Here is a 72,089-nt window from a genome sequence, read left to right as displayed (position 1 = left end):
TCAGCCGCTTCAGTGTCTTGCTGAAGAATTTTGCCCCATCAGGGTTTTTCAGATGATAACCTCTTTCTTGTAGGTCACCACAGAGTTCCTTTTTATTTTTCTTATTTCAAGTGAAACATTAGGCAGCCAGTCCTTTCCTCATGCATGAACCACAAGGGCTTTGACCAGCCTGAACTAAGCCCTCACAACCTATCTTCCAAATGGGGTTTTCCACAAGCTTGCCAGCTTGTCCTGTTCCAGTCCCTGCTGCTGCTGCTTACTGTAAAACTGCAGAACTGATCTCTCTTTCTCTCTCTTTCTCTCTCTTTCTCTCTCTTTCTCTCTCTTTCTCTCTCTTTCTCTCTCTGAGAAAGCATGTTTTACTCTCTCTACTTGGGTTGCCTTTTTGTAAACAACAATCCATTAGTAAAGTCTCTTTGGCACTCTCCAAATCTTTTGCAAAGGCTCTGGGGCTGATATATCTAACATGAGCAGAGCACCAGTATTTTAAATAAAATCTGTTTTAAAGTATTTGTATGTGACCTACCCTAAAAAAACCTGCCCCAATTTATCTCCCCAAAAGATATCTATGTACAAAACAAACACAACATAATCTGTCACATTTTTATAATAATTTTATTTTAAATTTAGGATGAAAAACAGCAAAGTAAACATTTACAAAAGCTTAAGTGCAAGTCTATTATCATCTGGCTGGACATTTCCAACTCATTGAAACAGAGCGCGCGCGCGCACACACACACACACACACACACACACACACACACACACACTAAATGCTGGCATTTATTGAGAATTAGTTGTCAGACATGAAACAGTGTAAACAAAAGTAGCGGTTAGCGCAGCACCTTTACAGCACCAGTGATTGGGACCAGACCGGGGTTTGAATCCTGAGCTGTCTGTAAGGAGTTTGTATGTTTTCCTTGTGTCTGCATGGGTTTTCTCTGGGGGCTCTTCTCAAAACGAACCAGGGGTGTAGGCTAACGGGATGTAAATTGGGCAGCATGGACTTGTGGGCCAAAATGGCCTGTTACCGTGCAGTATGTCTTAAATTAAAAATTTTAAAATGTGCTCTTTTACCAGCTGGCAGACATGACTGGTGGGATGCCCCAGCCATTCACAATATACATGAGTGATTCAGATGAGGGAATTACATGTCACATTTTCAAGTTTGCAGATGACATAAAGGTTGGTGTTTAGTGTTGAGCTTTGATGAGTTTCCAATATGATTTAGACATGGTGGGTGAGTGGGCAAATATATGGCAGATGCAATTTAGCATGGATAATTGTGAGATTATCTACTATGGTTCTTAAAAAAAAAAAAGAGAGATGATTCTCTGGATAGTGATAGATTGGAATGAAAAGTGTAGCACTATTTAAGGAAGAATGTTCCTGGTGTGAAGGAAGTGCACAACTTTACTCGAGCGATGTCAAGGATGGCAATACTGATATGAGTGCTGATATATCAATTGGTGAGAATATAGAATGAAAGGGGATTGCCAACATAAACATGCAGAATATGAAAGTTGAGAACAAGTTCTGCTGAGTCTCTCTGAATATTGCGTAAGTGTTACAGGGAGTCACACAATATTCCAGACTATTTGGCACACTGAGTCTTTGCTGACTGCCAAGCATTCATTTATGCTAATCTTGTACTAATTCCATTCAATCTTCTCATGTAACCATCAACTCCCTGTCATATTCTGCCCCTCACCTGCACACAATGAAGTGGCCAATTAACCTATCCACTCAGAAATCCTTGGGAGAAGGGAGGAAATCAGAGCCCCAAGAAGAAAACTAGACAGTCACAGGGACAGAGTGCAAACTCCGCACAGGCAGCGCCGCAATTCGGGATTGAACATGAGTTGCTGATGCAGTGCCCATACTGCATTGTGCCAGTCTTTTCTGATAAGTAGGAACAGGGTTGCTGTTATAACTACAAACCCTGAAAAGGAGAGATTGATTGAAAGAGTAGAGAAAGATGACAATCCGAGCACTGGAACAAAATGATGATTTGTTTAAAAATTCATACATTGAAGGGTCGTTAGATTGTATGAAAACAGGTAGAATAAGAACTGAATAAACTGGCATTGTTGGATTGATTGAATGCCATCCTGGGGAGCTCCAAGGTAGATAAAATGGTTCATCAAGTGATCTTTAGTACAGCAGTGAACGATGAACACTACCTTCCCTCTATCACTCATAGTTTGCATGTTAAATGGGCAGGGACAAAATTCTTCATTTAATCAGACTACCTGTAAGACCGTCAGCTTAGTGTAGAAAGAAAAACCAACGCCATTTGACAACTAATACCCAAGAGGGATCATACTCAGATTTCAATCTACCTTACGGGAGTAAAATGATTGTGAAAGATATTTCAGATCACCGTGGATAAGATTTTGTAGGAAATCCAGCATGATTTGCATAATCAGAATGAGATTTTAATTGCAAGCTCTGCTCTGCAGGGAACTATTGAAGGTTAAGAACCCAGGAAACCGTTTTTCCATTAACCAAACCAGTCAATGGAATATGCATTGAATTCTAGAAAATTTATTAACAACATTTAAAGAAATTGCCATTCTTTACTTTTATTAAATTAATGAAATTCTTTGCAACATTTTAGTTTTTTTTTCAAGCCAAAACAAAAAATAAATGGCATCTTTGCTAAAATTGTTACACATTAATTTGCAGAGATCTAAATTGGGTTTGGGTACAATGGATACTTGACACTTACATACAGTATATTCTGCAGGATCAACAAAGAATGCTTGACAATTACTGTACTTGGGGAAAAATTGACAGCAGCCTTAATTTAAATCTTGAATCGCAAAGCAATTTAGACATAGAAGAACATAATTACCCAGGGTCAGTGACCTCGGTTCCCAAGAAGAGTAGTGAGAGCTGCCTCAACAACTACTGCCCAGTAGCATTAATTTCTACTGTGATGAAATGCTTTGAGAGGCTGGTCATGGCCAGAATTAACATGGTCCTAAGCAAAGATCTGGACCAGGTGCAATTCACCTATTGTCACAATTGCTCCACAACAGATACAATATCGCTGGCTCTCCACTCAGGTCTGAATCACCTTGAAAACAGCAATTTATGCCCTTCATTGACTACAGCTCGGCCTTCAATACCATTATTCACTCAGTGTTGGTCAAAAAGCTACAAACTTTAGGCCTCTGTAACCCCCTCTGCAACTGGATCCTTGATTTTTCTCATCAGAAGACCACAGTCAGTACGAATTGGAAAAACATCTCCTCCTCACTGATTATCAACACAGGCACACCCCAAGGATGTGTGTTTAGCCCACTCCTCTACTCATTATACACCCATGACTGTGGTCAGGCACAATTCTAATGCCATCTACAAGTTTGCCGATGACACCACAATTGTCGGCAGAATCAAAAACAACAACGAGGAAGCGTACAGGAGGGAGATAGATCAAATCGTTGAATGGTGTAACGACAACAACGTTGCACTTAACGTCAGCAAAACCAAGGAGATGATTCTGGACTTCAGGAGAGAGTCAGGGAAATGCAACTCAGTCCTCATCGAGGGCTCAGCAGTGGAGAGGGTCAAGAACTTCAAATTCCTGGGTGTGATATCTCCGAGGAACTGCCCTGGAGCTTCCACGTTGATGAAATCACAAAGAAGGCTTGCCTGTGGCTATATTTTGAGAGGTGTCGGAGGAGATTCAGTCTGTCACCAAAGACTCTCGTAAACTTCTACAGATGTACATTGGAGAGCATTCTGGCTGGCTGCATCACTGCCTGGTATGGAGACACCAACTCTCAGGCCAAGAATAAACTCCAGAGGGTTATTAACTCAGCCTACGACATCACAGGCACCAGACTTCACTCCATCGAGGACATCTACATGAGGTGGTGTCTTTTTTTTTAAAAAAAAAAGCAACTATCATCAAAGACCCCACCATCCAGGCCATGCCCTCTTCACTCTGCTACCATAGGGGAAAAGGTACAGGAGCCTAAAGACAAGCACTCACTGGCACAAGGACAGCTTCTTCCCCACTGCCATCAGATTCCTGAATGATCAATGAACCAAAGACACTGCCTTACTTTTCGTGCACCATTTTTATTTACAAATGTTTTTATAGTAATGTTGTTAGATGGTTATAATGTGAATTTTGCACTTTGCATTTGCTGCAGAACACCAAATTTCATGACTTGTTAATGACAATAAATTCTGATTCTGAACTTAAATTAATAACACTGACTGTAAACTTGGATTTATGTCATTCATTAAAAAAAAACTCTAGTGTAATGTGTAATCATCTGGTCAAGTTTGCCTATTGGCTGGTTGGACCTGTGACCTATTCCCACAGGCTCCTGTATAAAGGTGGCTGTTTATGTGCTCTGTGGGGAGGATTCAAAGTATCTTTAAGGAGATAAAGGCAAATGAGGTAAGTGGGAAGAATCAGACAAATGGAGTATAAATGGAAAATGTGATTGTCTACTTTGGTAGAAAGAATATAAATCTGACATTCTTTATATGGGAGTATGATGACTCTGGCCCTATGCTCACTGGAGTTGAGAAGGATGGGGAGGGGAATCCTCATCAAAACCTACCAAATATTGAAAGAGCAGGATGGAGTGGACTTGGAAAAGATATTTATATTAATGGGAGAACTCGAGTCCAGTGGGCATGGACTGAGAATAAGAGGTGAGAGTTGAGGAACATTTTCTTTAGCCAGAGGATGGCAAATCTGTGGAATTTGCTGCTGTAGTTGACTGTGGAAGTTATTTTTGGGTATATTTAAAGCAGTTCTTGATCAGTAAGTGGGTCAAAAGTCATAGGCAGAAAGCTTGTTGAAGAGACTGGTATGTTGTTGCAGAGATGCACGTTAGCTTGCTGGCCTACGATACACAAACCTGAAACTTGCACATTCAACAAGCATTTGCACTGGAAATTGTACGTTGCATCTTTGGTGTTGCTGTGTGTTTTTATTCAAGGTAGGCAGAGCAACTCAAAATCCTTTATCAAGGGCGGCAATTTCAAATTGAATAACAGGGTTGCTCCAAAATTCCAGTTCAAGTGCCAAATAATTCAAATTTGTCTGTCAACCTCAAAAAATTGTTTGGAGATGCACATGCAACTGCAAATGCTGGAATCTTAAGCTAAATACAACCTGTTGCAGGAACTTCAACGGTTAGTAGCATCAGTGAAAGATAAAGACCAAGCAATGTTTTGGGCTAGAACCCTTCAATCAAGTCTCCAGCCAAGAGCATTGACCATTTGTTTTCTCCCCAACCTCCTAATTTCCTCCACCAGATTGAGTTTAGAAAATGTCTTTGTTAAACAGCATCTGAAAATTCTTAACAAAATCATTCTGCAATCTCCCCTGCTCGGTCCTCTCTGCTACTCGTCTTCATCAATTTTCTCTCTGTTGGGTTCTGCAGCCATGAGGGTGATCAGCAGTTGGACACCCAGCCATGCACATGGCCCATTGGTTTCACACTGAATCTGCTGAGAGAGCCCGTACGATTTGGCTTAATGAAAATCAAGGACTGCTTTGCCAGTCCTATGCACTTCTTCCTTGTTTTGACCTCATAGCCATTCCAATGACAAAGAGCTACCCCAGATCCTCCTGTTCCATCAATCTATTGGGGGCAGTCTTGTGTGCTGTCTTATATTGGTGGCAAACAAGAAAGTCTGCAGATGTTGGGCTCGAGTAAGCACAAATGGGCCATAGAAACTCAGCAGGTCTCGCACCATCCATAGAATGTAAAAGGCCTTCAATATTTTGGGCATGAGCCCTTCATCATGAGTGTGGAAAAACAGGCAGATACCTGGATAAGAAATGGTGTGGGGGAGAGGGGTGGAGGGAAGAAGGGAGAGGAGCATAGGTGGACACAGGTGGGAGGGAAGAAGAGAAAGATGCTGAAAAGTGATGGGGAAAGGGCACAGGGTGAAGAAGGGAGGGAAGGGGTGGGGAACTGGAGGAAGGGAGACAGATGGATGAGGGAAAAAAAGAAACCAGGGGATGGGGGCTTAACTGAAATTGGAGGTTGATATTGATGCCATCTGGTTGGAGACTGCCAAGATGGAATATAAAGAGGGTTCCTCCAATTTATGGTGGCCTTGGTTTGGCAGCATCTGAGTCCATGGACAGACATGTATGTCAGTATGGCAACAGGGTGTGGAAGTAAAATAGTTGGCCACTGGGAGATCCTCGCTGTGTAGCAGACAGAATGAAGGGGCTCAACGAAATGATCCCCTGGACTGCCTCCAATGTAGTGGAGGCCACATCGGGAGAACTGGATGCATAGGTGACCTGATGTGATCTCTTATATTGTTCTTTCTCTCTTTGTTTAAATTTTCTGCACTATTTTTCATATTGTTGGCTTAAATATCCCTCAAAGGTTGTTTATACGATTGTGGTAAAACCAATAGACATCAAAGTTTTAAGGTAGGTTTTAAAAATTAGCCATATAAAATCAGTCCTGCAGTGGTTCAATTTTTTGCCCACTTGTAAAATGCTTAATGAAGTGTTGAGTTCAGCAGAAAAACTGAGATGCATTTAAATAAGTTGATCACATTCACGATATCATGTATTGGGGGAAAAAAAATGTTGATGGTCTCCACATACAACTGTTGTTCTAGAGCAGCTGTGTTGAGACAGTCTGATGTTCTACAGTTAAAAATAGAGAGTGCATTATCATATCGAAAGGAGCAATCTGTTTATTTAATTCTTAATCATACTCAAAGTAACAGGTGGAAGAATCATTACTTGAAGCGTGACAAATTGTTTATTTTTTCCAAAATGTATTTATGGACCATCAAAAACAACTTCGTACACATCATATAGATGTACATTGGGCTCTTATTTTTTAAAACAGAAAATGATAATTGGGGGTTCTCTTCCTTGCATGAAGGACGTCTACAACACTCGATGCAGGCGAAAGGCAATAAACATTGCGAAGGACTCCATACACCCTTCATGTAAACTGTTCTGCCTTCTGCCATCTGGTAGGAGGTACCATCCCTTATGCCCAGATTGGGCCACAGCTTTTTCTCCCAAGCCATCAGACTCCTGAATTCCCAGAACATTCAGGGATAGTGTACCATGGACTTCTACTGTATATGTCTTAATATTTTAATGTGTTTAACTTCCATTCTAACTTATTTATGTAAGTATGCTCCATGGTCCTGGAGAAACGCTATCACGTCTTTACCGTGCGAACATGGCATGAACAATAAATAAAGGTGACGCAACTGAATGCACTCAGAGGCAAGTGAGGAGTACCAACATGCTTTTAATAGGTTACAATCAATGGCCGGTAGACAAAATAGTCCTCAGGTGAATCTGGGTTAAGGCGGGAAAACCAGAGTTTATATCGGGGTAGGTGAGGGTGGAACCAGGGGAGGAGGCAACCATCTGAACAATACATAGACAGTGAATTCCAGTTCACTGCATTCACCCCTTCCTTCAGAATTGAGCTTGTACAGGCTCTGGCATTTTAAATTAAAATCCATGTTGTGAAGTGTTTGTATCTTTTTTGTGACCTAACTAAAATAAACCCCACAATTTATCTCCTTTAAAACATTCTATATACAATATAAAATATAACATAATCTGTCACAACTGGTACGTCCATCTCACAGTTAATCTTTTACTTTGCAAGCTCTTGTAATTCATTGGAAAATAAAGCATAAAGGGTTGTTAATTGTGGAAACATTTTCCAGTGGACCCTCTTAATATGTATTTGATTTTATCCAGTTTAATAAAGAAATTGACATCCTTAACCCATTGTGTAATGGAAGAACTCTTGACAGACTTCCAGTGTAACAAGATTAGACATTTGGCTATCGCCTCATTCTGAAGGGAATTTAGGGAGTGTCGGAAATTCCAAATATTGCAGAAAACAGGCAGGGTTGTAAATTGACTTTAAATATTTCAGATAGTGTGCTAAACACTCCACTCCAGAACCTTTGTATTTTGGGGCATTGACAAAACATGTCACTAAGATGGCAAGGGGAGCTATTGCATTTGTCCTCTATTTCAGGATTTTGAAAAGTAAACCCTCGGCAGCACCTTGAATTGAATGAGTCCCAAGTGAGCGCAGGAGGTGGTAGAATGAATTCTCTCAATGGACGCTTCCCACAGTTTCTCCTCAATTTTCATTTCCAGTACTTGCTCCCATTCTGTCTGTATTTTGGCAAGTAAATGACAGAATAGAGCTTATCAATTTTTGAAATTGTCCCTCTCGTTCGTGGATTTGCTGACATTAGATCGTCCCAAGGTTGTTTAGCAGGTAACTGAGGGAAGTTTGTGAGAGCCTTCAAAGTAAAATGTCAAATCTGAAAATGTGATGCAAAGAGGTGAAGCTGCTAAACACTCCGTCTGCATAAAGATCTTGAAGGCATTTGATACCTTTAGTTTGCCATGTGTTTTTTTAAAAAAAGGGTGACAAATTGTTGCTCAAAGCCTTTGCTATTTTTCAGAATTCCTTCTTGGAAATTAGAAATATAAGGGCAAGGGTCCACGTTTTCAAGTGATTACTTGTGGTCTCTATTGTGGGAGAGTCCTATTGCTCAGTGAAGATAGATCGGTAGAGAACCTTTGTGTTATGGAGAGTAGATGGTGGACTCATCTCCTCATATGTCTCAGTGAATGGGTTCAGCCTGCAAACTTCATCTCAGATCTGCAGTTTAATCAATGAAATTGGAGTGTCTTTGGTTCTGGATCAGATGCAACATTGGTTGAACAGTTTCTCATTTGTCCTGAAAATGAATTTCACTCTTGCAGGAAGCTTGTAGCAAAACCACTGTGGTGAGAAAGATGTTGTAAAACCACAAAAATGCTGGAGGAACTCAGCAGGTCTCACAGCGTCCATGAGAGGCAAAGATATATAACCGAATTTGTGGGCCTGAGCCATTCTACAAGGTATGAGGAAAAAGCAGACAGCTGTGAAACTATAGGCCATTTTATGTCAGGCCTCTGCCTGGAGACCGGCTACAAGAGCAGATCGAAAACTTAAAACTTACCTTTCAGACAGCAGCCCTAAAGGGCTGCTCTAGTGTCACATTCATATTGAGAGGCAGCTAATAGTGCCCTCTGGACCCGATGGAGGTGGAGACTGGTGGCCTAGAGCCACCCATCAAAAATATGTGGCAATCCCCACTGTGACTCAGAAGCAGTATTGTAGCCAGTGGAAGGAGGAGGTTGTGGGAGACAATGGCAACGTTCTTTCCTGTGCTATAGAGCAGGGTGGACTTTTGCTGTCTTCCCTTCTCATAATCCCCCATGCAGCTGGAACCACTCTGTAGTTCCCAGAACAGTTCCAGCTGCATGGGGGATTATTGGAGGGAAAATGGCCATTGCTCTGCTGTGTTTTGAGTGCAGAGAGCAGCCCATAAGGCCAAAGCAGCCCGATGAGGCTGTCACAGCCCATACCCGCCAATTCCTGATGCCTCCTGCTGCCCCGACGGCTCTCACCGCCCCCCACTGTTCTGAGGGCCCCAGCTTCCCCACTGGCCCCTGCTGCCTCGATGGCTCCCATCCACTACCCCTGCCTTGAGGGAGTCATGGGGGGAGAAGGGTGAGTGGGCATCATCATCCCGCCCCTAACCAGCCACTTGCAGCGGCTGTACTTTCAGGTCAGGCAGCAGAGTGCAGGGCTCCACCTATTACCCTTCTCTGAGAAAGGTTGGAATTGGTGCCTCGGAGCAGGCCGCAGTGCACTCAGAGAGATAAGTCTTTAGTCGTAAGGGTGAAGAACCTCCGCCTTTACAGATGGGTGTTTTCCCTACTTGAAAGTGCTGATGGTTAAAGGGTGGAGCAGATGTTGTGGTCAAGCCTGCTTAACACCAGACTACATTAAAATTGGGTGTTTTAAATTAGTTAAGATCTCAGCTTGCATGCCATCTTGAACCATGTAAAAGATGAATTTCAGCAAATTTTGAGATAATGCTTCACACACATTCTGTATTGATGAAGTTTTAATGAGATTACTGCTCCCAGCATTCCTCTCTCAATTGATGTATGGTGAAGACCATACCCTCCATGCATGTAGATGGCTACAATCCCCACTGTGACTCAGAAGCAGTATTGTAGCTAGTGGAAGGAGGAGGTTGTGGGAGACAATGGCAACGTTCTTTCCTGTGCTATAGAGCAGGGTGGACTTTTGCTGTCTTCCCTTCTCATAATCCCCCATGCAGCTGGAACCACTCTGTAGTTCCCAGAACAGTTCCAGCTGCATGGGGGATTATTGGAGGGAAAATGGCCATTGCTCTGCTGTGTTTTGAGTGCAGAGAGCAGCCCATAAGGCCAAAGCAGCCCGATGAGGCTGTCACAGCCCATACCCGCCAATTCCTGATGCCTCCTGCTGCCCCGACGGCTCTCACCGCCCCCCACTGTTCTGAGGGCCCCAGCTTCCCCACTGGCCCCTGCTGCCTCGATGGCTCCCATCCACTACCCCTGCCTTGAGGGAGTCATGGGGGGAGAAGGGTGAGTGGGCATCATCATCCCGCCCCTAACCAGCCACTTGCAGCGGCTGTACTTTCAGGTCAGGCAGCAGAGTGCAGGGCTCCACCTATTACCCTTCTCTGAGAAAGGTTGGAATTGGTGCCTCGGAGCAGGCCGCAGTGCACTCAGAGAGATAAGTCTTTAGTCGTAAGGGTGAAGAACCTCCGCCTTTACAGATGGGTGTTTTCCCTACTTGAAAGTGCTGATGGTTAAAGGGTGGAGCAGATGTTGTGGTCAAGCCTGCTTAACACCAGACTACATTAAAATTGGGTGTTTTAAATTAGTTAAGATCTCAGCTTGCATGCCATCTTGAACCATGTAAAAGATGAATTTCAGCAAATTTTGAGATAATGCTTCACACACATTCTGTATTGATGAAGTTTTAATGAGATTACTGCTCCCAGCATTCCTCTCTCAATTGATGTATGGTGAAGACCATACCCTCCATGCATGTAGATGGCTACAATCCCCACTGTGACTCAGAAGCAGTATTGTAGCTAGTGGAAGGAGGAGGTTGTGGGAGACCATGGCAACATTCTTTCCTGTGCTGTAGAGCAGGATGGACTTTTGCAGTCAATACTTTCCCCGATTTGAAGGTCATCGTATGGCACCTCCGAGGGTCCCCTGACAATTTTCTCTCTTCCCAGACATGGGAGTAAGTTTGAAACTCATTATCACCAAGTTTTATTTAGAACATAGCAACTAGATTTTCGGTTTCTATTTTAGTAGATGGAATTTTTTTTACAAAATAAACTTTATTCATAATAAAAAAATATATACAAAGGAAAATAGTGTCACCTTCATTTTGTTACTTTGTACATTTTGTACATTGTTTGTTGACAGCTGGCCCTATTGAATTCTTCCCCATTAGATATGGTGGTGGGGCTGCTGTGGAGTGAAAAGCTGGCTGTATGATGGATACGAGGGCAGTGTCACAGATGAAAAATCGTTTGCGGCCTCCCTTCCAGTGGGCTCTGACCACCTTTACAGGATTTGTCTTGGTTCTTAATGGAGTGTTTTGTAGATTGCGTTGACAGCATAAAACAGTCCACTGCATGACATGTTATCAGCGATTTTCTGGACTTCCCACTCACCATCTATTTTTTGAGTTTATGGGTCAGTGTTGGACTTTAGCCTTCATGCATATGCAGACTGGTTCTTTTGCCTACAGGCATTGGGGAGCTTCCATTAAAGAGGCAGTTTGCTTTTGAGGCAAATCAGTACCTTAATCTCCTGGTTTTCTTGCCATGTCTGTCCTCATCCTTGCTCTCTCTCTCTCTCTCTCGCTCTCGCTCTCTCTCTTGTAGAACAAGAAAGAATCTCTTCACAGGTGCTAGTTATTGTAGAATTCAGGGCAGTCAAGACCCTTTGTAAGTCCTGTTTGCAGTCTAAAAGGAATATTTGCAAGCTCTTTGAATATGAATGCTACTTTTCTTGCAACAACATTTGTGTTATTACACTTGGTTTTGGGATCAGCTTGATGGTGGTAATCATTGCTACCGGTTTTGATAATCTGACAGGTGTGCTCAAACCCCAGCAAGTGTGCCTTCAGTTTATGGTAAACTAATAGGGACTAAAAACAGACCCAAATTTCTATCTTACTATGCCATGAAAAATGTAGGCCTCTCTAATGCCAAAAGTATATTGCTGGAGGAACTCACTGCATCAGGTTTAATCTTTGGAGGGAAGTGGGCTGTCGACATTTTGCGTAGAAACTCTGCATCTCAATTCAAAAAAGGACTGTCTAATCATCTTTTAAAACAGCTCAGATGAAAAGCTTAGGAAGCTGTTCATGCAAATAGGTGACACATTTACATTTAGAATTGAACGGTTCTCTTCACTGAAGGCATGTGATCTAGCTGTCAACAAAACGTGAGTAACAGGCTTGGATCCTTGAAATTTGGGTTTTGTCTTCAACAATCCTCGAAGGTGTTAAACATTAGCCTTTTTTAAACTGCAGCACCTGGGTAGCCCTCCTGGGATCCAGGTGCGATTATTGGGGCAAAGGTGCTGGAAGTACCTTTTAAATTGCAGGGGATTAACCCATTGAATCATCAACCTGGTGATTTAATGGGGATCCTGCCCTGCAATGACGCATCACACACTCACCAGAGGTACCGACGGTTGTTTGGATGCTGGCTGCCTGGTGACGCTCGCATGCAAACCCTGACATCACCAGAATAAGTAGGTTGGTCATTTTCAAATCACCTATGGACGTGACCTAGGTAAGTTTAACTGGGTTCCCTGACTACCTCTGAGGTAGGTCAGGGATCTGGTTGTATTCCAACGGAGTTGACTGGGTCAGACCGTTTCTAACTGCCGCGTAACTGGGGCATTAACTGGGCAAATTCTCCGGTTAACCCTATTTTACATGACAGTTTGAAAGGGCCTAATTAAAATCATCCCAAGAGTAAAACCCATTCATTATCTTTAAACTGAGCTGACAAACTGAAGGCAAGTGTGGTTGGATGATCCTCTTCATGTGACCTCCAGAGTTGAGTTCCAATTTCAAATGAAAGAAAAGAGCACATGACTTAAAGTTGCAGTTACCAAAAGCATGAGATTATGGATATCATGAAACGTTGTGGCATTTTACATCATATAATCTTTGGCAGTTTTTTAAAGTTTATTTGGGGAATTTTTCAGTTTCAATACAATAAAGCTCCAATAATCTAGCACACTGAAAAATATGGTGGCAGAGTTTCCAGATTATTGGTATCCCAGCATATTTGGGAGCCGGCTGCGGCATATTCAGAAAGATACACCTTTAGCCATAAGGCGAAGAACTTCTGCCTTTATAGATGGGTGTTTTCCCTGCTTGAAAGTGAGAGAAATCCACTGAGTCCACACCAACCATCGATCACCCATTTACACAAATCCTATGTTAATTGTAGCTTATATTCTCCACACATTATCATCGTTCCAGACCCCCACCCCGATTCTATGATTCACAAGTACTTTAGGTGCAACCTATACTGGCCAGTTAATGCAGCAGCCCATGTCTTTCAGATGTGCAAACTAGTTGGTGCCCCAGATCAGGATTGAACCTGGTGCTGTGAGGGGATGCTCCATTGACTCACCACAGTGCCACATTTATTCAGTTGTAAAATAGTTTCATTCACTTTTTGTAAATGTTATCTGAATTGTCATAAATTCTCCAGTGAATCTGGTAAGTTTCAAGGATCGGCAGAAATCAGAGCCCCGATGAGGTTTGAGATTGCAGGAGAATTGGTGCTCAGGTGACGTTCGAGAGGACCTGGTTAGGTACAAGTGTGAGTGGGAACTCAGGTCCTGGGGAAGTTCAGGGGAAGGTAGGAACTGTAATTCTTTTTTGAGATTCAGAGGAATATGATGAAGTGCCAAACCACAGGGAATTTCAACGAGCAATAAAGCAGATTAGTCTTGCAGATTTGATAAGCATTGATTCAGGCAGGACGTATGCGCCAGGAACCATCGTCACATATGCTAGTTGCTGGTATTGGGCTGTTGCCATGAGGTATTGGACTTGTCTTGTGGTAAAGCAGGTTGGTGATTTACTCTTAAAACCTGGTAATTCATTGGGAGGAATGTGCATTGTCCTGATATTCCAGGTCCAGAACTACACATGCCATCTTTCATCATCGTGTAGTCATTACACAACAGCCACCATACAGATCTGACAGAATGAGATCTTGGTTCATTGGGAAATGTGTCCAAGATGAGTGGAGCAAACATTCTTCTGCATCCACTAAAGGAGGACAAATGTATTGGTAGCTCCTAGCTCATGCACAGTACGCAGGGGTACTCCGATAGGGTCACCAGGCTGGCTTAGGAATAGGTGACAAAGAGAGTCATAGGGTAGTCGTGCAACAGAGAAAATGACCTTCAACTCACCTTGTCTATATTGACCATTAACTACCTGTCCATTCACCAGTACTGTAACTTTCTAGCCCTTAGTAATTGAAGTGCTCTCCCTGACACTTGATAAATGCTCTGAAAGCAACACTACTCACTCCAAATAAATAAAAAAAATCAGATTGCATCTTAATCTATGACGCTTTACCTGAAATTTATGCCCTCCAGTTTTACTCATATCTGCTCAGGGGATTACTTACTCCATTCCCCTTATTATATTGTAGACCTCTATCTGGACACTTCCCCTCCCACATAACTCCCACCCCAGGGTAAACAAACTCAGCTTCTCACAATGGCAATATAAGGTGAATCTGCTCTGACTTTCTCCAGTGCAACACGCTTTGCCTAAAGGGTGTTGACTGGGGTTGCCCACAAGTCTCCAATTGTTGTTAGCCAATGTTTAAACTGAAGCCACTGGATATCTCGCACTTACCGAGGACTCCGAGAGAGCCATTGGGACATTGGTGTACACAATGTGGCAGTGCTCATTCTGATAATCACCTTTGTGTGTGGCTGTGCATGGAGCCAAGGTATGAGAGCACCAAGTGCTGCTCCATGTGGAGTTCTACCTGTCCCGGATATTGTGAAGGATAGGCCTGGCCCCCATTGCCATGCAATGTCCCAATTAGCTGAACATTGCCGTACTACCTATCATCATGGAAACGGTTTTCCAGGTCAACATCTTTGACCTCAAGGCCATTAGGCAGCGGTCAGCAAGGAATGTCCTGCAGAAAGTGAGAGAGGAGGACTTGATGGATGTAGTGGGATGGTTTCTTGAGCAGACCATGCCGGTCAACTGGCAGAATGCCTCATCACCAGGGCTCACTAACAAGGACTTGGCCTGGCTGACGATGAGAGGGGCCCTCCCAGTAAGATCCTTCCTGCATCACCTTTCTTGCACGCTGTCCTTGGGACAGCTGCAGTGGGGTGGAGACTGTCGCCCTCATCTTTGCCGGAAGCAGATTCACAAGGAGGGTGCGGAGAGAAATACAGGGAGCTTGGTCACGGTTCATCCCCGGCATGCAGCGTGACAGAAGACTTCTTGATTTTACGGACTGTTCTGAGTCCAACATTCAGAACTGCTGGAAGACTGGCAACCGGGTGAAGGACGCCCCTTTGGGTCGGCCCGAAACCGGTTGGCCTGAGATGCCCGTCGGAGAATGCGGCCGAGTGGCACGTTCCAGGGCTGCAGGACTGGTGCAGCCAACACAAGGTCACTGTGGGGAAGTTTAGAGCCTCCCCCCTCCCCCTCCCCCACCTTTGCTGGGCTCTGTGGGGCTGCCATGGAGGGGAGGCTCTTTCAACCAACAGAGAGATGGGAGGAACAACAAGGTGCCACATGGGTCGAAACAAAGGATTAAGTTAGAAGGTAACATGTTCACTGATGACTGTCACCACGTAAACGTTATTTAGACAGTCTTTTCCCCTGTATTGTCAATAATTTACGCTCTATGATGGAAGCAAGGAATGGAAATCCTTGAACAGTTCCTTCCCTGTGCAGTTCATCATGAATAGAGTATTTGGAGAGAACAAAAAGTGATGTCATCCCAGAGGAAAGGCATTTCGGGGAAGCAGAAACAACACGCTCTCTAGCCAAGTACGGAAACGGCGGTTCTGTTCTCTGCGCTTTGATCTTGGGAGCAGAACGAACCCCCACCAGCCCGCCAGGCAAGCTCAGGTGGCCGAGCGTGGGGGCGACTGGACGGGTGCGTGCGAGGGAGCGGCGCGGCTGCTTCTGGCCGGGGTGATTTTCCAACGATTGGAAGCCACGGGGTTGTTTCATTTTCGTTTGTCGGACCTCACTGCAACCAGTCGCGGGGCCCTCGAGTGCCGCCCATTGAGGACGATGAGGGCAGCGGCTGTGGGCGTGCAGCTACTGCTCGCTCTTCAGGTGAGTGGATGAAGACGGTCACCTGCAAAGGGCAAAAGAGGGGGGGGGGGGGGTGCTGGGACCTTTCAGGGAACTTTCAGGGAACTTTCAGGGAACAGCTGAAACGGGCGGCGGATGGAAGGAGCCGGCTCTGTGCTCCCGTCGGGGCGGGGGGGGGGGGGGGGGGGGTGGGGGGGGTGGAAAGTTACGGGGTGGAAAGTTACGGGGGGGGGTGGAAAGTTACGGGGTGGGTGGACTGGCTTCACTTTATTCGCCTCCCAGCCCGCAGTCGGAGCTCGCAGGGCTTGTTGCCAATTGTCAGTGAAGAGTCCTCGCTTGGCGCTCACGTCAGCCTCCTGGCTTTCTCAAAAGATTTTAAATTCCAGGAGTCACGACTATTTGAACACCCACGGTGGTCGGGGCATCGCCCGTGGGGTTGACGCGAGTTCGGAGTGTTAGAAACAGAAGTCCCTTCACAGAAATTGCTCCAGACAAAAATTGAGAACAAAGAACATTTATTTTACAACAATGCAAAGTTGGGTGCTTCCCCTTACCCTGGGAATACACACACACACTGGGGCTCACCCAACTTTTATACAGTTGATTTCAGTATAGGAATACCCTCCCCCTTACATTCTTCTGCCTCCTGCTGGAGAGGTTTGGCATTAGGCAATCCTTCCTGCCTACGTGCAATTTCAGTATACTTGGAGGACCAGGGGGTATCCTGTCGTGTTCCATCATTGTCCTTATTCACACCTTCCTGATTCTCGGGCTACAGTCTCTTGGTATGCAGAGTTGGCTCATCCTGTCTAGGGTTGGCTAATTTAAAATGTATAAATCTGTGTAAGGTTAGCTAATTAGATATGTAGGACTTGGTACTTCTGTCCAGGGCTAGGAGACCCTTATCTGATCCAGACTACCTCAACTTCCTACATTCTATTGTTCCTTACCACTCCTTATCTTAGTCTTATGGTGGCTCTTGTCACAAAGACTAGAAGATTCTTATGTTAATCGTGCTTTCCTGCATCCTAATCCCCAAGCTCATCCCATCTCCACAAGCCAAGAAACCCTGTCTATGTACGCACTTGAACATGAGACTCTCTGCCCACTGCGCCTTTTTGTGTTCAAGCCATCCAGCATCGTACGTCCTTGGCGGTGGTTAAAGCGTGTGGTTTCTCCAATCAGTGGGCGCCGGGTTGACTCGGACACTTCTTTCCACCCTGGAAAGGTTATGGGCAGAACGGTTCCACTCACTGAATGTGAACTCCCCAGGAGGCTTTAATAAAGATATCAAATTTATGAAATGAGAGCAGCCAATTAAAACTGGTTCAGTTTCTCAATGATATTTGTCTTGTGCAGAGGATGAGCTTCTTTGAATGGCAAATGCCCCCCCCCCCCCCCCCTAGTGTATGTGATTAGTGAGGATGGTGGCTCATGTCGGCATATAGCTTTACACGGAGCTATGATTTCCAAACTGTGCTCCTAGTAGTTTTTTTTTACAGCAAATGTTGTTATTTGATAAAGTAGAAGTTCATTTAACAGCCAATCCACAGTTGCTGTAGGTGTAAAGGAGAAGCCGAAAGTTGGAAAACCATGGAAGGAGATAAAGAGTTATGGTTTCAGATTCAATGGGCCTCATTCGAATTCGAAAGAGGACAAAAGTTAAGTTGAAGGAAGGACAGGGAATGGCACTCACAAGGAAAACTGGCGTGAGCAGGGAGATGTTATCGAGTCAATGAACCACGTTAGAGTCCGGCACTCTTGATAAGGAGTTTGTACCTTCTCTTTTTGTGTTTGCATAGGATTCCTCCGGGTGCACTGGATTTCTCCCACGTTCCAAAGATATTCGGGGTTTGTAGGTTAATTGGTCACACGGTGTATTTGGGTGGCACAGGCTCATTTAAGGGCCTGTTACTGTGCTGTTACTCTAAATTAAAAAAAAACATTGTATGAGAGTTGTCATCTGATCAGTGACTGAATGTGAGAATATAGACCTAAGAATCTAAGTGAGTGGTTCTCAAAGGGTTGCCATAGCTGCTTTGTGGTTAGTAAGGGATGTACATGAGTGGAGGAAAAAAAAGTTGAGAACCACTAATCTTGAAGAAAGACATGTCTGACTGGTTATGTCTAGACATGTCCTTTACACCCAGGGTGAGGAATGAAAACAATGTTCTGCTATTGTTACAGATGAACAACTCACATGAAGTAACCTTCTCTTGTTGCCGCAAACTGCCCCAGCATCAGACTTTAAAAGTCCAGAACAAATGAATCCTTTGAGGATAAGAAGTGCAGGAGTGCACTTGAAAAATCAGACATGAGATTAAGATGGCAGGGAAGATGAAGGAAAATCCCAGCGTTTTTTTTATTAAGAGTAAAAAGATGGCAAGAGAGAGAACTGATTCCGTCAAAGGTTGACAGAAATCCCTTTAGAGCCACAAGGTGACATTTTAAATGAGTAGGAACAAGGCCGGGAAGTGGGGCTTAGTGGGTAAATGGATTAGCTCATGATTAAATGGCGGGGCAGACTCGATGGGCTGAATAGCCAATTTCTGCTCCTATGTCATGGTTTTATGGAACATTTCTCATCTGTCCATCTTGAGGAGAAAATCATGGAAGTAGAAGAATGGAAGGAAATGAGTTGTAAAGTTCTGGACCATGTAACAAGTACCAGGAAAGAGGGTTTAGCAGCCTCGGAGTGAATTAAAGTTGATAACTCCCAGGGTTTGATGAAGTGTATCTTTTGCACCTTGTCAGAAGCTAGGGAGGCAATTGCAGAGAACCTTGCTGATTATTTACATCTCTTTGCCTTGCTGGAGGACTGGAGGGTGGTTAATGTTATGCCATTAGATAAAAAAGGCTGCAAGGACAAGCCAAGGAACCATAGGCCAGTGAGCTTGGTGTCAGTGGTTGGAAAGTTGCTGGAGGAGATTCTGAGAGACCATATCTACCATCATTTGGACTGATTGGGGGAGGGGGGGGGAAGTACATGACATATCCCATAAGTTTATTGATGAGGTGATGAAGAGGATTGATAAGGACAGAGCAGTGGACTTTAGCATTCAGAGGGCCAAGAAGCATCTGGATGGAACCAGTGAGTTGGTGTTTCTGGTTGAGAAACTTCAAGCAAGACAGGATATGTATATAAAGAGGAGAGGGAGGAGGGGAGGGGTGTCAGGGGCCAGTGGGTGATCAGTGGATTGAGAACAGGTGAAGGAGCCAGATGGGAGAAGACAAGGTGTGTGGTAGAATTGGGGGACAGAGGCAGGTAACTGACCAGTGGCAAATAGAGAGAAATAAGTAAGAGAGAAAACATGGAGGTGGGTAGGGGCAGATTGAGCCAGGTGAGGACGAGAGAGAAAATGTGGCCTCCGCATAAAATGTGGCACTCCACAGGTTTAAATGCTGGTCAAAATCTGATCAATGTAATGCTTTATGGTACTAGCCATTACTCTTTACTAACACCCTAACATCATCCTGTTTTTTTTAAATCCTCTGCATGTATGAACAGAACTCTTAAAGAAGGTGTAATGTAGAGCAAATGTTTACTCTCAGCTCTCTTGTATTTCTCTGTCACTCATTGGACTCTGCTCTACCAGAGAAAAGGCCTCAAAGACCCATCTATCTCTTGGAAGAGTCCAGTCTCCTTCTGCCTGAATAGGTGCAGGACTTGCGTGGGCCCCTTTCACTGTGGGCAGTCTATTCCTCACCACAGTTTAAAAAAAACAGAAAGGCTGGAAGCACTTAGCAAGTCACGTGACATGTGTAGAAAGAGAAGCTGGCTTGTCCTTTCAAGTCGATGCCAATGGTGGACCTTGTGTAAGCTTTTCATTATCTTACCTGTTTGGAGGATTGTCCTCTGGGGATGGAGGAAGTAGCTGGTAATAATGAAGAAAAAAATGGGAGTGATGTAACAGAGGCAGGGATGGGTGGGGAGGTGAAGACGGAGCAGTAGCAGTGTGGGTGAGTGTGTGCCTGGTTAAGTTTATGCTAAGCAGAAAAACATGGCAATGCTGCTGAAGCTGCCATTGGGGCAGATCGACAGAGAGCGAGGAGAGGAGACACACTGCTGCTCTGTGGGGTTCTAACGCCCAGTTCAACTATTGACGCTTAGGTACAGGCTTTAAACTGTCTATTAAAGAAGCCGATGGTGGTTTATTTTAAAATCCTGCAACTGCGGTGTCCGGGCCAAAGATGGTGGCGACTGTGGTTAGGAAGAAGAAGCAGAGGAGACCACCTTATGGGATGGTGATCACGGCAGTGGACCAGTAAGGGACTTTGTAGCTAAAGAATCCACAGGTAACAGGTTGTTGATGACTCGAGGCAAGGAACCCATGCGGGCTGCTGGTGACTGCAGTCAAGGAACTCCCACCAGGCTCTGGACTGGTGGAGACTGGCTCAAGACTAGCTGAAGGAGGTATACCAGGTATTGGAATCTGGATGTGATGGGGTGCCAAGGGTGCTGAAAGCTTCCTGATCGTGTCAGCGGTTTGGATCTGGAGCTCAAGTTGCTGATTTTGGACTGGACTCTGTGTGGCTGCAGGATCGCTGGAGGAGACTCCACGGACACTCAGTGACTCGGGGGGAACTCTCTTTTTGCTTCTTTTTCTCTGACTATCAGAGGTGCCTGGCAATTTCCACTGTTGGTGAATCTTTCGGCTTTGCAGCAGGCTCAAGCAGTAATATGCATGTTTCACTAAGACAATAATGAAATCTTGAAAGCTGTATTTGAAGTGCTAAATGGGTCACCACGTGCATGGTAAGATCATAAATTTTCCTGCCTATTTGCCCCATTCTGTGGGTCTCACTCTTGGAGGTGACCACTCTCTCCACATCTTTTGTTACAGTGGCCCTAAAGGACTTCCTGCCTCTTCATTCTATTTCTACTGTTGTGCAAGGTTTACTTCCTGAATGCTTCTCACTAATGAGAACTTCCGCTGTCCTGCCCCTGTCACGTGACTCTTTCCCACAATGTATGTTACTGCTAAGAGACCACCAGAATATAAAACTGTCCTCATGCAGACATTCCACTGCAAAGTATTGGCAGATGTCGTTTTACTTCTTTCTGGGTATAAATCACCTTATCAAATCCCTTTTTGACTGATGTGGCTTTTGGATTAAAACTAATAGGTATATTGCATATTTTGTGTGCATGTCATTGTTCAAGTTTGTGAACAATGAATACTTACAAATATAAGAAATGTAAGGGTAGCCATAACAACTCATTTAAAAATCTATTGGGAAAATAATATTCTAAACTGATTAAATATGATTAATTTTCATAATTTACTAGAATTTGATTATTTAAAACCTATTTTATTCAAACCTTTCTTGTAGAAGTTTGACTTATTGTAGTGTGGAATGTTTTGCAGAATGTGAAAGGTGCTGATCTATCCACCTCACTCACTTGGTCACATCAAGGCTTCAGGCGATTCAAAAGGCAGGGTCAATGTGGGCCCGACCAATATAGATCTGAAGTTTCGACACAGTGCTGTGACAAGTGTCCAGCAGGTGAGTGTGACATCCAAGCAAGTGGAATGTAATCTTGTGCAAGAAGCTGCTTGACTTTGGAGGGAAGTTTGGTAAGAACAGGCAAGGAAACATTGGACTTAAAAGAATGAATGAAGTTTATGTACAATGTTCAGATGCAATCAAATTCTTACTTCCTGTAGCTACCCAGATGCATAAAATATACTCTGTACACAAGTAGAGAGAAAAAAGAAAACAAATATAAAAGAGAAAACTTAATAAATATTCACAGTTGGCCAATGTGCAAAAATAAATGTGCTGAGTCAATAGTGATATTGAAGTTGTATACATCTATCTTTCTCCACTGTATGGCTTCTCCGTGTCCTGCCACGGTAATGGATTTGTTGGACTCAATAATGGCCACCTAAATTAAAGCATTAATATTAATTAAAATAAAAATAGATGAAAGAAAACAGACATCTACCTTCATTTACTTATTTAGCAAATATCAGTGACATAATTTAAGAGAGATGAATGGTGCTACATCCATCAGTTATGGCTGGCGACTGAGAGCGCACGTGGTACATTTTACCTCAGTGGTGAGTCCAGGGGCTGGGGAGGGGGTCACATGGCCTGTGAGGCTGGGCTTGTCAAAAAATATGTTGTTTCGTGGAAGTGTTACAGTGCAAATATTGCCATAAATTGCATTTAAAAATTACTAGATTATTGGAAAAAAGGAAGAGAATGTGAGGCAGTGCATGTGGTTCCTTGTCCATTCAGAAATCTGATGGCGGGGTGGGGGAAGAAGCTGTCTTTTTGCCACTGGATGTTCATCTTCAGGCTCCTGAACTTCTTTCCCAATGGTAGCAGTGTGAAGAGGGCAACCCTATATATAATATCCCAGATTTTATTTCTGACCTGAAATATTTATTGTACTTGTACCAAGATACAGTGGGGGAAAAAAGTTGTTTTGTGTGCTATCCAAGCAAGCTAACCTACGACAGGTTAGTCCAAAATAAAAGTACAGGAAAAGGTTCAGTTAAAAATAATACAAGGGCACCATCATTTACCAATGAGAAGTCCATTCAATGATGAGAGTAGGGAAGAAGTTGTCCTTGAATCTGGGGGTGTAGGCTTTCAAACTCGTGCATTTTCTGCCCATTGGGAGAGAGAGCAGAGAGGGTGACCGGGGAAGGATAGGTCTTTTAATGTGTCAGCTGCTTTTGTGAGGCAGAAGGAAGTGTAGACAAAGTTGATGGGTTCAGATAATTGCCACATTGTCTCCACTTTTGTTGTCATGTCCTTTTGTGCTCTATAAGACGGGCTTCCCTAATTTACTCCTGATCTTTGCCCGTGACCTTCAAGTGATACTCGCACATTGAGGATGTAGATCTTTCATGATATGAAAACCCATTACTTTTTGGTTTTGATAAACTAGGTTAATTTGCGGTACTAACTTCAGGCATGGTGGCTGAGTGAGATTTAGTGGAAGATAGGTTATGGAGAACAGAGCTTGAGGTGAGCAGAAGTACTTGGAAGGAAAGGGATGGGAGGTTGGAGACATTTGGAAGATTGCAGTTTGGAGGTGAAAATAACTCACAGCTGAGGAGGGAACTAGACACCCTCTGCGATGGAGAATCTGATAGAATAGAAAAACGGAATATTATAAATGACATTAAGCTATAAAATGATTTTCATAAAAGAAGTGTAAAAAATAGCATGCTGGTGTAATTGAGAAGTAATTGAGAATGGAAATCTTTTATTGCAAGGGGGCTGAAGTATTAGTCTCAGGAAGATTTGTTTGAACTATCTTGAGCGTTGGTAGAACCGTTGAAATACTACATATAATTTTGTATTTTTTGTTTAGAGTAAGACCGATTTGCCTGAGGCATTGCAGGGAAGGTTTATTTCATTGATTACTGGAGTGCGCCAGTTTAGTCTTGTGAGGAAATATTGAACAACATGGCATTTTTAAAGAATTGGAGGCAATGCTATTGAAACGTACCAGAATCTAAGGGAATTTGACATGGGAGGTGTTATGAGGATGGGTGATTCTTGAGACATGGTTTTACAATAAGATGTTGACCTTCTGGACTGAGTTGAGGAGGAATTTTCTTCTTGTGGAGGGTAGTGAAACTTAGAAATCCTCTACCTCAAAGAACTGCTGATGTACTGTGTCTGTTGCAAGGTGAGACAGGTTTCTGGACCACAGTAGATTGAAGTATGTTAAGAAAATGTATGAGCCCAAAGCTAAGGTTAACCATAACCTTACTGTATGGTGGAGAAGGCTGAAGGGATTGCTTGTTATAGCATTGCTCATTCTGATTTTTCTTATGTTCAAATTGCAAGCTTCTAAGTGTGCTTCCACTTTGATGAAGGTTCAACATTTGGATGAATTTGAATCATTTGTAAATGGAGCTTTTCAAACGTTGTAATACAATTACTTGCCTGTTAGCCCACTGGAGTTTTGCTTTGTTCATGAGCCTATCTCTTCATTTGTAGAGTGGTGTGACACTACCCCTTGAGTGGTGTGGTGCCAATGACCTTGGGCTCAACGTTAGCCAAACCAAGGAGATAATTGTGGACTTCAGGAGGAAGTCAGGAGAACAAGATCCATTCCTTGTCGAGGGCTCAGTAGTGGAGGGAGTCAAGAACTTCAAATTCCTGTGCGTCAAAACCTCCGCTGATCTGTTCTGGAGCCTCCATGTCGATGCAATCACAAAGAAGGCTCGCCAGTGGCTATACCTTGAGGTGTTTGAGGAAATTCTGCCCCGTGCTGTGAGTGTACCTGAGGCTCCTCCCTCTTGACCTTGTATAAAGCCTCCAACACCTGGATTACAGCACAGGATGAGGTCTACATTCATTGTGAATTAAAGCCTGTAGATCAGTGACTCCATCTCAGTCCCTAGAGTTAGTTACAGCGTCAATTTTATTCACAATATTTTTTTTATTTTTCATTGCCAACAATGGACCAACTCTTGAAACTTGATAAGCTGGAAATTGACACCTAGTCTCCTGAAGCCTCGGACGGTGTCGAACTCTGGTTACGCTGTTTTGAGGTCTTCAAAACCCAGACGGCATCATGGCCACTGACACAAACAGACTGCATCTACTCTTCTCCCAGGTCAGACCCTGAGTATTCCCGATGATCAGGGATGCCTCCACGTATATGGAGGCAATGGACATACTCAAGGGACAATGCAGGGAGAAAGTTAATGAGCATATGACAGGCATATTCTAGCCACCTGCAGACAGCGACCGGGCGATAAGTTCCTTTGGGCCCTGCGAGGATTCACGCGGGTGTGCCACTTCCAAGCAGTATCGACTGCCCAAACTGCGGAGGACATGATTCGGGAAGCCTACGTTGCAGGCATCAGGTCAGACTACGTGCGCCAGAGGTTACTGGAATAGAGTAAGTTAGACTTAAAGTGGGTGGATAATCTTGCAAGGTTGCAGAAGATCACCCTTCGCAACTTGGAAGCGTACTCCGTGAAAGGCCCGGGGCCCACAAGGGGGTTGCCATCTTGGGACGCGGAGCTACAGGCCACCAATCTGCTACCGCACCTGATTAATGAACCCACTACAGCTGCTGTCTTCCAGGAGCACACAAAGTGGTACTTCTGCGGCCAGGCAAAACATCCCCGAAAAAGCTGTCTGTCCAATTTCACCTTGGCACCTTTAATTAGGCAGATCGGCCTGTGGCCTACTTCTCCCACCCCCTCCAGGGCCCTGAAGTCCAACACTTGAACACTTGTCTAGAGAGAAGGAAGTTCAGGTGATGATTGAGGAATCTGCCATACACCATCGGGGATGTCAGAAACATGACCAGGGACTGCAGGTTCTGTGTGGAGTGCAAGTCGCAATTGTATCAACTAGATAGGGTGTATCTGATTTAAAGAAAACCACACTGCTCTTCGAATGCCTATGCCTGGACTTCAAGGGCCCCCTTCCCTCCACCAATCGCAAGGTGTACTTCCTCACGGTCATCAACGAGTATTCAAGGTTCCCCTTTGCCATGACATGACCATCACCGCAGTCATTGGTGCACTGTGCAATTTGCTCACCCTGTTTGGGTACCTGTCGTATGTCCACAGCAACTGAGGGTCCTCGTTCATGAGTTCATGAACTCATTGGTTGCACCAATACCTGCTGGCTAGAGGTATTGCCACCAGCAGGATTGTGAGTTATAACCCATGGGGTAATGGCCAGATGGAGAGAGAGAATGGCATTGTATGGAAGGCCATCCTCTTTGCCCTTAAGTCCAGGCATCTGCCTGTCTCTCACTGGCAGGAGGTCTTTCCAGAGGCACTCCATGCAACCAGATCACTGCTATGTACTGCCACTAATGCTACCCCTTGAGCAAATTTTCTCCTTCCCCAGGAAGTCCACATCGGGGACTACCTTACCCTACCCTCCTGGCTGACATACCAAGGACCATCCTGCTATGAAAGCACGTGATGGGCCATAAAACCGACCCCCTGGTCTAAAGGGTCCAGCTTTTCTAATCAAATCCCCAATACTCGTACTTGGCGTACTCAGATGAGCATGAAGAAACTATCTCCATCCAGGACCTCATACATGCCGGGGGCCCCGAAGTGTATACCCCCAAAGCAGCAACACCCCCCCCCCTTCATGGACACGCAATACGCACTGTTGCATCCTTCCCCCACCGTGGACACTCCGGTTGAGTTGCTACGTTCCCAGCAGGTCGACACAGCACTGGAGACCCAGGACTCAACAATAGCCCTGACTACAACACAACAATCGACTCTCCTCTGGTTGATACAGAAGATTAAGCCACTGGGTAGGCTTAATCTGTAAGACTTTGTGCCCGATGTCATCCTGCCGCTGTTCAAAACAAAAAGCAAAGGGTGAATGTGGTGAGCTGCTGTACTCCTGGTTACCTGGCTCTGCCCCGTGCTGTGACCTGTGGCTCCTCCCTCTTGATCTTGTATAAAGCCTCCAACATCTTGACCCTTCCCCAAAAAAGCCTGGGTCACAGCACAGGACGAGGTCCAAGTTCATTGTGAGTAAAAGCCTGTTGATCAGTGACTCTGTCTCAGCCTCTCGAGTTATTTACTGCACGTCAGGTGTGTCACTGAAGACTCTCAAAAACTTCTACAGGTGTACTGGCTGGTTGCATCACTACTGGTGTAGAGGTGCCAACGTTCAGGACAAGGTAAAACTGCAGAGGGTTGTTAACTCAGTGCTAGACCACTCCATTGAGGACGTTTACAAGAGGTGATGTCTTAAGAAAACAGCCTCTATCCTCCAGCGCTCCCACCAAACGCCTGCCAGCATCCTCTCATACCTTGATGAAGGGCTCAAGCCTGTAACGTCGGTTATGTCTTTCTACCCTTACTACACGCTGCTGAAGATCCAGCTGCGCTGGATGGGTCACGTCTCCAGAATGGAGGACCATCGCCTTCCCAAGATCGTGTTATATGGCGAGCTCTCCACTGGCCACCGTGACAGAGGTGCACCAAAGAAAAGGTACAAGGACTGCCTAAAGAAATCTCTTGGTGCCTGCCACATTGACCACCGCCAGTGGGCTGATAACGCCTCAAACCGTGCATCTTGGCGCCTCACAGTTTGGCGGGCAGCAACCTCCTTTGAAGAAGACCGCAGAGCCCACCTCACTGACAAAAGGCAAAGGAGGAAAAACCCAACACCCAACCCCAACCCACCAATTTTCCCCTGCAGCCGCTGCAACCGTGTCTGCCTGTCCCGCATCGGACTTGTCAGCTACAAACGAGCCTGCAGCTGACGTGGACTTTTTACCCCCTCCATAAATCTTCGTCCGCGAAGCCAAGCCAAAGAAAAGAAGACATAAAGGACCTTGTTTGACCTGCTGAGTTTCTCCAGCATTTTGTGTTTTTTTACTTATTGTTGTAAGATGGTTTATGTGAATGTTTGCCCCGTGATGCTGCCAACAATGACTTGTTCATGACAATGAATTCTGATTCTTATTTTCTTTATTTGCATTTAAGGTTTTTATCTGAAGAAATCCTGCAGCAATACTTCAGAGTCCTCTTGTGATCCATGTGAAAGCAATTCATATACAGATGCGAAGAATGCTCTGAATTCATGTTTACGATGCAAAGCGTGCCAGGAAGGAAATGGTAAATAAATTTACTTGAAAGTTTCCAAGATGGTGATGAAAAGCAGAATGGCAAAAAGAACTCAACATCACCTGGATTCTCTGGCTAGGGCCTACTCTTTGAAAGGGCTTTTTTTTAATATAAAAGAAATTAATTCCCTGGAAATGACTGCTACTGGCAAAGCCACTATTTATTACCCATCCCAGGGTACCAAATGTTTGGTAAAGCTGAGCTGTCTTCTTCTAGGGCCTTGAATTGGTTCTTATAACCATCTTAACGTTTCCTAGATTTACATGTTAGGCGATAACTCAGCAAAGGATTGCACCGTTATCCAGCACTTCCTCTGTAACCATTTGACCATTAAATTTTTTAGAGACCCTTGGATAATGTTTTTCTTCACGTGTTTTTTTTTTCTATCTCTCTTTTCAATGTTTCTGCTGCCTCTGCCATCACCACACGTTCACTTCAAATCTTAACCACTTTCCTTTTCTCTTTTCCAGTCCCCTTCTCGGTCTTTGATCTCTGTGCTCTGGCTGCTAAACCTCTTGCAAAGGGAGCAGCTTCTCCCATTTCCTCTATCCCAAAGTCGCAGGCCCTGATAACCACGGGTATGGCCTGGGAGCAGGAGCACAGCAGAAAATTTTAATCAAGGAGTGGACGGTTGTGTGCATCTGGGGGGAGGGGGGGAATTCAATGAGGAGGTGATGCAGATGTATGTGTTTGTCCACATATGTAGACCATGAAGTTGTGTGAGAAGGTAACCAAACACCGTTACATGCAGCACGAACATTGGAGTGACAGATGTTGGTTCAAATGCATGCAGTAAAAGGGGGACTCCGCTTTGGGAATCTCCCATCTACTGCCACTCAGTTCATAGTTCCCACACACCACACTTCCTGTTTCTTCCTAAGATCCTCAAACATGCCTGTCTGGGCAGACATGTTGTTTCAGCCCGCTCCTGTCCCACAGAACTCATTTCTGCATACCTCTACACTATTTTATCCTCCCCTTGTTCAATCCCTTCCCACCTATGTTCGTGACACTTCCCATACTCCAATTTTCACCATGGGCATCTGGTCCCTATATACCTCCACCCCCCACCCCCCCCCCCCCTTGCCAACCCCACCACGAGGAAGGTCTCAAAGCCCTCCACTTCTTCTTTGATTCCAGGCTTATTCCCCTCCACCGCCACTCTCCTCTGTCTGGCAGAATTGGTCCTTGCCCTCAATATTTTCTCATTTGGCCTCTCCCACCTCCTTCAAACTAAAGGTGCAGCTATGGGCATCCTTATGGGTCCCAGCTATGCCTGCCTTTTTGTTGGCTATGTGGAGCGGTCCATGTTCCATGCCTATATTGTCATCCGTCCCCCTCTTGCTAAGTTGACAACTGCATTGGTGCTGCTTCTTACATACTGAGCTTATCATCAACTTTGCCTCCAGCTTTCACTCTGCTCTCAAATTTGCCTGCTCTAACACCTCCCTCCCCTTCCTTGATCTCTGTCTGCAACTCTGGAGATGGCAAGCTGTTGATATCAACTATAAACCCACAGGCTCTCACAATTACCTGGTCTATTCTTCCCACCCCATCACTTGCAAAAATGCCATCCCTTTCTCTCACTTCCTGTGTTTTGGCTGCATCTACTCTCAGAATGAGGTTTTCTTCATTCCAGGACAAAGGAGATGTCTTCCTTTTTCAAAGAAAGAGGCTTCCCTTCCTCCACACCAACCCTGCCCTCACTCGCTCCTCCCATATTTCACACACATCTGCTCTCACCCCATCTTCCCACCACCCAAATAGGGATAGATTTCCCCTTGCCATATAACCATATACAGCACAGAACAGGCCAATTTGTCCCTACTAGTCCATGCTGGAACAAATCCCCACCCTCCTAGTCCCACTGACCAGCACCTGGTCCATACCTCCAATCCTCTCCCCTCCATGTAATTATCCAGTCTTTCCTTAAATGTAAATAACGTCCTTGCTTCAACCACCTCTGCTGGAAGCTTATTCCACATCCCAATCACCCTTTGCATGAAGAAATTTCCCCTCATGTTCCCCTTATAATTTTCCCCCTGCAATCTCAAACCATGGCCTCTGGTTTGAATATCCCCCACCCACTCTTAATTGAAAAAGCCTATCCACATTTACTCACCCTTTTAAAATCTTGAACACCTCCATCAAATCCCCCTCAATCTTCTACGCTCCAGAGAAAAAAGCCCCAAGGCTGCTCAACCTTTCTTTGTAACTTAAACCCTGACATCCTGTCAACATTCTCGTGAACCTTCTCTGCACTCTCTCTATTTTGTTTATATCCTTTCAATAATTTGGTTACCAAAACTTCACACAGTATTCCAAACTTGGCCTCACCAATGCTTTGTACAATTTCATCATAAGATCCCAACTCCTTAATTCAATACTCCGATTTATGAAGGCCAACATTCCAAATGTCTTTTTCACCACTCTATCTACCTGAGTATCAACTTTGAGGGTACTATTTACCATAACTCTTAAATCCCTTTGTTGCTCTGCACTCCTCAATTGTCTACCCATTCAATGTGTATGACCTATTTAGATTTGCCTTTCCAAAATGCAACATTTCACACTTATCCGTATTAAATTCCATCAGCCTTTTCTCAGCCCACTCCTCTAGCTTTCCTACATCTCTTTTTAATCTACGGTAATCATCTTCTCTGTCCACAATACCACCAATCTTTGTATCATCTGCAAACTGCAAACTTACTTATCCAATTCACCACCCCTTCTTCCAGATCGTTAATTATATATAACAAACAATAGTGGACCCAGGACCGATCCCTGAGGAACTCCACTAGTCACCGGCCTCCAATTTGACAAACAATTTTCTACCAGTACTCTCTGACACCTCCCATCCAACCATTGCTGAATCTATTTCACTACCTCCTTATTTATACCTAATGCCTCCACCTTTTTTCCTAACCTCCTGTGGGGAACTTTGTCAAAAGCTTTACTAAAGTCTAAATAGACAACATCCACAGCCTTCCCTTCATCAATCTTTTTTGTAACCCCCCCTCGAAAAATTCTATAAGGTTTCGTCAGACTCATGGGTCTATAATTTCCAGGCTTACATTTGGACCCTTTCTTAAACAGCAGAACAACATGAGCCACCCTCCAATCCTCTGGCACTACCCCCGTGACCAGTGACATCCTAAATATCTCTGTTAATGGCCCCACTATCTGTACACTAGTCTCCCTGAGTGTCCTTGGGAATACATTGTCTGTACCTGGAAATTTGTCCACCTTTATCTTTTTTAACACAGCCATCACTACTTCCTCGTTTATACTTATATGATTCATGACCTCCCCACTATTTTTCTTTACTTCAACTGGTACAATATTTTTTTCCCTAGTGAATACCGAGGAAAAGAAATCATTAAAATTTCCCCCATCTCCTCTGACTTCTCACTCAGCCTAACCTCCCTATCAACAAGGGGTCCAATTTTATCCCTCACTAATCTTTTACTTTTAATGTACCTATAGGAACCCTTTGGATTTATTCTTACTCTGTCAGCCAAAGCCTCTACGTGCCTCTTTTTGGCCTTTCTAATTTCTTTCTTAAGATTTTTTCTACACTCCTTGTAGTCCTCTTTCAATTTCTCATCACCCTGGTGTTTATACCTCTTGTACACCTCCCTCTTTCTCCTAACCAAATTTCTAATAATCCTCGAAAACCAAGCCTCCCTATGACTTCCAGCCTTTCCTTTGATCCTCACTGGGACATATCTACTCTGTACTCTCAAAATTTCTTCTTTGAATATTCTCAATTTTTCATTTACATCCTTTCCTGAAAAAAAATCATGTCCCACTCAATACTCCCCAAAGCCATTCTCATTCCTTTGAAATTTGCTTTTCTCCAATCCAGAACCTCAACTTTAGGCCCTTCTTTGCTCTTCCCTAAAACTAATAGAGTTGTGATCACTAGACCCAATTTGCTCTCTAACATTAACCTCAGACACCTGACTTATCTCGTTCCCTAACAGGAAATCCAGTATTACACTGTCCCGAGTCGGTTCCTCTACGTATTGGCCCTCGCCTAACACTCTACCAGCCTCCATGTCCAACATATAATTCTCCGTAACTTCCGTTATCTCCACCGAGATCCCACCACCAAGCACCTTTTCCACCCCACCACTTTCTGCAGAGATTGGTCCCTATGTGACTCCCTTGTCCATTCATGTCCCTCACCACCCCCATCGCTTCCCATCGATCTCCCTCCTGGCACTCATCCTTGTAAGCAGAGCAAGTACTACATCTGCCCTTCGTCCCTCACTACCATTCAGGGCCCCAGACAGACCTTCCAAGTGAGATGACACTTCACCTGTGAGTCTGCTGGATTGGTATACTGTGTTCGGTGCTCCTGGTGAAGCCCTCTGTACATTGGCAAGACCCGACACAGATACCGTTTTGTTGAGCACCTATGCTCTGTCCGCCTGAGAAAGAGAGATCTCTCAGTGGCCACACATTTCAATTCTACATCCCATTCCCATTCTGATTATCCATCTATGGCCTACTCTTACATTAACATGAGGCCACACTCAAGTTGGAGGAACAGCACCCTATATTCCTTCTTCGTAGTCTACAACCTGATGGCAAGAACATTGATTTCTCTGACTTTTGTTAACCCCCACCCCCTTTCTTTTTTCCCCCCATTTCACCCCATCCACCCTCTCTCCTTCTTTTCCTATTACAATTTTTCCTTGCCTATTCTCCATGTACCTCTAACCTTGCCTCCCTCTCCATTCCTCCAAGGCACTCCATGCATTTCTTCATCTCAAAGTGTAAATGTCTTTCGCCATCAGCCCACAGCTCATTTGTTTTATAAACTTACTGTTGGACCCAGCCGGTAATACTCTTTTTCTCTCCCTCCACACCACCTCTGATGGGCACAAGATACCTTTTCTCCCTTCAGCCTATCGCGGATTTCTCCCCAGAGTTCTCTCCCCCTAGCCAAGCACTAGTGTCCTCCTCCCCCACTCCCTTTTACAAATCCCTGAACGTTCTTTCACCAGTCTTGACGAAGGGTCCCAACCCCAAACGATTGACTTACTGCTTCTGCTAAATGCTGCCTGGCCAGCTGTGTTCTTCCAGCATTTGCGTATTTTCACTGAGTATACGTGTCTGTTTAAGGTGGCTCCTTTTATTCAGTTGTGTATAACCTACAGACGTGTACTCTGAGGGTTTTCTGTGAATTGAAATGTTTACTGTCATATAATGCAAGATAGAGTGAAGAGCTTGGTTTTGTGTGCTATCTGGAGAAGTTGACCTATTTAAGTACAGTAGGTCATTGCAATAATTAAGTGCAGGGTTGAGTGTTAACAAAGAGAGCACCCAGGGAATAGAGAAAAGTACAGTTGAAGCAGTGCAAGGGCACCACTGAGTGGCCCATTTAAGAATCTGATAGCCAGCAGGGGAGAAATTGTCTTTGAATCTGGAGGTTCGTGTTTTCAAACTTGGGTATCTTCTGACCGTCAGAGGTGGTGTTGGGGAGGGGGGAGAGGAGAGAGTATTATGGACTGGGATGGATCCGACAGCAAGTTTATGAAACAAATGGGCTGTGGACTGGTGGCTGTATACCTATATTTACAGTCTGAGATGCACTGAGTTACGGTCTGTTTGCAGATAGCTGAAGCTAGACAAAGCTTGTGTGGGGCAAATGATGCATTTTATTTTTTTATCATTACCCAATCCAGTGAAACAGCAGAAGCAGCAATGGAATGTTATAAAAGGCAGCTTGCAACATTTTGGTGGGGTAATTATGTCTACAATGTGTCACTTATTGAAGTGTATGTGCCAGTCCTTTTGTTCAATGTTCACATCAAAACCACCTTAATTAAGGTTGCTGTATGAACTGTGTCTATGTGCACTGCTGCTTTATCTGAAAAGGTGGCGCTGTTTTAGGAGGTTCCTTTTCATTACTTGATCATGTGGCTGGTGAAATCACTCATTCAATATACCCATTCATTACCTATTCAAACCAGGGAGATGGAACGTGATTCTCATCTCATAGCTTTGAATGGACAATAGTGATAGATTTCACTTTGAGATTAATTCACCTTGAAACCGATCTTTTTAAAAAAAGCTTTATTTATTCGTTCAAAATACAGATAATAAGTAACATATATAACAATAAACTAAGCATGAATGATATATTTTATATATATAAAAGAAAAAAAATAAAAAGAGAAGAAAACGAAACCCCCCCCCTTTCAGCCAACTCTCCTAAGGAGAGCCATAAAGAGAAAAAAATTAAAGAAAAATTATGCATACATATTAAGATCTAATCAATGTAAATCAAAATGTAAATATTCTGAATATAACAACCACTTATTAATAAAAAACTATAGTTATCACGTGAAACATATGTGATTTTTTTCCATTATTAAACAATATTTCATCTCATTATGCCACCTATTAATATCAATCATATTCGTATCTTTCCACGTACTAGCAATACATTTTTTCGCTACAGATAATGCTAAATATACAAAAGCAAGTTGAAATTTATCTAATCCCAGACATTTCAGAGGTTGCAAACTACCCAATAAAAATACTCTCAGATCTAAAGGTATTTTAATCTTATACAGGTATTCCAGAAACAATTGTACTTTCTCCCCAAAAAAATTGTTTATATATATACATGACCAAACCGCATGAAAAAAAGTTCCAACAGCGTTACCACATCTAAAACACAAATCTGATTCATGAAAACCAAATTTTTTTAGCTTTTCAGGTGTTAAGTATAATTGATGTAAAAAATTATAGTAAATCATTGCATAACATGCATTTATCAGTCTAGTTACACTCTCATAACAAATATCTGACCAATCATCCTCGGAAAAAATAAAACCAATCTCCACTTCCCATTTGCCTTTAGATTTATCCCAACCCTTTTTATCCATACCATCCTGTAATATTTGATACATAACTGAAATATAACCCTTCTCTGGTACCTTCATAAGAAAAGTCTCAAATTTAGTCATTTCAGGTAAAGTCATATCTCTACCAAACACATGCTTTACCAAAGATCGAATTTGATAATAAAGAAACAAAGTATTCTTATCAATGCCATAACTGATCAAAAGATAAAAATTTACCTTCTTTAAAACAATCTCCCAAATTTTCCACACCTTTAAATCTCCAATGTAATAAACTTCGATTATGTATTGAGGAAGAAATAAGTTGATTATTATACAACGGAGTCAATGCTGACAATTCACCACTAGAACCTATCATTTTCTTTTTCTTTGTCCATAACTTCATTAAATGTTTTAGTATAGGCATATTATGTTGCTGTAACAAATTTACATTCCATCTAAACAAAAATTGATGTATTTCAAATTCAAAAATATTTGCCATCTCAATTTTGGCCCAACTAGGGGGCCGTTCCAAATCCATCAATGAACTAATAAATTTAAGTTGGGCTGCTTAATAATAATTTTGAAAATATGGTAAACGTAGTCCCTCTAGATCATATTTCCAAGTTTATTTATTCAAGGCTACTCTTGAAAATTTACCTCTCCATAAAAATTCCCTAACCATTTTATTCAAATCTCAAAAAACAATATTATCAAGTAAATACGGAATAGATTGAAATAAATATTGTATACGTGGAAAAATATTCATCTTAATTGTATTTATTCTACCCAATAAATTAATAGGTAAATCTTTCCATTTAATCAAATCAGTTTTAATTTTTTTCATTAACGGAACATAATTTAATTTATATAAAGATTGATAATTGACATCCATGATTATACCCAAATACTTAATTCGATCCATCCATTTCAAATTAAGAATGTTCTTATAAGCTGAATAATCTCCTTCACTCACCGGTAATATTTCGCTTTTTTCCCCAATTAACTTTATATCCAGAAAGACATCCATATTGCATTAAACACTCCATCAAATGCAAAAGTGATTGAGCTGGATTTGTCAGGTACACCAATACATCATCAGCAAATAAATTAATTTTATATTCCTCATCTAAAACTTTCATACCCTGTATCTGTGTATTCTGTCTTATCAACTGTGCCAAAGGTTCGATCACTAACGCAAAAAAAGCTGGTGATAAAGGACAACCTTGGCGAGTAGATCGGGTCAGTTTAAACGGTTCCGAAATCAAACCATTCGTCAGTACTCTAGCTACCAGTTTACTCTATAAAGCCTTAATCCAACCAGTAAAAAAAGGACCAAACTTAAATTTCTCCAAAACTTTGAACAAAAAATTCCATTCAACTTTTTCGGCATCTAAAGATATCACCATCGGATGGTCTGAAGATTGTCAAAATCTATTAATCAAACTAATCACATGTAAAATATTATCCGAGGCATATCTATTCTTTATAAAACCTGTTTGATCCATATGAATCAACTTAGGTAAAAACTTAGCCAATCTATTCGCTAAAATTTTAGCTATAATTTTATAATCTACATTCAACAACGAAATCGGTCAATATGAAGATACTTTCAAAGGATCTCTATCTTTCTTTGGAATTACTGTAATTAAAGCACTAGAACAAGACTCAGGCAATTCATAATGTTCTCCAACCTGATGTAATACATCTCCAAACACTGTAGAGAGGTCATCGTAAAAAATTTTATAAAATTCAATCGAAAATCCATCATCACCAGGTGATTTACCGTTCGGCATTTCCATCATAGCCATTTTAATTTCCGAGTCAGTAAATGGTGCTTCCAACTCCTGTATATCTACATCCTCTAACGTCGGTAAGTTCAACTGTGATTAAAAAAAGATCAATCGATCCGTCTTCTTGTTTTCCATCAGATGTATATAACTTTTTATAAAATGAACAAAATTCATCATTAATCTCACGAGGTTTATACGTAATAAACGAATTCTGTCTAACAGCATTAATAGTCCTCAAAACCTGTTCCTTCTTTAATTGCCATGCCAATACCTTATGTGCTTTCTATCCTCATTCATAATATTGTTGTTTAGTCCTGTTAATCACACATTCAAATTGATAAGTATTATATTCCAGTTTCAACCTAGACTATTCTATTTTCTGATCTTCTGTAGCGTCTCTCTGAAACTCCTTTTCTAACTCACTAATCTGTTTCTCTAACTCAAGACTCTGATTTAATTGATTCTTTTTTATTTTAAAAGTATAACTAATTATTTGTCCTCTCAAATAAGCTTTCATAGCATCCCATACTACAAATTTACTGTGAGCAGAATTAGAATTTTCTTTCAAAAAGAAATTAATTTGTTCTTTCAAAAAATCAATAAATTCTGTATTTTTTAACCACATTATAAACCCATCTTTGATAATCCTTTAATGAAAGGATATTTAGAGTGACCTAAAATGGCTTTTTATGTATGACATTATATTGAAGGTCAATTTTGTAATAAAGTATGTATCATGCTTTTACTTGGACTAAGCTAACTATTACAAGAACTTGCATCAAATAAATTGGATAAATAATTTTCAGGTATGGGGAAAAACAAGGAGACAAAGAGATAATAATGGCATAATGTTGCTCCAGTGCCAGACCAGTCCAGGATTTCAATCTACCACAGACTTTCTCTCACATTTGGTGACAAAACTTCTAGTAATTTGAAAGCAATATCATTGTGGAGGGGCTTCATAATGGTTCCGGACCTTGTAGGAACAAGACAAGCAAACGTGTCTTTTTAACTAATCAAGTTCAAAAATCCTTAGTGAAGCCTGCAATTTATATATATTTCTCAAGATCCCATAATAGAAGGAAAGCAAAACAGATGAAAATTAGATTGAAAAGAGAGAGAGAGAGAGAAAATCCAAAATGAAAATAAAAGATACACAAACCTTTTAAAATCTCCAGTGATATTTAAAATTTGATGTCAGATTTCATATTAGTAATTAGTGCCAGAGAGATGTTGGTGTTGATGTTAAATATTTACTTGTACTAGAGCAACAAGTCCCAACCTTTTATTACCTTTTTACCTCTTTGTAATTCCTGATAGTTGATCTAACACCATTCACATCAATCATATTACTCCACTTATCTATCATTCTGCAGACTGCTCTATATCTCCTGAATCCAGGCAACCTGTCATTTACTTTGCCAACATTTTCTGGATTTTTAATACATATAAGTGGTGGAGAAACTCAGCTTTATGGCAAAGACATATACAATAACTAACATTTCAGGAATATTCTGTCTGGGCACTCTCCAAGCAGATGGCATGCCCATTGACTTCTCTGGTTTCCATTAGGCTTTCCTCCTGTCTCCCCCTCTCCCCTTTCCTTCAATTCCCCACCCCTTCCCTCCCACCCATATGACCTCTTGATTGTGGGCCTGTGCTGTTCTCCCCGCCTCGCTCTCCACTATTTTATTCATACGCCTGCTTTTTGCTTCTACCTTGACAAAGGGCTCAAATTCAAAACCTTGGTTGTGTATCTTAGCCATAAAGAATGCTGCATGACCTGCTGCGTTTATCCAGGACTTTTGTTACCACAATCACAGTATCTGCAGACTTTATTGTTTAGCTCCATCTTTTCTAGATCCTTGTTGTCCGATCACCTTTTGCAAATTGTCTTTGTGCTTTATGATAAAAACATGATAGGATTGTGGTCTTTAAAAAAATTAAAATAGAAGCACTCAGCCTCTGTGGAAAGGGCCTATTCACCCATGAATATTCAGTCTTTGACCTAAAATGTTCCATTTCCGCAAACACTACCTGACCTGCAAAGTGTTTCCAGTGTTTTCTTTTCCTTCAGATTTCCCAAAATTATTTTTGATTTTCCATTGTTTTTTTTATTGCTTTTTAAAAAAAGATTATCCTTTTTCTTGGAAGAAAATAATTTGAGCAGGTGATCCCTGTGGTCAACAATGTTCTGCTGTCCTCCAATATTTAATCAGGTGGACTTGTGCACAATACTCATGTAGAACATTTGCAGTGTCTTTTCTGTCTCTATCCATGCCTGTTGACTATTTCAAAACTATGTTCTCTGTTACCACCACAGGTCAAACAATAGAATCTAAGTGCACTGCAAACCAAAATGCAAGATGTAGGTGCATGGAACATTACTTCTGTGAAACTGAACAATGTAAAAAGTGTCTTCAGTGTAAAGTGTAAGTAAAATAAATCAGGATTTTGACTTGCATATTGGTCATGAAAAAAATACCTCTCATGTATTGCTTAACTTCGTGGTGGAACCTTGACACAAAACGTTCACTGTTTTGAACATACCTGTGGATACTGTCTGACCTACTGAGTTCCAATAACAACTCTTTGTCTGCCCATTACATGAATTTTTTCTTTATAACAAATGCAATGAATGTAATTTATTTACAAAAGCAACATAAGTATTTTAAATCTCCTCTGTGCATTGTCACCTTGTGGTGGAGGAGAAGCTTGTGTGGTTCTGAGATCCCAAGAGCGATGCTGTCTGGAGCTATGTTCCTCGTAGGGTCACCCATGGCACTAAGTTTGAGGGTGAGGTCCCTGACAAAGAACAATCCAACCAAGGCCTCAAAGGTGGAACAAGCGGATGAAGTTACTTTGAACTCAACGGCTGTGAAGGCGGGCAAAGGCTGCAGCAAATCCATCAGCTCCAATCATTGTGGTTTTCGTGCCATTGGAACTAGTTGATTGATTTTTGTGTGCTTCTTGGAGGACACATTAAACAAATACATGCTCGGGCACCTTTGCTCTGTGGATCAATGGAACAAAGGGCATCATCCTCGACCTCAAGGGCTAGCCATAATGTCGATGGCATCGGGATTACTTAAGGAGTGGAAAGAAAAAGTTTAAAAACCACTGATCTAAAGGAACAGAGAATTCCAGGGATTCATTCCCCTCTGAGTGAGGAATTTTCTGCAGTCATTCATTCATTCACATTTGCTGGTTTAAAACCTGCTAAGCGTCCATTGAATAGCATTAGTATTCCGATACTGTTTTCTCATGATCTTTAGCAACATGTTTGTTGTATTTGTTTTGAATACGTACATTTAAATACATTGGAAAGTTGGGCAGGGGAAAGTGAATCTCAGCAGGACATAAATCTGAGAATACAACTTCCTTTTCTGTTGGGCTGAGAAAGCTGCAGTTAATTTGTTTGAGTATTCAGTGCAGTTTTATGTTGGCTACAATAATATATAAAACAAAAAGGCACTGGGAATGTGAAACCAAAACAAAATGCTAGAAACACTCAGCAGGTCAATCAGCATCAATAGAGAGAGGAACAGGATTAATGTTTAATAACCTTACCCTTAAGATGGCACAGTTAGCACAGCGCTGTTACAACACTGATGACCAGGGTTCGAACCTGCTGCTGTTTGTACGTTCTCCCCGTGTCTGCGTGGGTTTTTCCCAGACACTCCGGTTTCCTCCCATCGTTCAAAACATACTGGGACTGTAGGTCAGTTGGGTGTAATTGTGCAGCATGGGGTCACGGGCTGAAAGGGCCTGTTACCGTGCTGTGTGTCTAAAGTTTTTTAAAAATTAAAAATTCACAGGATCTCTGACTTGAAATGTTAACCCGGTTTCACTTTCCACTAATTCTGCCTGACTTTCTGAGTGTTTTTGCTGAAGTTTAAAGGAAGACTGTGTGGTGATACACCACTGTATTCTGTTACTTGGTTACTGGCACTGTGTATATGTATGGTTCATATGTATGGCAGGCCCGCCTTCCCTCAGAGACTCCACCCCCTGGAATCCCCTAATAAAGCTAGTTTACCCAAGTCCCTCCCACAGCACGAGTCCTGGGATTAAAAGCTTGTCATCCAGAAACTCTAAACTTTTGGTATTATTGATGGTGTATCAATTTTAATACCACAAGACTTGGACCATGCTGCTGTTCTGGCCCGATACTAGGACTTGTACTGAGGGACTTGGCTTAAATGCCTTTATAGACGGTCTCAGTAACCAAGTAGCAGTATGCAGTGGTGTATCACCACAGACTGATGTTTAAGGTTCAGTAGAAGGGAATATGCCTGAGGTGGTGTGTGGGTCAGTGCTTTGGTTCAGTTTTTGCTGACTTTGATAAAGGTTTAGAAGTGTTGTCACTAGCTGGGTGCCCATATTGGAGAATCATGGACTGTCTTTAGTGACACCAACTTGTGTGGCAACTCATTTGTTTTTAATCTCTGCATATCTAGTTCAGGAGATCCTCATGGCAAAGTAATAAATTAGAGTAGAAATCTGAAGTAAGCACAGAATGATGATTGAATCATGAGGTAGCTGTTATGGAAAGAAAAGTTGTTCATGTTCCAGTCAAAGGTCCTTTGGAAGAGCTAACTGGCTGAAGAATGTGGTTTTGATGAACCAAATGAGCAATTTCCATAAGAACTTTATTTCTCTCCCAAAGATGCAAAGAAGAAACTGAAGAGATTGCACACCCCTGTACAGCGACCAGTGACACAGTCTGCAAGGAAAAAAGTATGTTTCTCTTTCTCTCCATTATGTGCCACATTAGCTTAACCAATCAAAATCAGTAGCTGTAGCTTTAAGAACATTTCTCCCCTCCCCCCCACCCCCCCCCCCCCCATCCATGACTATCAGGCTCCTGAACCTCCCGTTACTGCCATAATCATAAACTACTCCTGACCACAAAAAACCTCCCCGCACTATTGAAATACCACATTTTTTTTTCTTCCACTTCCTGTAACTGTGAATATTATATTTATTATCTCTTTCCAAACTGGGTTTATTTAATTTCTACTATTGTGGATTTTAAAAAAAAGTATTTGTATGGTTTGCAGCAAGTAAGAATCTTGGTGCATATGTATTTTGTCCTTGTGTGTATGACAATAAGCTCTTTATCATTGTGGAACAGCTACTTCAACCTGATGACAAAAGTTCTGCTGAAGCAGTGTTACTCTCGCGTAGTAGCAGAGAGAATTAAACAATCAATTAAACTTACTCCAGCTAATTAATATATTGCCAGGCTGATTAGTGGGCCTTGGCTCCAATTATTGCTTTCTTGGCAAACCGTTCACGACGAAAAATTTAGATTAAAAAAAAATGACTGAAGCCATTGCATTTTTTTCTTGTCAGGATTCTTCTCCTTTGAGAAAGATAATTATTTGATGAATGTATTTTGCAGTGTGGCTGGCATTCTCTCTGTTCTCAAGTTTCTTCTCCTCGTGTGTGAGTTCAGGAAGTGGATTTTAGTTGGATATTGAGCTGCCAGGAATTTTGCACAGCCTGTCCCCCTTTCTGTCTCATCCCAAATCCTTGCATGTGCATCCTCTGTCGAGGGGAGTGGTCACTGATCATGGAGTCTGCTTCCCCTCTCTAACTTTGGATTTTGACATTGGATACCCTCCCTGCAAGTGTTTTTTAAAAAAAAAAGAGATTGATTACCAAGATAGATCAGTGCTAGAATCTCTCCTTACTTTCATATCAATGACAGCCAAGATCATTGGGAGAACTGCAATTGAGGATTTTTTTTCCCCCCAGCTATTTTTAATGTTCTTTTCCTCTACAATTTCATCCAATTCTGGTCCGTAAGGCTCATTGGGTAGACTGTAGATTGGGCAGCTCCAGGTTGCGTTGTGCGCAAAATTTTTGGGGTGGGGGTGGGTCACAAGCTTTATGAAGGCGACGATACCGGTAGTTCTACAAGAAAAGCAAAAAGTAATGCAGATGCTGGTGATCGAAACAAAAGCCACAAAGGATGCTTTAGGTCAGGGGTCATTGGTCAGACCTCGGGTAACTGTACAACTTAGCCGCAGGATGTACTGTGTTCACAAGGAGGCAAATGCTCTTCAATTGTTTCCTTGGTACAACATCAACACTGTTATTAACCCTTAACCAAAATATTACATTAGTTGCTACATATCATTTTCTTTTGTTTGATTTTCAGAAAGCAAACAATCGTTAATTGCTTTGGTAATATTACCAATAGTGGCATTGGTAATATTTGGAATTCTATACTGGAAAAGGAAAAGCCTGCCATGTAAGTCAAAGTACACCCAGAGTGTAGCCCTTGTAAGGAAAAGCAATGTGATTCTATTCTTCTTAACACTTTTCAATCAACTTGATATTTATTCCTTATTAAGTTAATGGTATAAGTAAAAAGCTGTTCTTTCCATGATATGGTAATCTATTTTTACAATACCTGCTCTGGAAAACAGCCTTTTATTTTTAATGTCATGTGATGAAAATAAAACACGATGTCTTGGAAATTGCAATGTCTTTCGAAACACCCATCAATGTCGACACCTGCTTGGCGTGATGGCTCTAAACAGATGTATGTAAGATTAGAGATGTTGTGCTTTGTAGAATACGCCTTAAGAATACCATTCCTCTGCCTTCTTCAACCAACCTTGACAGTGGAGGTTTCAGAATTGGCTAATGGCTGTGGGGGTTGTGGGGGGGAGATGGGATGGGGAAAATGGATGACATTGGGTAGTTGGCAGGGATAATCAATCAGAAGTGCCATCCGAACATTTCAGTCTTGGTGGGTGAGAAGATGATCATTCTTCTTTGGCTTGGCTTTGCGGACGAAGATTTATGGAGGGGGTAAAAGTCCACGTCAGCTGCAGGCTCGTTTGTGGCTGACAAGTCCGATGCGGGACAGGCAGACACGATTGCAGCGGCTGCAGGGGAAAATTGGTTGGTTGGGGTTGGGTGTTGGGTTTTTCCTCCTTTGCCTTTTGTCAGTGAGGTGGGCTCTGCGGTCTTCTTCAAAGGAGGTTGCTGCCCGCCAAACTGTGAGGCGCCAAGATGCACGGTTTGAGGCGATATCAGCCCATTGGCGGTGGTCAATGTGGCAGGCACCAAGAGATTTCTTTAGGCAGTCCTTGTACCTTTTCTTTGGTGCACCTCTGTCACGGTGGCCAGTGGAGAGCTCGCCATATAACACGATCTTGGGAAGGCGATGGTCCTCGATTCTGGAGACGTGACCCACCCAGCGCAGCTGGATCTTCAGCAGCGTGGACTCGATGCTGTCGGCCTCTGCCATCTCGAGTACTTCAACGTTAGGGATGAAAACGCTCCAATGGATGTTGAGGATGGAGCGGAGACAACGCTGGTGGAAGCGTTCTAGGAGCCGTAGGTGATGCCGGTAGAGGACCCATGATTCGGAGCCGAACAGGAGTGTGGGTATGACAACGGCTCTGTATACGCTTATCTTTGTGAGGTTTTTCAGTTGGTTGTTTTTCCAGACTCTTTTGTGTAGTCTTCCAAAGGCGCTATTTGCCTTGGCGAGTCTGTTGTCTATCTCATTGTCGATCCTTGCATCTGATGAAATGGTGCAGCCGAGATAGGTAAACTGGTTGACCGTTTTGAGTTCTGTGTGCCCGATGGAGATGTGGGGGAGCTGGTAGTCATGGTGGGGAGCTGGCTGATGGAGGACCTCAGTTTTCTTCAGGCTGACTTCCAGGCCAAACATTTTGGCAGTTTCCGCAAAGCAGGACATCAAGCGCTGAAGAGCTGGCTCTGAATGGGCAACTAAAGCGGCATCGTCTGCGAAGAGTAGATGATCATTAAAGCTATGTCAAGGTGACAATAGTGGATCAGTAGATTGGGGGAGGAGTGACTGGTTATATAAAGAGTAATTTGAGGGTAAGCACGATAATTTTTTAAATTGAGAGACAGGGAGAGTGAATCAATGCAAAATTGAGGCAATGCATCCATGTGGAAATGAATGGATGATTTGGGCTCCCCTGCAGCACTCCAGGTATGGGCAAACCCCTTTTAAATATTACTGAAGCAGGCCCCAAATCTCTAACCACTTCAATTCTGCACCCCATTGCCCCACTGGCCACATGTACTACAAAACTGAGCCTATCAACAAATTGGGTGAGGAATCAGTGGAGGAGGGGCAAGGAGAGAGTGACAACAAGGTAAAGACTTTAAAAAGTCGAGTACTTTCCAGGGCTCAGGCCTAGTATTCGGGAGAGGTGTTGAAGGAGTCAGTGGAGTTGAGTGGAGGAGGGGCGAGGAGAGAGTGATGGGGTTAATTGGTAGAGGGTCAATAAAAGGAGGGTAAGGTACAGGAATGGCCAGTGAGGAGTGGCCCAGAGGAGTGGGAGGCTTTGGCTTGCAAGGCTTTGGCAAGCAGAGGCTGAGGTCGAACTTGTTGGCATTAAGGAAAGGCTGATTTAGTTGTTTATTTGTTTTTTTTTCATTGAGGAAGGGAAGTGAGAAAGAATGAGTGTGAAGGGCAGTTTGCTGATCTTCATGTCAGATGTGAGAGGTCCTGGAGTCTTCTAGCCTCCTGGATGTCCATGTCTGCTCCAGGTGTGCTGAGCTGCAGTTTCTCAGGGACCATGTTAGGGAACTGGAGCTGCAGCTCGATGACCTTACCCTGGCCATAGATGAGTAACAGCCAGATGGTCTCACCAGGGCCATGGGAGGAGAATAAGTGGGTCACAGTTAGGAGAGAGGAAAAGGGAAGAGTAAGGTGCTAGAGAGGACCCCTATAGCTATAACCCGCAATAATAGGTACTCCTCTTACCGGTGGTGGGGGGGGGGGGGGGGGAGACACATTCTAACTGGGGAAAGTAACTGGTATGGAAAGGAAGAGGAGGGCAATAGTCATAGGAGACTCAATAGTTAGGAGGACAATAGTTAGGGGACTCAATAGTTAGAAGTTACTGTGGACACAGTAAGGAGAACCGGATGGTGGTTTGCCTCCCTGGTGCCAGAGTCCATGATGTTGCTGCTTGCATCCAAGATATCCTAAAGTGGGAGGGAGATGAGCCAGAGGTCGTGGTACATGTAGGTAGCAACGATGTAGGGAGGATGAGTGAAGAGGTCCTGAAAAGTACGTACGGGGAGTTAGGTAGAGAGCTGAAAAGAAGGACTGTGAAGGGAGTAATCTTGGGGTTACTGCCTGTGCCATGCGACAGTGAGCCCAAGAATAGAATGAGGAGGAGGATAAGTGCGCGGCTGAATGAATGGAGCAAGGGGCAGGGATTCAAGTTTCTAGATCACTGGGACCTTTTTTGGGGGAGGTTGGACCTGTACAGAACAGACATGTTGCACTTGAACCCCAGGGGGACCAGGATCCTGGCAGGGACATTTACTAAGGCTACTCAGGAGACTTTAAATGAGAATGGTTGGGGGGAGGGAACCAAGCAAAGGAGAACAGCAAGGAGAAGGTTAGATGCAAACAGAGAAAGCTTGTAGACAAAGTTTGGGGGTGGAAAGGCAGGTGATAGAGAAGGAAGATGCTCTGTCTGAAGATAGTGGGGAGATGATAGAAAAAGAAAATAATAGATTGGTTTGTAAAGATAGGGGAAAACAGAGAATAAGTAGTGGGAAATCTCTGAAATGTATATACAGGGTACTTTAATGCCAGGACCATTGTAAGGAAGGTGGATGAGCTGAGGATGTGGATAGACACTTAGCAGTGTGTCATGGTAGCAATTAGTGAAACATGGTTGGAGGATGGATGTGATGGGAAGCTAAATATTCCTCAATTTAGTTGCTTTAGTTGTGGTAGAATTGGAGGGGCAAGAGGGGGTGGTGTAGCATTGCTTATCAAGGAAAATGTTACAGCAGTGCTTAGGCAAGATAGATTAGGGCTCATCCAGGGAGGCTTTATGGGTGGAATTGAGGAATGGGAAAGGGGTAGTCACACTTATAGGGGTGTATTATAGACCACCTAATGGAGAGCAAGAACTAGAGGAGAAAATTTGTAGGGAGATAGTTTGCCACTTAAATTTTGTCAATCTTTTACATTGTGAATAATCTATATCAACCATAGTTATCACCTCATTTTTATCAATATTCGTGATCACTTTTGCTTTTAGCTGATCATACAGTGCTTTTATCTAATTTACAGAAGTATTTGAAATCCCAAAAGCATTGTGTTTTAAACAAAAAATCCCATTCCAATCTATCAAATGCTTTTTCTGCATCGAGCGCATCTGCTACCACTGGTATCTCTATTTTGCGCTACATTTATCAAACTTTAAAATATAACTATATTGTCTGCCATTCTTCTATTTTCAATAAAACCAGTTTGATCCATATTTATTAGTTTTGGTAAAAATTTAACTAACCAATTAGCTAATAATTTTGATGCACTTTTATAATCCATATTCAGTAATGATATAGGTCTATATGATGAAGATTGTAAACAATGCTTCCCTTTCTTTGGAATTACTGTTATTAACGCTGTTTTAAAAGATTCTGGTAGATCATGTATTTCTTTCATTTGGTCTAATATCCCCATTAATACATGTATTAATAACTCCTTAAATTCTTTATAGAATTCTAGTGGGAAACCATCTTTACCTGGTGCTTTATTATTCTGTGATGACATTAGGGCCTCACAAACTTCTATTTCAAAAAAAGTATTAGATAATTTTAATTTTTCATCTTCATCTAACACAGGCAAAAGAAAACTAAAAAGCAACAATTATAAGGTAATATTTACTTTTGTTTGTTGTAGTTGCAAAATGTTTAAAAGAATGTAACACTTTAATTGGGAAAATTTATAATGTGAGTTTAATAAGAGTTGAACTTTGAATTTTTAATTCCATTTTGAAACTTTTCAAAGCTATTTTAAAAAAAATGGCATGCAAATTTGAAAACAGAGTAATTGGAAGCTTCAGCACTTTAAAATTAATTATTTTGTTAATGTATTTGAGACTCCTCCTGTGCTTGAAGGACTGGGTGATTTTATCTATTAGTGGATAATGTAATATTGTGAATATAATGCAGAGCTTAGGATGTTTGGTTTGTAATCTGATTTTGCAGGGGTTTGATGTTTGTTTCAGGGTTTCAATTTCTTTAGCAATAATAAACACTGAGGTTGTTGCGATGTATCATGCATATCACACATTTGAAACCACTTTCTATGATTTGGTGGTAATATACTCAAGGGCAGAGGTTGTGGATCGAAGTCACACTCTCGAGATCTTAAACACAACATCTAGATGGACAGTACATTACAGTATATTTATTCGTCTAATCTTGACCAATTTCTGAAATATTTTGTGCTTTTTCTCTCCTCAGGAGGAGATTCGACTCATGGGTAATTTTTTTTGACATGAGATTTACTTAGCAGAAATGTTGTTATGTGAATGCATTTGTTATCAACAAAGTCCCGTTCAATCATTGTATGTAAATACAGCATCATTATTGTACATTGTGTGATGTTATTTTCATCCTGTGGGCATATCAGAGACCACCCACTGAATTACCGATCTGCTCTTTTTAACCTACTTTCAGAAAACCCACTCAATATAATTGCCACTGATGAACCCAACATTGCTACATCTACACATGCATCTCATTGCTGTAATGGTAATCTAGGATATATGATTCAACCCCATGCCTCTGTAAATCTACATTATATTTATGTAAAATAAATTTTCCATTTCACATTTATACTGTTGAATAGCTGTTACCTGTTCCTGCTCACTTTCTTATCCATATGTAGGCAGATAACATTGAATTCCATTCATGCACATTCTATAATGATGTGAATTGTATTGCAGTTCCACCATAGTTATCTTTGGATAGATCACAGTTTGGATCTTGTGTACTTGTATCCACTTGGTGTTGCCCATTATGAAGTTAACATAAAATCAATAGTGTGCGAGTGGGGGACGGGGTTTGTGTTAGGGTGTGAGGAGGGATGAGATGGGAAGAGCTCGTTCAATCCTATTGGTTTTCAGTTTAGAGTGGAGATGGTGTGGGGACTTTGTTAAACTGGTTCTTTGAGTCTTTCACAATTGGAAATGATGCACCTAGATTTTCTTATAGCACGCATCCTTCACTGAAATCTGAGCTTGTTGAACATTTGTGTTAAATCCACTAAAAATCTGAACATTGCCTTAAATGGAAATGCAGCGGAACCTCGTTAGAACGCAATTCATTAATCTGTGGAATCGCTTATAGCGCGGGTGTCTGTGGACCCCAAACAATTATTTTAGGATGCCAGGCTAACAGCCACAAACTCAGACGGCTGTAACGCAGTATGAAATCTTGGACCCCAACTACTGTGTTCTAACGAGGTTCTACTGTATTTTGCAGAGGAAACTTTTTTAATGGAAAGACCCAGTGAATGACGAGCTATTTTAATTATTTTAAATGACTGGCCATTAAATATCTGAAATTTAACTGTTCTTTCATTGTATTCTAGAAATCAAGACGTCGAGACCAGAGGTAGGTAATCAAGTTTCAGTTTTAATTTTGGGCACTGGGTGGCACAGTTAGTGTAGCAGTTTGCACAATACTTTTATAGCGCCAGTGACCGGGGTTTGAATTGGGTGCTATCTGTAAGGAGTTTGTATGTTCTCCCGGTGTCTGTGTGGGTTTCTTCTGAGTGCTCTGGTTTCCTCCCACCCTTCAAAACATATCAGGTTGCAGGTCAATTGGGTGGCACAGGCATGAGGGCTGAAAAGGCGTGTTGGATGTCTAAATTTAAACATTTTAAGAGGGGTGGATATAATAAGTAGTATCGGTGTTGAAGGCCAGACTATTTGTTAGCTTCCAAAAGTTAGTCAAGCAGCAGTGATGAGAGTTTATTGTCATTGTACATAAGTACAATGTAAAAATGAAATCAAATTCATATTTGCTCCAGCCATAGAGGTACATAAGACACACCAACTATGATAGTATAAACTAAAATATCACACTATCCCAAGACTGAAAAATATAACAAATATAAAGCTAAATCAATATTCATAATTGTAGTTAGTACATGAAAATAATTAAGTCGAGCAAGCAGCTTTCTTGGTGGTCCTGGGGTTAGGTTTAAGGTAGTACTGGGAAGTTCAAAAGTTGTTGGTTAAACTGTTTTTGAACCTAGAGGTGCTAGGCTTCTAAGGTGTTCTGCCTGCCTGCATTGATGAACGAGGCAAAGTCTGATCAACTCATCTGGATCTGAATTAATGGATCATTAATAGGCCTAGATGGCCCGCTTTCTCGGGTAACTAATTATGGTCAATAAATCGACTCCTGTCAGCAATGCGAGGAGGAATAAAATCCCATCACAGACTTTATGTAAATCTGTAGAGGAGAGATTTCTCAGAGCCTGTGAGGAATGCAGTCTTTGGAAACATACCTCACTGAGGCAGGAAATGCAGTCCCTGCTGGTGATACCCACATTCCAACAAAAAAAAGTACTGTAGAAGAAAACTGGTCAGACAGAGTGCACTTGGAGGGCCTTGATTTTGTGGTGGCAGCTTATCTGATTTGTGAACCAGTGTTCCTTGTGAATATCCTAGCTGTGAGGATTTGATCCGGAAAATCACTCCTCAGTAAATATACAGAGTGATTTATCTTAACACAAGTATTTTCTGTAGAACCAATACTCACGATTACTGATGATAAAATTCAAGGCAAGTTATATGATACTGTATCTATGGTGGGTGGGGCCAGTGGGGATTTCTTTTGAATTATCTCAGTACTTTCCTCTACGCTTCTGGAAAGAAAGCTGCAGAAGAAATGTTTTATTTCTCTGTGGTGTGCAGTGAGCTTGCAGTGTTTTTGAAAACCACAGCAAGTTGCTCACACACAATTGCACAAGATTTGCAATGCTTGATAATGTTCTGCCAAATAAGCAAGACATGTCTGGAAGTTATTTGAAAGGGCAGAACTGAATTCTCGGGGTCCTTGCTGAGGCCTTGGACTGCTTTTCACTCCCATTTATTGTTCTAAAAGGTCATTATTTTCCTTTTATTTCTTACAGGAACCAGTTGTACCAGGTACCAGATGCTACTACATATATATATATATATATATATATATCTTCTGTACATTTTCTTGTATTAATTGCATTCAAGACACAATTTCCTATATTGCCTTATATAGAGATGTACTGGGTTGCAAGGGAATATTTTAAGATATTAAAAATCTGAACTAAAATAATTTAGTTTTGTAATGATGAAACATTTGATATGTTTTGAGCTATTCGCTTTGTGCATTGTGGACTCTTAAGCTTTGGTGGACTTTCAACACCATTTTGGCTGTAAAGAAAGTGTTTTATCCTTGCTCAGTGTTTTCCTTGGTTTCTGGTAGGTAGCTAACTGCCAGTTAGTTATGTTAGATATGTTAGCAAATCCAATCATAGAATTGGTCCATCAGATGGCTTAGACATGATGAGCTGAATGGCCTTCCTCAAAATCAGGAGATTATCTGCTTTCAGCCTTGGTCAACTTGAGCCAAAGAGTGAGGTGGTGCTGCTGGTGCCCAATTACTCCACGTATGGTGTTCCTGGAAAGTGACATTGAATGGCACTTTATAAAACAGGCCTGTGCTGGTCACTTCTGGCCAACTCTTGTTGGAACAATCCAAAATGAATTTCCATGGCTATGATCTTTCCCTTCAGTTATTTCCCTGATCTTCTCTCAGAAAAATACTAATTCTCAATGACTAGGATCATTGAAATGTTTTATGTTCCGAACTCGCTTCCGTGGCTGAATGAGAATGAGCTAGCTTAACTTAGTCAAGATCAGGATAATTGTGGATGGACAACAAATGAAGGCACTAGTGTCTGGATCTCAACACAAAATTCTAAATTAAAAACAAAATAAATATTCTCACCTCCCAGTTATCCAATCCTATCATGCATTTGCACCAAACTCTTGCCCATGTTGTCAAAGGTCAATAGGGATCATTGTCTTTGATGATGCATGTGACCTCCCCCTGTGCGAATGACCCTTTCTGTGACAAGCAGGCCATTTTTCAATGGGTTTCAGAAGCTGCTGCCACCTTGTACCTCAGAAAGTGAGATGTATAAAAAGAGAGGTAGGTGTAGTGGGAGAAGCCATGTGGTGAAGGGCGAGGAGGTCAAGGAACTGGTGTTGAGGTCAGGCCTTGGAGAGCATTGGGCTTTGGTGAAGAGGGTGATTAGGCAAGGTATTTTTCTCTTGTTCTTGGGACTGGGGATAATGGACGAGGAAGCAGTATTCTTCTGCATGATGTGAGACATCAGGTACAAAACAAATATCCTCTGGAAACGTGTCCACCAGCAGCTCCTGTCAGACAACTTGCAGCAGTTGGAGTTGCAGTTTTACTTGCTGTGAGGCTTCCGAGTTGCAGAAAATGTTGATGATTGTACACCGAATGAATAGGCACAGAAACAAAGGGGACAAGTGACCACCAAGATGGTGCAGGAAGGAAGTGCAGATATCCCCTGTGGTCTTTCCTCTCTCTCACTTTGGGAAGTTATGGGACAAGGCCTTTCAGAGTGTTTCAGCCATAAGTTGAGGCAAAAAGCTCTAAAGCATATTTCTATGTAAGTTTATGTAAAGCTACTCAGGCTAATTTTCCTTTCCATAAAATCTCCCGCACTGCCCTATTCAGATCCTGAAAAAAAACCTTTGAAAGTAAGCATGGTATAGACTGAAACAAATATTGAATTCAAGGAAAAATATTAATTTTAACACAATTTACTCGACCAATTAACGTTAACGGCAAATCTTTCCATTTAATCAAATCCATTTTAATCCTTTTTAATAAAGGGACAGAATTCAATTATATAAAGATTGGTAGTCTGCATTTATTACAACTCCCAAATAGTTAATTCTATTTGACCACTTCAATTTTATAATACTTTTATATTCTGAATAATCTCCATCCCCAACTGGCAATATTTCACTCTTATCCCAATTTACTTTATATTAGTTCTCCAAATTTTAACAAACAATCTTGTAAATATTACAAAGACTGTTCCGGTTCTGTCAAATATACCAGCTCATCGTCCGCAAATAAATTAATCTTATATTCATGCTCCTCAATTTTCATTCCTTTAATCTTATCATTCTGTCTTATTGTCTGAGCTAACGGTTCAATAGCCAATGCAAATAAGGCTGGTGACAATGGACAACCTTGTCGAGTTGAACACGTTAAGTTAACTGATAAGGAAATTTGACCATTTGTCTCCATCCTAGCAGTTGGATTTGTATATAAGGCCTTAACCCAGCCTATAAAATAAGGGCCAAAATTAAACTACTTTAAACAAAAAAGTTCCACTCGACCCTATCAAAGGCTTTTTCCGCATCCAGCGCAACCACCATTGGATGGTTGGGTTGCTGTCTAAATGCATTGACTAATGTTATCAATCTAAGAATATTATCAGATTCATTTCTATTTTTAATAAAACCTGTTTGATCTATATGTATCAACTGAGGAAAATATTTGGCAAGTCTATTTGCTAACACCTTCGCTATAATTTTATAATCTACATTTAATAAAGAAATAGGCCTATACGAAGATACTTTCAATGGGTCCCTGTCTTTCTTAGGAATCACAGAAATTATAGCACTTGAACAAGATTCTGGTAACAACTGCTCCTCTGTTACTTGCTGCAACACATCTCCAAATATAGAGGATAAATCTTCATAAAATACTTTATAAAATTCAACAGAAAATCCATAATCTCCTGGCGACTTTTCATTTGGCATCTCTTGCATAGCCTCTTTAATTTCAAAATCCGTAAATGGAGCATCCAATTTTTTAACCTCATCCTCCCCTAAAACAGGTAAATTTAATTTAGATAAATAGGATTCGATAGAACCAGCATCATGCTTTCCCTCAGAAGTATATAATTTTTGATAAAATGAATAAAACTGATCATTAATTTCCTGAGGTTTATAGGTAACTATTAAATTCTTTTTCACAGCATTAATAATTTGTGATGTCTGTTCTGTTTTTAATTGCCATGCTAATACCTTATGAGCTCGCTCACCCAGTTCGTAATAACGTTGCTTAGATCGATAAAGTAGACGATAAAGTTTGTAAAGTATGAAAACGTAATTTCAACTTCATTACAGCAGCTTTTTTATCTTCTGTAACATCTTTCTGAAATTCCTTTTCCAATTCAGCAATTTGTTTCTCTAACATTAAGCTTTCCGCCACATACTGCTTTTTTAACTTTCGTAGTATAACTAATAATTTGCCCTCAAAAATATGCTTTCAAGGCATCCCACAATACAAAATTACTACATGCTGAATTGACATTCTCAGCCAAAAACAAAGTAATCTGTTCCTTAACAAAAGTAATAAACTCCGGTTTCTTCAATAGCATTGTATTAAACCTCCATCTGTAAGACGATTGTACTACTTCTGAACCTACACAGAATAAAAAAGCATAGAAGGATCAGATATAACCTGACTTTTATACTCAACCTGTAATACTCTACCTTGCAGATGAGCTGAAACAAAAAAAATCTATTCTAGAAAATGAATAATGTCTGGAGGAATAAAAGGAAAAGTCTTTCTCTGAAGGGTTTACTCTCCTCCAAACATCAAGCAGATTCAAATCCTTCATCAAAGCTCCTATTTGTACTGCCGCCTTTGATTTCCTTATACTTTTCGGAGATTTATCTAATAAAGGATCCAAAACACAATTAAAATCTCCCCCGACCAAAATATTGTTATTGGCCTGATTAAGCAATAAAAAAGCCTCCGACATAAACCATTCATCATCTACATTAGGTGCAGAATATTTAACAAATTCCATGATTCATCAAAAATTTTATAACTAGCCATCAAAACTCTCCCAGCATTTCCTTCAAACGATTCCAATTCAAACAGTAATTTCTTATGAATGAAAATCGCTACACCCTTTGCTTTAGAATTAAAAGAAGAAGAAAATACATGACCAACCTACTCTCTCTTAAATTTCAAATGTTCTTTTTCAGTCAAATGTGTTTCTTGTAAAAAAAGCAATATCAGCTTTCATTTTTCTTATGTAAGCCAAAACTCGTTTACGCTTAATTGAGTTATTCAAACCCTGAACATTAAAAGTTGCAAAATTCAAATTAGACATATCTTAATCTAATAATATATTCCACGACTATAAAGTAATGTTCCCCTCTAATTCCCTTAATATTTCTAACCCCCCCCCCTTATGTAAATATTCCAAAAAAATGAAAAAAAAACAACAATCCCCAAAACAAACTACTTAAAAAGCAGTAGCTCCCTAAAAATCTGGGTGTGGTAAAACCCACTAGTGGAAGATGACTGAAGGACTCAGTGTCATCCACCCCCCCAGTCAGACTTTGACAAAGTACTAAAACAAAAATAATCAACCCAATGATTCCAGTCCCAATGATTGTTCCGGATCTTCAATATCAAGAAGACTTTGTGTCAATTCAGCTTTCTTTCCATTCTTCCCATGTTTTCCATTCTTCCCATTTCCATTCCCATTTACCCTCCTCTTAGGCGACGATGATGGTGATCGTCCATTTCCTCGTAAATCTGACAATGGATTAGGAAAAATTAATGCATCATGATCATTTTCAAAGAATTGAAATTGAAAGTTCCCATATGAAAGGCTGGATAATGAAAGGCAAATTTATATCCCTTTCGCCACAATACTTCTTTAGCTGAATTAAATTCTTGACGCCTTCTAATAATTTCTTGACTCAAATCCGCATTTAAAAAAAAACCCTATTATTCTGGACCATCATTGGATCCTGATTCTGTCGTGCCTTCTGCACCGCCATTCGTAGTATAATTTCTCTGTCCTGGTATTTCAAACAGTGAATTAAAACTGCTCGTAGTGGTTGGCCTGGAAACAGTTTCTTCCTCAGTGCTCTATGTGCTCGACCTAACTCCAGACTATCCGGAAAAAATTCCTTGTCCATCACCTCAGGAATCCAATTCTTAAAAAAACTTTACTGGCTCAGAACCTTCTATATCTTCTGAAAGACCTACTATTTTAACATTATTTCTTTGACCCTGATTTTCTAATGAATCAATCTTCTTCAATAATTCCTTCTTTTGGATCCCCCAATCCATGAACAAATCCTCCACTTTTCCATATTTTCTCTACAACGCTCCACTTGGTTCTTACATTAAAAAAAAAGCTTCTTCAATCTTTTTAAAATTATCTTGTACTGATTTTATACATCTACTAACATCACTTTTAACTACATTAATATCTTGCTTCATACAGGTAATTTCTTCACAAATAGTAGTCATTTTAGTTTTCACTTCCATAAATCCTTGAGTCATCTGAATAGACATCTGTATCGACATATTTTCCATTTGATGAGCAATCCCTTTCAAAATTGTGAACACAGAATCCAGTCCAGGTTCCATCACCTCCCTTTGAGGCCTACCTTCTCTGGTATCAGTCCACATTTCTTCCTGTGTAAGTTCCTGTAATGTTGCTCTTTCTTCCTCCTCTAACATCATAGGTCCTCTTCCAGTGTGGCTGCGGGTCTGGACACCCATCGACAGCGTGCTGACTTCGTCAGCCCGCCGCTGTTCGGGCTCCCCCACAGCCCACATCTTGTCCAGTAATTCACGGACCCGTGATGCTCCGTGCATGCCTGTCAAAGTCACCGACTGCCAGGCAGTATAGCGGGCTTGCGGGTCTGTCTTCACTCGGCTGATCTGCCTGTGCCCCCGGACTCACGGGGGCATGAGTCAGGGCCGGCCGAGCCCGTCACTGAGCCGGCACTATCTTGCGATTGCACGATCAGCGCCGGCATAATACTCAACCGAGCAAGAGTCCTCTGAGGCTTGGGGACTCCAGATGATGACTCCATGGCTTCAACTTGGTAAGTAGGCCTCAGTTCTTCAACACTTTTGTAAGGTAATTTCTTTTGCAATTGAGCTTTTGATTTTTTTCACGTTTGCAACCATTGCAATCCTCCAATATTCCAAAGTCTGTAAATATTATTTCTAACCACTTTTACAAATTTTAAATTCAGGTATTTAGAAGTCTAACTGGGGGAAGGTGGAATCATGCGTCTTCCCACTACGCCATCTTGCCACAGCCCCCCACTATTTTTGTCTTTTTTACAGTTTTTACAGCGAGCTTTAATTATTCAGTGGGGAGGTGAAGAGAGAGGACTGGGTAGTGGAGAAGGGTGAAAAAGGATTTCAGGTTTGGACAGTTATTCTTCAGAAGGCCTTCAGAATATCAAGAGCATATATACTTTATCCCTTTCTGACTTGGTTTTGATAAAAATCTCTTTATTCCTTCTCGAATAGACATTGAACTTTCAGAGAAGATGCTGGAGTCGATTGTGAAAGAGATTGAACCAAAAAACTACCACCAACTTGGGTTACAGTTAGGGCTGACTGAGCCCAAATTGCAAGAGATTGAAGCTGATTTCCACAATGCCAAAAATCGGCAGGGATATTATATCCTGTACTCCTGGCTCCAGAATGAAGGGATAAAAGGGGCATTTCCCAAGCTGATTCGAGTACTTAGAAAGGCAGGATATGTTGCAGCAGCTGAAAATATATTAAAGAATTTGAATACTACAAATGAATTACCTAACCCGTGAAACAGGTCGAGCAACTGGAGTTGTGTCTATCCTTTCTGAAATGCTTCTCACAAAATACCTGCATTGTCTAGTGATTTCAGAATGATGTCATTTAATAAGTTATGATCAAGTGCCTTTCATAACTGAGTTGAAAAAAAGCAACTCGGGCACAATAAAATAAAGTATAATTTAAAAAATAAAGCAAGTTCCAGCAAAGATAGACTCCTTAACTAACGTTTTAAGGAGGAAATTTAAGGAATTAAATTGTTGAGAAAGAAAACTTCCAACTAAAAGTCTCTCTGTGTGACAAAGTCTGTTGTGCTATTTGTCATTTCATCAATCGAAACACAAGAGAGATTGCTTTTTTTGTAAAAATCTCTAATCTTAGGTCAATTCAGGGATGTGTGAGAGCAAAATCCTCATGTTTTCAGCTTGTATTCAGGAAAAAAAAAGGTTTGGTAAAACGCATCTATTTTTACCAATCTTTATGGTAATATTGAACATTGATGTGTGGTGCGTTGTTATTGTATAGATTTACCTTCAACATATAGAAAATCTTCCTGAAAGGACCCATAATGTATGATTGCTAAGCTCTTTTAGAGCTCTGAGGTCCAAAAGCTGGAGGAACCTCATTTTAGACTGAAGGCATATATAATGTCTTATAACAATTGTTTCCTGGAATGAATGTTTAGTGTTAAGAAAAATTAATGGAAACTAAATGTCTGGGAATTGAGAAGGTCGCTGGCTGCTTCTTAAATCTACAACTGCTTCTTGAAGGATGCAGGTATTTCATAGTGAAGTTGTGTACGGCATAGTCTTACAGGTTATTATGATGCATTATGGTGGATTGAATTCAACAACGTGATGAGGACAAGCTCATTCTCTCCCTCTTTACTGTTTGCATCTCAACTTAAAAGTGATTGATCTTTGGTGCTCTCTAACTCTGGAACTTGCCAAAAGGAAAGGACTGATCTAGCCTCGAGCACTTTGTTTCGCAAGATGGCCTTTACCTATTTTTTGGTATGTTTATGTTATTTGCATATTATTTACATGATCCACTTTCCATGAGTTGAGGGTTTTAAGCACATTACAATATAGGAGGGTGTTTCATTATTATTTAACAATATGAACTAAAAATGGTACATCTTTGTAGCGGTGAGAGCTCCTCCACTGTGTCCAATGAAATGGAAACTACATTCAGCAAATGTAAGTCTTGTACTGTCTCGATAGCTGGTAAAGAACAACGTGGCCCTAGCTCAGTGTTCAGTAGTAATAGGCTCATGAACTTGATACAATAATTAGCAAAATTGATCTCTCAGAAATGAAGTGAACCACAAAAGTCTGATTGTTGTATAAGCACAGAAATGCTGGAGGAACTCAGCAGGTCTCACAGTGTCCACAGGAGGGAGAGATGTATAACCAGCATTTCGGGCCTGAGCCGCCTTCAAGGTACGAGCCAAAAAACAGGCAGACCACTGAATTAAAAAAAAAAGGCTGGAGGAGAAGGGAAGAAAGGGCAGGAGGAAGAGCACAGACCACCAGACAAAAGAGAATAATAATTGAACATGAATAGGACCTTGAAGAAGGTCTCAGGCCTGAAAAGGTTATACTATATATCTTTGCCTCCTCTGGCCACTGCAAGACTTTCTGAGTTCCTCCACTGTTTTTACTCTCCGAAATGAATGTGTGGAATTGAGTGAAGGATCTTCAGTGATTGTGCAAAGCAGGGAGAAAGAACAAATGCGGCTCATCATGTATCCTTCCATCTTCACGTTTCAATATGTGAGCAGACTTTATAAGCTGGCTATGGTTTGTCCATTATTTCCTCTGCATTTTAGTCAAGTAGAGTCAATGAGTGAAAGTCTAACCTAATCTGATAAAAAGGCAGCAAGAAAGACTCAGAATGCTGAAAATATTGTGAATTATTGTAATTAACCAACTGCTCTGTTTTAATTTTACTACACTGGAATAGATATAATTTTGGTGGAACTGTAATCAATCTTCAATAATCACAATGTAGGGTATTGCATCAAAGTCTGTGTGGTGATATGTTTCCTCCATTGTACATAGTTATCATTGTCGGTTGTAGATATGGAGCTGGCCCGCCCACGGATGATTCGTACCTTATGACTCCTCCCCCATGGTCCTGTGCCATAAAGGTCGAGCCACCTTTCCCTTGCTGCTATTCCTATCTTGGGATATGGGCCAGCAAGGTTCTCCTATCATTTCCTCAGCTTGTCTCTGTGGTTACTGGTAGTGCCCTACAATCTGGTAATGAAATTATTTGCTTAATAAGAGATTATGAACAAAAGGATCTGAAAATACCTCAACTTAGTTACACCCTAGTGATTTGCTTATGCACTAGAATGACATCCTGCTTGAGATGGACCCAAATTTATACAAAGGTACAAAATGAATTTTGATTTTGTCCATGTAAAGCAACAGAAGGAACCATTTGTGGCCCACTTCCGCACCCACATGACAGTTCATGGCCTCTTGCACTGCTACCCGCACAATGGAGGAGCAACATTCAATTCTTCCAGCTCTCCACCCCCCCTTCCCTCTCCATTCAGAGAGCAATCACCCTCCCCCAGTCACTTCTCAGCTTTTCTTTTGTTCCCTCCCTCCCTTATCATCTCTTGCCCGTGGGCCTGTGCTCCTTCCCCTGCCTCCTCCCCCCCCCCCATTTTATTCAGTCGCCTGCCTGCATTTTGCTCATGCTACGACGAAGGGCTCAGGCTCGAAACGTTGGTTATGTATCTTTATCTTTGCTACATAAAGAACTCTGTGTGACTGGCTGAGTTTCTCCAGCAGTTTTGTGCGAATAAAAAGAATGAAATGATATTGTTTATCTAGAATTTGTAAATGCTTTTGAGAACACAGTAACACAATAGGAATGTAAATGTGCTTAAAAATGATCATGTTGCAAGTATTTTTAAACATTTGTTCACGTTTATAAATGAGAATAGTTTGCCATTTTTTTTGCAGTAAATAAAACTTTAAAAAAAAAATCAAACGATTATCTTCATGTTTTTTCTGGTCGTGTATTGTAAATCCTCACCTAATTTTGGGTATAGCCCAGAAGGTTCATTAATTGGTTTGGAACATGACAAATCTGTATCACCACTTGATTGAAATCATGCTTGAAAAAATCTATGAATCTAAGTTTTGTAATTTTTTTTACTGACTCAACAGCTTTTGGGAGCGCACTCTACAGAGTTTCACAACTATTTGGGGAAAGTCTTACTGCCATCACCCCTGAATTGTCTTATCTCTAAAACAAAATGCTGAAATACTTGCCAGAATTAAGTGATTCCACACAGGAGCTGTCTGACCTATATCTCGAAAGAAGAATCAGAATTTATTGTCAATCTGATGGCAGAGGGGAAAGAGCTGTTTCTGTACCTTTGGGTGTTCGCATTGAGGCTCCTATACCTCCTTCCTGATTGTAGCAGTGAGAAGAGGCCATCATCTCGGTGGTGAGGGTCCTGGAGGGGAGAGGCTGCTTTCTTGAGACACTGTTTCTTGTCGATGGCCTAAATGGAGTGAGGACATGCCTGTGATGGCGCTGGCTGAGTTCACAACACTCTAGCCTTTTCCTGTCCTGTACATTGGCACCTCAGTACCAGACAGTGAATCGACCAGTCAGAATGCTCACCATTGCACACCTGGAGAAATATGCAAAATTCCAATTTCTTTTAAGCACCTATTGTCTAATCAAATTTGCATTTCCTCTTTGAAGAAACGTGTTCTTAGTTTCCACACGTTTATACACAGCCTGGCTGACTTATTTCCTTCGTTGGTCTTCACTCCCCCACCGTGCACCTATCCCCGATGTTGCACTTGTTCTTGGCTCACGCTGCTCTGTAATTCTCAAGTCAGCATCAAAGTCAGGATCTGATTCACCAGTATATTCAGCTTCATTTTCTTCAGATGGGTTCCTTGTTGAGGTCACCTGATCTGCCTTCCTGATTAGATTTGTGAGACAAATGATCCATAGTCCCTATTTACTTATTTGGAGTTCTTCCCCTTGACTCATTTGCTCATAGCGACTCATTTGTTAAACGACACTGACAGAGCTTCTCATTTAAAGTTGGTTGTCTTCTTTGCATCAATGGCGTTTATTTAAATTGGTGCCACCCTTAAGCCGGCCTGCATCAAGTCGAATCGTGAATGAGGACTGAATAGTCCTGTCAGAGTAAAACTGGTTGATAATTAAGCAAGATGTTAAATTATTTATGATAAGAGTCGAGTCACCTTGGAATGTTTGGATCTTCAAGGTGAAGTGCCAGTTGATGAAGTAGACAAAGACGATGGGGTCAAACAATAATCATGGCTTTTATCAGAAGAAACTCATGGTACAATAATGAAAGACAATAGGTGCATATACAGTTATTCCCAAGGGGAGTGTCCTTAACAGGAGAGATAATGCACAGCCAATGTTAATACAACAAGGCTCGTCAAAGGGGAGACAGGCAGCTTGGCAGACATTCACCACACAAGGCATCTTTTAACAAATCCCAATGTCACCCACTGGAAATAGGATAAAATGGAGGAACCTGTAGCTGCTATGCCATTACATCGCATAAAATACTTAAACACAAATTGAATTGTATTCCATTATTGGACATTAATACTGTTGGTATTCCACATCCATCTCAACGCTTTGCTGCTATCCTCTACTGTTGTGCAAAGACCTTCTATCCGCTGTCTGCAGGTACCTATGAGCACCACAAAATGACTGTTCCCCCTTGCAATAAGCATTCACAGGAGGATCTCCACGCGCCTCTTTGTGTAAAGAGGCCTGGCCTGTTTCACCTTGCAGTCCCAGTACAGGTGTAGGTGCCACGTGATGTCAGGTGAAATGGTATGATGTCCTCCTCTACTGCCTCTAAATGGCTCGTGCACAATGCGCTTTGGCAGGTGGCATCTCCTGTGACTCAAACAGAGTTATTTCTCTCCAGGGATGCTGCCTGGCCTGCTGACTCTCTCAAGCTTCTTATTGTTTGGTCTGCATTTGCCTTTTTTATGGCCTCTGCCTTCATTTCAATGTTTTTCCTCCTGCAGATCAGAGGTAACAATTTCTCACTTAAAGAAGAAAAGAACGGAATCACCATGGCTCTCCTTAATTTGTCACTTTTGGAAGCATATCATTTAAATAATTTAAGACCGAGCCGTCAGTCAAAAGGTTAACTGCACAGATTGGCTGTGTTCCAACTGGCAGAGTGTACGAGTGATTAAAACAAATTTATTCTTTTGCCCCACTTTTTAACTTTTAATAACTTGCATTAAAGGTCCAAATATAATGTCAGTAACGATAATGTCATCGTTCATCTGAAGAAGGGAAACATTCACATTAAGGAAAACAATATTTGTGATTACAACCCATTGGTTTTCAAACTGTTTCTCAAAACTACCAATTTAAATTGTTCACCATTTATGATTTTTAAAAAATAATATTCAGCAATTTCATATCGAGAATGAGAAATTCTCGCACAAAGTAAAGTTGCATTGAACGTGTACTTTGCAGAATATTAATTTATGTAAGAAACATGTTATCAGGGAAAATACAATGGCTTTTATGCAAGAAGGAAAAAGAACACTTGTAAAGAACAAAATCAAAGCAATTACCAAAGGTTGTGCTGGTATAAATAAGGCAGAGGTGAATTTAATTAGATAATGTTTGTGTTTATTGAAAGGTGGCTCCCAAGATGTGGCCAATGTTGCGCATTATTGTCAGAGAGCAGAATTACAAAGTAGGGGCAAGTTGACAGGTTGGGGTTTATAAAACCTACTATTCATTCTACTATCTCAGGCAATGTCTTACCACAATCCAAACCTATTGTAACTTTTTAAAACGTGGCATGCTCCTTTTGATAGGCGTATTGTGTTGAAATGTTTCGTGGGTTGCAGCAGAAAGCAGACTCCAAGACTCGATTCACAATTACAAATCATCTTTATTAGTTAAACGGTTAAACAATACAACAGAGCAATGACTCTCCTGTTCACGCACTCACCCACTCGCGCTGACTCGCACCCAACCGTGGGAGCCGTCAGGGAAGGAAGGGGGTCAGTGCAGTGGGAGGCAAGAGGGGAGGATTCCCTGAGCATTAGACTCCAAGGTAAATGTGCCCTTGCGTCAAGGTTACCCACGGAGATTTCACAACTTCCCACAACAGGGATATAGAGGACTGCAGCTAAATGCAAAAATATTATTCTTGCCAACCAAAATTTTCTTTGTTGGTAGGTGTTATGGACCATGGACAGTTTTATTTCTGACCAGGGGCAGTGACTGTGCAGTGGGAGAAAGGAGTGTGCGCTGTGTGGGGTGCCAGAGCAGCGAGCTGGGAGAGTCAATAGCGGTGTGGAGCATGAGAACCATGTGCTGAAGCTGGGGGTCTCGCTGAGAGCATGCCCACTGCTGTCCACCCCTCTCCTCTGATCAGGAGTGCCACAGCAGTTCAACTGTTCAGCGCACTGAACGGCAGCTCCAGCTAAAAGGCTTCTCCATTCATGGGAGCCAGCATTGCTGTTCTGACAGCAGATTTGACCCCCTCATTCCCAGAGTGTGTGTTCTACCTGTGCTTCTCCAGTCCCCTTTTGAGAAGAGGACTTTGTGTGACAAAAGTCACTTTGTATATGCCAAGCCAAGGTTTTGGAGGAGAATATTTTGTGTGACAGTGGGTTACCCAATGCAACCCTAAAGAGGGCTTTGGTGGTGCAGATTTTGTGCTAGGGACTAGGAGGTCACTGTGAGGAACTCCCTTGTGAGAAAACTGAAGGTGGTCGTTATCACACTATAAACTCTCTGTATTCACCTGCCAAGGTCATAGTCTGCTCAGTGACATCTCTCTCCACATTCAACTTGAAGACCTGTTCACAGCTGAACTAAGACATTAAGGCCTGGAGACCAGATTCTGTGGACTGTTCTTTTGACCGACTTACTTGACAAAACTGACTTGGAGTTTTGCACTGGGAGTTTATTTTGGGGCATTTGGGCTTAGACTGTAACGGTCTGTGTATTTTTTCACATATCCATTGTTAATATATAGTTGACATAAAGACTTATTTTGGTGTTGAGTTTATTGAGATAATTATATTATTGACAAATGTTAATAAATATTGCATTAAACTTAACCCATCTGTTTATGTGTCTTTCAATTGCTGCTGACGAGGAGTAACAGGACCCACTTGAATTTGCCTATAGAAGAAGCAGATCCACTGATGACATTGTAGCCTTTTCCCACCACTCAGTCTTTGCTTTTTAAAAGAAAAAAAAATACACATGATTTCTGATTACATAATTCATTTCATAATATATACATAGCATTTAATAACATAATACAGAATATAAACCATAATTATCAGGCAACAGATCTTGATCAAAACTTCGGATTCTGACGTTAAACAGAAAATTAAGAATCCCGCATAGAGAGTCTAAATCAGTGGTTCTCAACCTTTTTCTTTCCACTCACATCCTACTTTAAGTATTGCCTATGCCATAGCTGCTCTGTGATCAGTAAGGAACTGCTTTAAGGTGGAAGGTGAGTGGGAAGAAAAAGATTGAAAATCACAGTTTTAATCATCCCTAATTGACTCGTTCCGTGCACGGTTTCATAACTCCGAAGGACTTGGGCCAATGACAATTTTACTCAAGCTAAATATTTCAGTAACAATTGGGTCGAGAGCAGTGATTCTCAACCGTCCCACTCGCCTACCACCTTAAGTAATCCCTTACTAATCACAGAGCACCGACGGCATAGGGATTGCTTAAGGTGGGATGTGAGTGGAAAGAACCACTGCTATAAATCTTAATCCTGTTCTATAATGTGATCATTATTAATTGTCTACTGTAGCCTGGTTTTCTCTAGAAATAAAAGAAAAAAAGATGTCGCGCCCCCCCCCCCCCCATGAATCCTACCCCTCCCACTAAACAAGATTAACCTGCATGTAGTAAGAAGATAGGAATCAAATAGTGACTCTCAGATGTCAGACAGGGGTCCTCACACAACTAGATCTTCAGGTTGTGATTGTCATCACATCTAGTCGAATTCAACCTTGACATCTTTAATGCTATATCTAATTTTCTCCAAACTTAAGTAAGACATGATATCATGCAACCATGGCATAGGAGTAGGTGAAGAATCATCTCTCCATTTCATCAGAATTGTTCGTCTGCCTATCAACGAGAGAAAAGGTAGGATTCTTTTTGGGGTTGAAGCCAAGGGTGTGACCTCTTCTTGAGAGACACTCAACAAAGCAATTAAGGGGCAAGATTCTAATTTGATCTTAAAAATCACTGATAAAGTTTGGAAAATTTGTTCCCAAAATGTATTTAATTTGGGGGACTCCCAAAATATATGAATCAGTGAAGCTTCAAAAATTTTATATTTATCACATAGTGGATCAATATCAGGATAAAAACTCAGCTTGACCCACCTGGAGAATGACGGCTCATACACCAGGCTGCTGTTCTTCAACCTAAGTTTGGTGCTAAATATGATCATTCCCCCAGAGGCTGATGGAGAAGTTGTCTTCGCTGTGACTCAACATCTCTCCCCGTAATTGGATTTTGGACTTCTATACGGAAAGACCACAGTCTTTCCAGGTTGGTGGCAGAATGTTGAGCACTGTCGCGCTGAGCACTGACGCACCTCAGGGCTGTGCGCTCAGCCCACTCCTTTTCATGCTACTGACCCACGACTCCCTCGCCAGATCCAGCTCTGACAATGTCATCAAGGTTTGCAGATGACACAACAGTCGTCGGCCTCATCAGCATGAGTCGCTCGGCAGAGAAGAGGTGAAAGACCTAGTGATCATGGTGCGAGAGGAACAATCTGGGTGTCTGAGGTGTCATGAGAAAATATATTTTAACTTATCTCACTCATCTGTTTTTGCTGCATCTATGTTGAAGGATCAGGGTGGCAAGATGAATGAATCGTTTAATCAAAGAGCTCGCATAAGCACAGTGGCCAAACATCCTCTTATTGTGCTGTCTGGGTTTCCAATTTATCTCCTAACTTTGATCACTTCATTCCAGGTGATTGGATCTTCTGCTGCCCAGACACCAAGCTCTTGTAATTCCTTTTCTTAAAGATTTTTTTTCTTCCTTTTCACAATGCTGATTTGCATACACTGCTATCTTCTAAGTCGAATCAAATCTTGTTGGAAAATATCCAAATCTGAATCACCTTGGGACTTTTTAAAAGACCCTTTCGAAATGTTTAGCCACAAACCATCTGCTTGATGCAGCATCATTGGGAGGTAAAGGATTGTCAACATTTCTGGCAGAACCCTGATATAACTGGTTAGGCCAGGCAGCTGAAAAGGAAATACTTTCTGCCAACAGAAGGTGGAGATGTTCCTCCTGTTTTACAACTAACATTTGATGTGGTGAAACGTCTTAAAAATCCTTTACCGATTTTTGCATCAGCTTTGAATCCACGAGATGTCCCCATGACATTCAGTTTAAATTCTAATGACAGTAGATTACAAAAAACAGAAGGGTAGAAACTGAGGGATCGAGATGAATGTGTTGAAAGCAAGGGATATAAACAGAGGGGATGAAACAGAGGGATCGAATCTGATGGTCAAAACAGAGGGTCGAAACAGAGGGAGCAAAATAGATGTGTTGAAAGAGAGGTGTATAAACAGAGGGGTCGAAACAGAGTGCAGTAAAACCCAGAAGGCTGAAGAAAGTTGAAAGTTGAAAGTTGATTCACAGGAACTTGGTGAGTGGTGCTGTTGTGCAGTATGGAACCAAGACATTCATACCACCACTCCCATGCTGACCACCCCATGCATCACTCCCATCTTGGCAGCATGTAGTGTGAATAAAAGCTCTCATGACTGGAGGAGAACAAACACTTTTATTAGCTTATAACTAAAGGTAGGGTTCAACAGTAGTCTTCAGAAGGGTTCTGGGTTTAGGTGGGAAACCAGGGTTATATGTGAGCAGATGGAGGCAGAGCTGGGAGGTGGGACCAGCCATCAGCACAACACCCAGTTCACTGTATTCACCCTTCCTGTAGAATTTAGGGTCTGTGAATGAAGATATAGGACATGGGTTCAGAAACAGGTGGTTAAAAAAAACAGTTATTTACAAATTTAAAGATTTAAGCAGTCTGGGGTCTGGTGGAGCACCTTAGCACCAGGAGGTCTTGGGCTCCTTGGATCTCCTGGTCCCATTGTGAGGGAGGAGAGGTAGGCTGGGCCTCCGGCTCGAGGATGGGGGTGGGGGTGCACTTTCCTCCTGAACCAAAACCCCTGAGAATGAGCTCCATGGCTCACAGGGCACCTGAGGTAACAGACCCTCGATTCCAGCAGGTGCCAGGTCCCTGATGTAGATGGTGTCCTCCCTGCCCTCTGGATACTCCACATGGATGTATGTGGGATTGGCGTGGAGCAGTTTCACCTTTTCCACCAGGGGGTCAGTTTTGCTACTCCTCACGTGCTTCCTGAGAAGGACTGGACCAGGAGTGGTGAGCCAGACTGGGAGTGTAGTTCCTGATGCCGACCTTCTTTTTAAAGTGAATAGAAGCTCATGAAGAGTAGGGTTGGTCACGGTACATAGGAGCGACAGGGTGGAATGGAGCACCATAGGGAGGACTTGCTGCCAGCGTGGGTCTGGAAGGCCTTTTGACTTCAGGGCCAGTTTGACAGCTTTCCAGACCGTGGCGTCCTCCTTTGCAACCTGCTCATTCCCCCAGGGGTTGTAGCTAGTAGTCAAGATGGACGCAATGCCCCTCGCCAGCGGGTACTGACGTACCTCATCAATCATTAAGGATGAGCCCTGGTCGCTGCGAATATAGCTGGGATACCTGAACAGAGTGAAAATGGACTCTAGGGCCTTCATAACTAACAAAGTGGACGTGTTTGGCGAATGGGAAGCGGGAGTACTCATCAATGACAGAGAGGAAGAAGGTGTTCCTATTCGTGGAGGGGAGAGGTCCCTTAAAATCAACACTGAGCCATTTGAAGGGCCTGGATGACTTGATCAGGTGAGCCTTTGTGGGTGGTAGAAGTGCTGCTTGCACTCTGTGCAGACCTGGCAGGATCTGGTCATTTCCTAATGTTTTCCATGGATTAGGACAGATTACGTGCCTTGACAAAATGAGCCATGTGGGTGACCCCTGGATGACAGAGCTCATTATGCAGAGACCGCAGTTGGCCGGTGTGTGCAGAGGCACAGCTTCTTCTGGATAAGACATCTAGAGGGTCATTAAAAGCTCCTGACCGATAAGCAATGTCATAATTGTAGGTGGAGACCTTGTAAGTGGCAGCCGTTAGGGTAGGGGTAGTGGGAGGAGCCAGTCCTTGGAAAGGCTCACCTGGTTGGGCGAGCTCACTGGCTTCGAGGTCATCGATCTCGAGCTTGGCCTGTTCCGGTGATTTGGCCAGCTCGACGTGGCTAGCCAGGTTCTTCTTTCCCGACTCAAGCAGTCGCTGCCTCATGTATCTGAAGTGGACCCCCTCAACTAGAATGTCCCGGATCTGTTCTTCCTCACGAATGCAGCCCGTAGCTGCTTCGTGCTTGCACTTCTTGGCAAGCATCCAGCAGGTAGTCATCGATGGTCTCTTCTGGCCGCTGGTGACGTGGTGCAAGTCAGTGCCTCGCTAGGACCTCGTTCTGCGACTTCAACGCCTCAATAGTAGTGTTATATTAGAGCAGTCCCTGATGACTGCATATCCTTTTGTTTCTACCCTCGAAACGAGTGCGGACCTCCTGAGTTCATCGGTGAGGAAGATGTCTATGGTCATGTTCAGGTAGGCCTGGATGCAGGCTAGCCAGTATGCAAACTCGCCAGTATGCAAACTCCTCAGCTACATCGGGGACAGAGGGGTCTATCGGTAGCATACCTGGCTTGAGTAGCGCTTCCATCATTAGGGAATGAGCTAATAAAATTGTAGTGCGAATAACAGTTCTCATGACTAGAGGGAGAACAAATGCTCTAATTAGCTCATAACTAAGGGTAGGGTTTCACAGTCATCTTCAGAACGGTTCTGTGTTTAGGCAGGAAACCAGGGTTATAAGTGAGCAGATGGGGGTGGAGCCAAGAGGCGCAGCCAGCCATCAGCACAACACACTACCAGTAAATCCCAGTTCACTGCACAGCACTTGGACAATATCCTTCTCTGCCGAGGCGATATCATTCCCTCACCTGGACACTTCAGAAGTGCTATCAGTGATTCTGATTTCAATACTATCTCAGGTAGTGTATTCCAAGTATTTACACTTTAAACCCTCCTGTTAAACGTCTCCTCCCATTCTTCTCCTCCCCATCACCATTTCCCCACCTCTGCCTCTCTCTCTTCCCTTTTTCCTCTGTCTCCTTTCACAGAGGCAAAATCAATTCCTCTTGTCATATCCAATTAACATCTTTGAACTCCTCCCCCTTGCCATTTTTCAGTCTTTATTCTGACGCCTTATTCTGCTTATACCTTGAAGAAGGGCTCAGGCCCGAAACGTCAGTAATATTTCTTTATCTCCTATGGATGCTGTGATACTGACTGAGTCCCTCCAGCATTTCTGGTTTTTTTTTAAACAAATACTCATCCTCTCCCCGGGTGAAAAAGTTCTCCCTCAGATCTCCTCTAAATCTTTTCATCCTTACTCTAATTCCACAACTTCTACTTTTATCTACATCTGATAGGGGGTACATCACTTGCCGATAACCCTCTCTGTATTCCTCACTTCTGTTTCCCCTTAACTTCCTCCACTCCTGAGAAAATGGACAGCCTCTTCTTGTAACTTGGAACATCCCATTCCCAGTCAATCTCCTGGTCAAGCACTACCGTGTCCTACCCATGCAAGAAGTGCTCCGGGTGAGATCTGGCCAATGTTTTATAAGGTTGGAACATAACCAACTTGCTATCGTATTCCCTGATCAACAAAGTCCAGTATCCCACAGGCATCTTTGACCGCATTATCAACCTGCACTGCCATCTTCAAGCATCTTTTGTCTTGGGCTGTTCAATGCTTTCAAAGTCTCTGTCATGCATGATTTACTTCCTTGCCTCCGATGAGCTCCCATACTGCATCACCTCATAGTTTTCAGGAGTAAAGTTCATCTGTCATTTCTCACTCCATTTCACGAACACACCATTCACCCTATAGCCTAAGACTACCCTCCAAAATATCAACAATTCCACCAAACTTCATGTCATCTGACAACTTCCCGATCATGCTTTCGATTTGCACATCTAAATCATTCAAGTATATTGCAAATAGCAAATTTTTCATCACTCGTCCTTGTGAGATGCCATTGATCACAAGTATCCACTCGCTAAATCAAACACAATGCTGGAGAAACTCGGCAGGCCAAACTGTACTTCACATAGCAAAGATAAAGATACAAAACCAACGTTTCAGGCTTGAGCCCTTCATTAAGGTACTGTGGCCACAAACTGGAGGAATTTCAGGGAAGTGACCACCTACAGCAACCATCAAAATCACGAAAGTCAGGCTGGGAAATAGCTTATTCCCACATTCTGTGGGATTTGTGGAGTTCACTTAAATTGGTGGGGACTAGAAGGGCTGATATGGCCTGTTTCCGTACTGTAATTGTTATATGGTTATATGCTATATGTAACATCAATGAGTATACAAGCAGAGTGACCAGCTATGTAGGCAAATGTATAGAGAATGTCACAGTGACAAAACATTACACAGCCAGAACCAAGGCAATTTTGGATCCAATTTACCAACTTGCCCTGGATTCTATAGGTGCTAACCTTTTGGACTAGACACTGATGTGGGTCCTGTCAAAAGTATTACTGAAGTCCATGTAGACCACAAGTACTGCACCATGTTCATCAATATACCTCGTTACCTTTTCAGAAAAATCATGGAGATTGGTTAGAAAGAGTCGGCCCTTGAAAGACCTATGCTGGCTACCTCTGATCAGTCCCCGCCTTCCAGGGACCATCAATACTGTGCCTCAATACTTTCTCCAATTACCTCTCTACTACTGACATGAGACTTATTGGTCTGTAATTATCTGCTGTTCTTGAAAAAGGGGAACAACATCCTCCAATCATCTGGCAAATCATCTAAAAATCTCAGCCAGAGCTCCAGCAATACCTTTTCTTCCCTCTCATAGTAACCTGGGATATATCTCCTCGAGTCTTTGGGATTTACCTTTCAAAGATATGAGTACCTTCTCTTTGTTTTATTAGGTCTCCCTTTGACCAAATTCTCCAACTCCAAAGTCTGTGTACTTTATGAATGCTGAAAAAGAAATATTCATTTAGGAAATCAGCTATACTGTCCGGCTTCACATTGCCTCTGTTGTCTCTAAAGGACCTACTCTTCATAAGGGTTCGGGTGAGAGTGAGGATTAGAGTTAGGGTTAGGAGGGGTTCGGGTTAGGCCCCTACTCTGCATAATGACATGGGGAAGGAATGTACTTTCAGAGTTAGTGATTCGACAAAGATCAGTTTTAGCCCTGAGTGTGTTTAAATTCAAGTTTATTGTCAACTGATTGTTCATATACATATACTGTGCAACTCAATGAAACTGTGTATCTCTGGACCATGGTGAACACAGGCACACAGTACACCCCACACACAAATGACATATATTTCAGATTTATTGTCAAAGTGAGATTCTTTTTCCTGCAGTCGAGGCAGAATCACCATTTATTGCTAATACATAAAAACTGTACACAATGTACATATGTAAACAGATAAAGAAATGTAAGCAAACTGACTGCAATACAGAGATAATAAAAATAATATTAAAGTGCACAAGTAAGAGTTCTTAAATGAGTCTCTGAGGAGTCTGATGGTGGAGGGGTAACAGCGGTTCCTGAACCTGGTGTTATGAGTCTTGTGACACCTAGACCTCTTTCCTGATGGCAGCAGTCAGAACAGAGCATCTACTGGGTGTCGTGGATCTTTGATTATTGCTGCTGCTCTCTGACGGCAGTGCTCCCTTGTATTGGGAAGGGTTGTGACTGTCATGTGACAGCACTGCCCTCGACCTTGTTGGAGGGCACGCAGCTACCAATCAAGATTTGTTTCCACCCCACCCATTAGTGCACACCTTTCTGTTGGCTCCTTGTAAATTACCTGGACTGCATTCTCCAGC

General features: G+C 42.1%; 1 protein-coding gene across 1 annotated transcript; it reads left to right on the top strand.

Annotated features, from left to right (window-relative positions):
- Positions 1–15,764: 15,764 nt before the first annotated feature.
- LOC138743792 (tumor necrosis factor receptor superfamily member 6-like) lies at positions 15,765–59,991 on the top strand. The gene is made up of 12 exons (XM_069899397.1): positions 15,765–15,778; positions 16,025–16,271; positions 21,620–21,758; positions 27,707–27,838; positions 38,824–38,932; positions 41,170–41,240; positions 42,670–42,762; positions 47,154–47,185; positions 47,778–47,796; positions 48,910–48,932; positions 50,461–50,476; positions 56,721–59,991. Exons 1-12 carry the CDS (start codon positions 15,765–15,767, stop codon positions 57,017–57,019), a joined length of 1,194 nt encoding a protein of 397 aa, XP_069755498.1. The 3' UTR covers positions 57,020–59,991.
- Positions 59,992–72,089: the final 12,098 nt, after the last annotated feature.

Source organism: Narcine bancroftii, chromosome 10 (genome assembly GCF_036971445.1).
Source record: "Narcine bancroftii isolate sNarBan1 chromosome 10, sNarBan1.hap1, whole genome shotgun sequence".
NCBI lineage: Eukaryota > Metazoa > Chordata > Chondrichthyes > Torpediniformes > Narcinidae > Narcine > Narcine bancroftii.
This window is presented reverse-complemented; position numbering and strand designations above follow the sequence as displayed.

Excerpts from the sequence above, each read along its gene's own strand:
- LOC138743792 (XM_069899397.1), top strand. Across the intron at positions 38,933-41,169 it reads AAGTGTCTTCAGTGTAAAGT|ATGCAAAGAAGAAACTGAAG; the intron begins GTAAGTAAAATA and ends TCTCTCCCAAAG. Across the intron at positions 41,241-42,669 it reads CACAGTCTGCAAGGAAAAAA|AAAGCAAACAATCGTTAATT; the intron begins GTATGTTTCTCT and ends TTTGATTTTCAG.